This window comes from Nipponia nippon, unplaced genomic scaffold, assembly GCF_047370975.1.
Source record: "Nipponia nippon isolate SJK-2023a ecotype South Korea unplaced genomic scaffold, ASM4737097v1 scaffold_56, whole genome shotgun sequence".
NCBI classification, from domain to species: Eukaryota; Metazoa; Chordata; class Aves; order Pelecaniformes; family Threskiornithidae; genus Nipponia; species Nipponia nippon.
The window spans coordinates 439,824-500,771 of record NW_028262376.1 but is presented as its reverse complement, the minus strand read 5'-3'; the positions used below and the strand labels follow the sequence as shown (position 1 = coordinate 500,771).

Genomic DNA, 60,948 nt, shown 5'->3' with positions numbered 1-60,948 from the left:
CGTGCAGTCATCCGCAGAGGAAGGCAGCCATCATGCCCTGTTCCTCTGATGGTGCAGCAGAGAAAACCTGCTCTGGAACATGCCTTCGCCTCTACACTTGAGAACCTGTGAGAATAATACTTAAAGATCCCACAGGCTGTGGGATGTAGCAGCTTTTGGAGATCCCTCCCGCAACTGCAGCTTCACTGCCCTGCTGCCAGGGACTTACCGTGTCAAGGGCTGTGAAGATTTCTCTCCCACAATGAGCTCTCAGCATCCTCCCACTCCAGGCTGCCTTTAACCTCTCCCTGCCTCACTTCACTCCCCTCGCTGCCTGCAGGCAGTGCCCTCAGCCCTGCTGCCCTTTGCAGAGGAGCTGCTCCTGGGCAGAGCTGTCTCTCTGCAGTGCTGCCCACTTGCCAGCAGCTCCCTCCATGCCAGGAGCCCAGCCCAGCTCAGCAGCAGAGGCCCAGCCCAAGGCAGCACTTTCTCTGCCCCTCTGGGCTCCCTCCAGGTGTCCCTGGGGCTGCAGGGGAACCTGCTGGGAAACAGGCTGAAGGCATCACTGATGTTCCCTCCCTCAGCTGTGGGCAGAGATAGTTAATCTCCAGCAGAGCCATTACTCCTATTAGAAAAATAATTGGGCATGAGAATCACTTTTTTGTCCCATCATTTTGTTTAACATTTTTGTTGGCAACATGGACAGTGGGACTGAGTGCACCCTCAGCAAGTTTGCACCCAGAGAAGTTGTGGATGCCCCCTCCCTGGCAGTGTTCAAGGACAGCTTGGATGGGGCTTTGAGCAACCTGGTCTAGTGGAAGGGGTCCCTGCCCATGGCAGGGGGGTTGGAACCAGATCATCTTTAAGGTCCCTTCCAACCCAAACCATTCTATGATTCTGTGATGATTCTATGACCAACAGGAAAGCAATTCCCATTCAGGGTGGGTGTGTGACAGTCACCCCAGAAAGCAATGCAAGCAATGTGATTTGGTGCTTATGTGCCTTTGACTGATGCCATCAGTCAGAGGCAAGGTCTGTCCATTCTCTTCCCAAGAGCTGCAGGCATTGCCGGAACACAAAGCACATCACACTGGGGTCTTTACTCACTCCCTTGATGACACAGCCAAGGAACAGACGAACCATTTTCACCGTGTGCCTGGATACACCTTGTCTTCAAAGAAAGGATCCCCCAAGCACAGCAATGGGTCCTAACAAAACGCAACTGAAACTGAAAAGGGCATGCAAGGGCACCAAGATGAGCTGTTTCTACTTCAGGAACAGCTACAGAAGAATCAGAAATACTGTGGGACCACTGCCAAATGTAGCAAGAGTAGGTGTAGGTAGGCTGAGATACTCTACGTCCTCTTTGCCTCAGTTGCCACCAGCAAGGTCTCCCAGACCTTTGTGCTTTGAGGCAGAACTCTGGAGGAGAGCAACCAGCAGTGGATGAGGATCAAGGCAGGGGTTACTTGAGCAAACTACACCCTTACCAGTCCATGGGACCGGAGGGGCTGCACCCAGGGGTGCCGAGAGAGTGTTTTTCACCAGGAGACACTGGTTCATTCTAATTCCAGTAAGAAAGGCACTCGGATGCTGTGAGGGATCTTTTAAAATGCTGCTCATTAGCACTAACCCTGTGAGGAGAGAATCATGCAGATCATCTTAGGTGCCTTTAGATGGTGGAACCCCCAAGTGGTGTAACATTGAACAGGCCTCTGACCCCCACGCAACATGCCATGCAGACCCCGCCCATGGAAAAGAGTCTCCTGGTTTGGTCATTCAAGCTGCTCTTAGCTTTGCTTACAAGAAACCACCTCTTTTCCTCATCTCTACAGTCAAAGAGAAAGGATGTTCTCATGAGAACTCCTTGCTGCACTGTTAGGTACAGGCAAGGCCACGCAGGAGGTGTAAGGGCTGGTACTGAGTGGGAGCTGCCTGCAGGCCCCTTGGGACAATGAGCTGCTGAGGTTGTCCTGCGGCCAAGGGATCTGTGCAGCACAGCACAGGCGTGAAGGCCAGGCTGTACGTGCAGCGCAGCACCACTGACTGTACCGTGGTCTTCTGGTCAGGATCACTGCTCAGGTTTCCCTGGGAGAAGTCTGCGCTCCACCCTGGTGCCACAGCTGAGCTGCTGCGGCCAAACCGTGCACAGCCAGGAGGAGCTGGATCACAGGCAGGAGCAGCTGGACCCCTGTGGTTTGTCACACAACGGTGATGGTTTGGGATGAAATGAGATGTGGTGGGACAGCTTGCTCACATGGGGTTCTGCAGTGGAGGAAAACAGGCTCTGCTGGAGAGACTGGCAGAGAGGATGAGTCTGGGGGAGGCTCCTGTGTTGATGGGATGTCCCCGGTGTTCCCCTCCTGTGGAGGACGACAACCAGCAGTGGATGGGGATCGACTCAAGGGTTCCTTGAGCAAACTCAAGCACTGTTGCAGAAATGGAGATGGGTCATTTGACCAGATCCCTGAACACAAGTATTGGCATGCCATGACCCATGACATTCCCCTTTTAGCCCCAGAAGTGTATGATGCCCATTGAGCTGTCGTGGAATATCTCCTGACCCATGTGGTGGTTTAGCCTCTGAGGAGAATCCAAACAGCACCTCTGACTGGAGTAATTTCACCTTCGATGCTGACGGACAGGGCAGATGGAGGCACTCCAGACCTTCCAGGCACTCTGTGGAAGGGTTAGGTCTTCAGAGATGCAAAATGAAGATAGTGGTGTTGTGTCAGTGTCCATCACATAAAAATTTGGCCTGCTTTGTGCTTTTGCCCAGTTTGGGATCTGCCTCTTGACGTTTTTTGGTAAAACAATGAACTCACACACACACACACTTGAAATAAGAATGAAAGATAGATAGCAGAAATGAATTAGGGGCAATATTGTCTGAGAGGTGGTACTGTGAAATGGTAAGAAATGGTTAGCAATGAGAGAAAAAGCACTGTTCTAAAAACTTCATGCCAAAATCTAAATACTCTTATGTTACAACTGTCTTGTCAATTAAGAAGGAACGAGAAGAATAAACTTATAGAAATTAAATTTATCATCAACGAGAAGAAGAAATTTTAGAGCATTTTACTGTTACTGCTTTCAATTTAAAGAGAAATAAGTCCATAATGTGGCTGCTAAGACCCCACCCAGGCACTCGCTCACTCCCCTCTCCTGAGGGATGGGGAGAGAATCAGAATGGTAAAGTGAGGAAGAACTCACGGGTCAAGAAGAGGACACCTGAATAGGTGAAACAAAAGCTGTGCCCACCAGCAAAGCAAAATCGGGAAGACATTCGCTGTGTTCTGTCCTTTCCAGCCAAGCAGGGCTCCATCATGAGTAAGGATTACTTGGGAAGAGGAATGCCATAGTTCCAAATGCCTTCCTCCTTCTTCCCACAGCTTCTATTGCTGGACATGCTGTTGTATGAGATATCCCTTTGGTCAGTTGGGGTCAGCTGTCCTGGCTGATTCCCCTCCCAGCTTCTTGCCCACCCCCAGCCTACTCATTGGCAGGGCAGCAGGAGAAACAGCAAAAGCCTTGGCACGGTGCAACTGCTGTTCAGCAAAAGCTAAAACATCAGTGTTTTATCAACACTGGTTTGGTCACAACCCCAAAACATAGCACCATAGGGGCTGCTATGGAGAAAATTAACTTCACTCCAGCCCCACCCAGGACACCAAGTGTCCCCTCCCACGGCAGTCCTGACACCAGTTCTGTTCCATTCCTGGTCCGTTGCAGACCAGCCATCTGCAATACAAATGTGGGCACCAGATAAACTCCTCCTGAGGACTTACACAAGCATTTAGACCTCAGAGAGTTCCGAGGTGCCTCAGGGAGGCCCTCCCCTCACACATCTTGGTGTGCTTCCTCAACTGGTGTTTCCAGGATCCATGAATGGTGACTGGAGAAGCATGGCCATCCCCAGAGAATGAGATGGGAAGCTTTGAGAGCTCCTTAACTTTCTGTTTGGCAATTAGGCAGTGACTGGCAGTGTGTAGGGATGGGAGAGAGGGTAGAGGGAAGTCAGCGAGAAGCAAGGTGATGGTTCAGGGCTTTAGCAAATCCTTCCAACTACATCTGAGCCCAGAAATGGAAAGCCATTGATGTCTGTGGGTGGAGGAGGAGTAGGTGTGCCCTGGGAGTGTGGTTGAAGGTCCCTGCACAAAGCAGTGGTTACACGAGAAGTTTCCATCATGGGAGCATGCCTCAACCTGGCAGATGGGGAGTGCCCATTGCTGGGGGTGGCTGAATACTGCTCCTCATGCCCCATGAGCCGACTTTTCTGTCTTCCTCTCCTTCACTACCCAAACTTGCCTGGAATTCAGGAAACATCCATGAACCTGGAGAATGCGTGAACCTCCTGGAGTGAGGTCCCATTACTGCAGGGGAGGTGGGAAGGCTTTGTGAGAGAAAAAGGACTGTAGGGAGAGAGTGGTATGTGGGTAGAAGAAAGTGTGTTATGGGCCAGAAGAAGACCTGAAAGAGCAAGGGGAATTCATGCTAATGCGGAATCGTTCAGTGTTTGATTTGAGGCTAGGAGAATAAGGAGGTTGTGCAGTGCAGTGCTGGGATATGGATCCAAACTGAGGAGGCAAGCACGTCTGGGACAGGGACAGGTTAGGTGATTGAGGGCCATTAGCAGGCCTATGAAGCCAGATGGTTTTTGTGGAATTCACATGCATTGGCACATCCCCAGAAAACCACACCTTTGTCAAAAAAGGAATATAATCTGCCACCAACCTGCTTCCTGCCCCCACCACAACCCCCCATTCACACTGACCCTAGGCAGAGTCCTGAGCAAGGCATGAAGGACCTCCTTTATCAGGTCCTGGGGGGCAGGGCTTGGCCACTCTGATCATAAACAAACACCAAGGGCTTACATGACATCAGAGCCACCAGCACATGGCCTTTTCCAACTGCAACCAGTGTCTCCCAGTTTTTGCCTGATGAGCCCCCAGGAACCAACATATTGACTGCTCATTGCCTTCATGGCCTTGTCAGTGCTGGCCCTCAGTGGGGCCCCCAAAGCCCTCAGAAACTTGGTGCTTGCTTCTGCCTTCCACTTCTTTAGAGGCTTGTTCATTCTTTCAGTCTTTGCAGTTCAGGAACTTGGCACCAGAGAGCTCATTAACATGCAAAACACCCTAACAAGCCATGTCTCTCTGCATCATTTTCCCGAATTCTTCAAGCCTTCTGTGGCTACTTTGAAAACTTTCAGGAGAGTAGCCAAGGAGAGAAGATTTAAATAAGAAGGCACAATAAATCAGTTTTTCTTCTTTTTTCCTGTTTTCTTTATTTTTCTGTTTACAGAACAAGTGAGACCAGCCTTCTCCAATTCAGATTGACCCAGAGCATCTCCTGATGAAGCCTGCAGATGTAGGAAAGTTAAGATCATTTCTGTCAGACACTGTACAGCCCATCTTTGTCCTGTGTCCCATCGTCATCCTTGGTCCCCCTGTGACCCCCTCCACCGGTCATTTCTCTCAGTGGCCACTTGGGACTTGCATCAGGATTTCTCACCTCTAAGCTCTTTCCACTAAAGACTGTAGCTCAATGCTTCAGCTCATCTGCGCACATTCTCACCTGCTTGCTTTGGAGAATCAGCTGCACACAGTCACAGAAGAATGTTTCTTACCTCCCAGGAAAAAAAAAAAAAGAAGAAAAAAGAAAAAAGAAAAAAAGAAAAGAAAAAGAAAAGAAAAAGAAAAGAATAGCTCAGTAAAAAATAATAGATGTAGTCCAAGTTTCCTCCACTGAAGTCCACTTCCCACTGTCAGTAACCATAGTGGAACACTTTCAGTGAGATACATGGGAAAACAGGTAGAGGCACAAGGGAGGAGATGGCTCAAGAGGCCATCAGGCAGCCTACTGAAAGACAAGGCAAGCTGCAAACTGCCTGAATCTCAGGGCAGCACCTGGAGAGCTGAGAGGTGTGGGAATGGGTAGAGAGCAATGGGAGGAGGAAAGCTGGATGGACACTGGGAAATGCGTACGCCCAGGCAGCCTGCTGAAAAGATGCCTTCAGAAGTGGTCAGTTCAAGCAGGATGTGTGGAAAGATGTGAAAGCGTGCTGAGAGTCAATACACAGTGCACTGGGCAGAGCAGGGTCAGGGGTGTAACAGGGGAGATGAGTATTTCTTCTCCTGAGTGTAGTACGTGGGCTGGAAATGTCCATGTTGGCATCACGGGAAAGCATTGTCTATGGATGAAAACTGTTCAGTGCATTTCAGCTGTTGGAAAATGTGCTCACAGTTTCTTCAAATGTTGATGATCATTCCTCATCTGTCCAGGCAATGGTGCTCAGAAGGGTGCTCTGCAATAGAAATATCAGCACCAAAGGAGCTCCACCCCGAGCCTTTCAAGCCCATGGACCTCAAGGACAGATATGCCTCAGGGAGGTCTTCCTCTCAACAAAATGCACTTTCTCAAGTTGGAGGTAGGGGTCCATGAATGTTGGAGAGACATGGTCATTTCTAGAAGTGGAAATGGAAAGCCGTGCTGAGAAACCTGGCTGCTGCATGGTGCAGGTCCAGAGAATCAGCCTCCAGGGAAGCTGTCCAAACCCCGTACCTTACCCCCAGAGCACGGGGTAACTTTCACCCAGACCCAGGCTTCCTTTTGGCTCTTTAGAGCAAGCTCTTGATTTAGTTCTTCATTGGCTTTCCTCATTGCTTAATTTTCTTCATTGACAGCACGAGCCAGCCTGCCAGATGCCTTCTTTAGGTGGCCTTACTCATCCTGTGTCATGTGGATCTATGCCATCCATACCAGCATGTAGGTGCCTCCCAACTTCTTGCCCAACCCCAGCCCACTCATTGGAAGGGCAGCGTGAGAAACAGCATGAGAAGGCCTTCCTGTTGTTTAAGCACTGTTCAACAATAGCTAAAAGAGTTTTGGTCACAAATCCAAAACTTGGATCGCTATGGATTGCTATGAAGACAATGAACTCCATCCCAGCCAGGCAACTATTTCTACAGTCAGAGAGAACCTGAGGGCTTTCGCTCATGTTGAGGACACAGAGCTGTGAGGAATGAGAGTGTCATTCAGGCTGGAAGGGACCTGGCTAGATATCTGTAGAAAACATCCTCTTCAAAGCAGGGTCACACTAAGTTGCTCATGGTTTTACCCAGATCAGTCTGAGAAACTTCCAGGGATGGAGGCAGCACACACTCTCTGGGAAACAGCTTCCCATGTCTGGCTGTCCTCACCTTGCAAAAGTTTCTCCCTATCTTGAGCCTGACCCTCTCGTGTTTCAGCTCATTGCCTCCTGTGCTCCTGCCTTGCACCAAGGTGTCTTCTTGGGAACCTCACCGTAGGCAATGCAAGTCTGTTCCTTCCTCCCCACAAAGCCCTCCATTCTCCAGGGTGAACAAGCCCAGCTCCCTCAGCCTCTCCTGACAGGACCTGTGATGCAACCTCGGCCATCTCTGTGGCCCTCCACTGAAATTTGCGGATCCTCCAGCTTGCCAATATCTCTCTGGCATTGCGGGGAAACAAAACCTGGGCAAGTATTCTGGATGTGGTGCCACAAGTGCTGAGCAGAGGGAGAGAATCACTTGCCCTGGCTGTGCTCCTGCTCACACAGCCCAGGATGGTGTTGGCCACCTTTGCTGATGGCTCATCTTTTGCTTAATGGAACCCAAAGACCAGCAGACCCTTTGCTGTGGAGCTGCTACCCGCCTAGCCAGTCCCTGTCCTAGGACATTTCAGAGCCTACATCCACTTTAGGAGCAGGACTTTGGTGGAATCTTTACTGGATATCATGAGGTTTTGATGTCCTTTGGGATGGCTGCCCTGCCCTCCAGCCCTGCACTGCTCTCCTCAATGGGATGTCTTCTACAAATGTATATGAAAAAGTACTCTCTCCTTTCATCCAGGTCACTCAAAAGATGTGAAACAGGGCAGGTTGCAAGCTAGACCCCTGCAGGACCCTACTAGCTAGATGCTTCCAGACAGGGCAACACACATGTACCACACTCCTCCAAGCCCAGCTACTCTCCAGCAGGTTTTATGCTGAATGACTTAACCACCCATGCAGCCCATACTGTCCTAACTTGGACACAAGAAATTTCTGGAGGGATGATGCTGAAAGCCTTGATGACTTGCAGGTAAAAGACCATCTCTGCTCTCCCCGCATCCAGCAATCCTGTCGTTTCATCACAGAAAGCAAAGAGGATGGCCAGGAACAAGCTCCCCTGGGTAAATCCAGTCCCCTTCTCTTTCAGACACCCAGAAATGGGATCTGAGTGGACACGCTCCGGGGCACAGCTTTTCATTTCCCTGTTTATCATTTGGGCATTTTGGAAAGGTACAGGTGCTGCCCATCATCAGGGAGTTCCCAGAGTCTCCGTGACGTTTGAAAGATGATGGAGAGTGGCCTTGCTGTGCCATTGGCCTGCTCACTCAGCTCCCTGGGATGCCACTGCTCCAGTCCCATAGACTGGTAAAAGATTGTTTGCTCAAATGACCCCTGAATTGATCCCCATCCACTGCTGCCTGTTCTCCTCCAGAGTCCTGCCTGGAGGCACAAAGGCCTGGGAGACCTTGCTGGGGAAGACCGAGGAAAAGAGGACACAGAGAATCTCACATCTATCTCCACCTGCTCTTATTAAATTCAGCAGTGGCCACACAGGATCTTTTCCTTTAACCGTTCCTGAAGCAGTAAAGCATCCTTATGGTGCCCTTCAGTTGCCTTTCAAGTTTAGACTGGGTTTCGATCTGGACCCTTGCTGAGCTTGGAGGATGCTGTCCTTGAAGAGCAGCTGTCCTGAGCTCTGCCACCATGGCACAGCTCTGTCTGCTCAGGAACAGCTCCAGCTCCTCCTGCCTGTGCCCCTGCCTGAGGGCACTGCTGCACATTTGGGCTGAAGCACTGCAGCTGTGGAACCAGGCAAGATATGACTTGCCATAAGGAACCCTGGTACCAAATGTCCAAGACCCGTGTGTGCAAAGGCTTTTCTTCAGAGCAGAGACATGGCATGGGCAAAAGAGAGCTGCATGTCTTTCTAGCCCCAGGTCTAAAGACATGAAATACCTATTTCATTGAACTGAGGATAAGTCCCCCTGGCTTGAAGAAATTAGATCTTTCCTTGTCACCTTCCTGGGTGTCCTGCCTAATGATGGGACCAAAAAAGGGGATGTTCATGCGAAGCCTTTTCCTGATAGGAGAAACGACACTGCTGGAAGTAAGTGTTTCTCTCCCCAGCTGAGGGAGGGAACATGAGTGATGCCTTCAGCCTGTTTCCCAGCAGGTTCCCCTGCAGCCCCAGGGACACCTGGAGGGAGCCCAGAGGGGCAGAGAAAGTGCTGCCTTGGGCTGGGCCTCTGCTGCTGAGCTGGGCTGGGCTCCTGGCATGGAGGGAGCTGCTGGCAAGTGGGCAGCACTGCAGAGAGACAGCTCTGCCCAGGAGCAGCTCCTCTGCAAAGGGCAGCAGGGCTGAGGGCACTGCCTGCAGACACCGAGGACAGATGGGAGAAGTTTAGAGGGATGTTATAGTCTGCATGAGGTGGGAGGATGCTCAAAACTCACTTCAGGAGAAATCTTCACAGCCCTTAACAGAGTAAGTCTCTGGCAGCAGGGCAATGCAGATGAGTGTCTTGGAGGGGTCTCCTACACCTGGCACATCATTCTGCAGATAGGAATTGGCAGGATGGCTCTCAGGGTTTCTTTACTGTGGAGAAGGATATGTTCTATCCTGCCGCACTGACAGGACAGGACAGGACTGCTTGTCCCAGGGATGGCTGCAGGGGTGTGCATGCAGGGGTGCCCATGCTGTCCTTCAGAAGTAGGGTCCCTTCACCCCAGGGGGCTGTGCACCAGGGCAGGGACTCCGCTGCCTGCCTGGGTCTGCACTCTGACTACCCATGGAGCTCCCTACAGAGGTGTGGGGAGAAGCTGTTTGTGGGAGCAGCGCAAGATCCTTCTGCTGCCCAGACGGTGCAGCATGGGTCAGGGCTGCTCAGACTTCTACATCACCCAAAGGACATTTGCAGAGGGTCATTCTAAAGATGGATGTCAAGGCAGGGGATTGCCTGAAAGGGAAGGAGTCTGTGCTTTCAGTTTTCTCACTCTTGGGCAGGTGGGCAGTGGGAGATGGGAATTTACTTCTCTGCTCTGGAGAAGCCAATGAGACCGCAGGTCTCATCAAGACTTGTCTCAGCTGCTCCTTAGCCCCTGCACACACAGAGATGCCCCTGGGCAGTGCCCTGCTGCCAGGAGGAGCCTGCAGGGCAGAGCTGAGCACACAGCAGGTGGATTGGGGTATGAGAGCATGGAGAGGGAGGAGATGTGGGGACAGAGAAAGAGGTTGTGGCCAAGAAGAGGTCCAGGCAGCAGAGCCATGGGCAGGAAGGAAGAGAGAACTGCTGCCAGCAATGCTGTGGGAGGAGGGATTCAGTCATCTCCCTGCCATCCCCTGCAGTGCAGGTGCTTTCCCTGGAGCAACCCCCTGGTCTCCTCACTCACACAGCAGAGCCTCTGCCCTTAATGTCATGGGGACTTGGCCATGATTTACCTTCCCAAGCACCCGGAACACCAAAGAGAGTTGAAACTCATGGGTCTCTCTCTGTCTCCCTCTCCTGCCTCCCTTGCCAGGGCTCCTTTGGCATGTTCTCCTCTTCTCCCTGACGCCCTTCTTCTCACTGTTACACTTACTGGTGTGGGGGGTGAGGATTCAAGTGCAGCTCAGGCACCAACGCTGCGTGTGCTGTCATGCACATATGGCCATGGAGGAAAAGCATCCAGCTCGCACCTTGTTCACCTGTGGGGCTCTGGGTACTGCAGTGTGTGCGGCTGGCACTGATCTCACCCTCCCTTCAGGAGAGTTGACTCTGTCCTTGGGAGGTCCTGCTGGGCTGCAGGCTGCTCCTCCAGTAGGGCACAGCTCTCCCAGGGCATCTCTCTGTTTTGCAGGAGCCCCATGGAGAAGACACCTCGGTGCTAAGGCCATTGAGATGCTGCTGGGTGGCTGCATGTGGGCAGCTGTCATGAGCCCTCTGTGTCCCTGGTTGGGAGGGCAGAGCTGAGATCCTCCTAAGGTACGATGAGATGGAGTGAGGGGTTTGGAGATCTGCACTTGGAAACTGGATTCCTCTGCTCCCAGCACTGGCCTCTTTCTTTTGGGGGAAGTCTCATGTGCGATAGTCCTCCAGGTGGAAGAGCTGCCAGCACCGGGCAGCTGAGAGCAGGGCTGATGGACAGAGTGGCTGTCCTCACTCTGCACTTGGGTCTTGCACTTGGGTCACAACAACCCTATGCAACACTAAAGGCTTGGGGTGGAGTGGCTGGAGAGCTGCCTGGCAGAAAAGGACCTGGGGGTGTTGGTCGATAGCTGCCTGAACATGAGCCAGCAGTGTGCCCCCGTGGCCAAGAGGGCCAATGGCATCCTGGCTTGTTTCAGGTATAGTGTGGCCAGCAGGACCAGGGAGGTGATAGTGCCCCTGTACTGGGCACTGGTGAGGCTGCACCTCAAGTACTGTGTTCAGTTTTGGGCCCCTCACTACAAGAAGGACATGGAGGTACTAGAGCGTGTCCAAAGAAGGGCAACGAAGGTGGTGAAGGGTCTAGAGAACCAGTCTCACGAGGAGCGGCTGAGGGAGCTGGGGGTGCTCAGCCTGGAGAAGAGGAGCTGAGGGGAGACCTTGTTGCTCTCTACAACTGCCTGAAAGGAGGTTGTAGCGAGGTGGGGGTTGGTCTCTTCTCCCTAGTAACAAGTGATAGGATGGTAGGAAACAGCCTCAAGCTGTGCCACAGCAGATTTAGGTTGGGTATTAGGAAAAACTTCTTCACAGAAAGGGTAGTCAGGCATTGGAACAGGCTGCCCAGGGAAGTGGTTGAGTCTCCATCCCTGGAGGTATTTAAAAGATGGGTAGATGTGGTGCTTCGGGACATGGTTTAGTGGTGGAGCTGACAGCACTAGGTTAACGCTTGGATTCGATGATCTAAAGGGTCTTTTCTAACCTTAATGATTCTATGATTCTATGACAACAAAATGCCCATTTTTTCTGCTCTGCAGTAGAGTGATTTTGAAGTGACAATGCTGAAACCATCTGTGATGTCACAAGTGGGTTTAATGTGCAGTCACTCTGAGTTCCTGTTTACCCACTGGTGTAGGGGAGGACTGACTCCTGCAGAGCCCCCAGCAAAGCCTCCTGCTCCCTGGGGCATCCTGAGCTGGCACCAAGCAGAGCTTATGAAAGGCACCTGCCAAAGACCTTCCTGAATGGAGAGAGAGACATTTTGGGAGGAGAGGTTCTATGAGAAATGGCTTTGATTTTGCTCAGAGAAATCTCTTCTAACTTTTTGCTGTCTTTTTCCTCTAGTACCATCCTCCATGCCCAGAGGCAGCAGATGTCCAACAGCAGCTCCATCACCCAGTTCCTCCTCCTGGCATTCGCAGACACACGGGAGCTGCAGCTCTTGCACTTCTGGCTCTTCCTGGGCATCTACCTGGCTGCCCTCCTGGGCAACGGCCTCATCATCACCGCTGTAGCCTGTGACCAGCACCTCCACACCCCCATGTACTTCTTCCTCCTTAACCTCTCTGTTCTTGACTTAGGCTCCATCTCCACCACTGTCCCCAAATCCATGGGCAATTCCCTCTGGAACACCAGGGACATCTCCTACGCAGGATGTGCTTTCCAAATCTTTCTGTTTGTATTTTTGATTTCAGCAGAGTATTTTCTTCTCACCATCATGGCCTATGACCGCTACGTTGCCATCTGCAAACCCCTGCACTACGGGACCCTCCTGGGCAGCAGAGCTTGTGTCCACATGGCAGCAGCTGCCTGGGGTAGTGGCTTTCTAAATGCTGTGCTGCACACGGCCAATACGTTTTCACTCCCCCTCTGCCAAGGCAATGCTGTGGACCAGTTCTTCTGTGATGTCCCCCACATCCTCAAGCTCTCCTGCTCACACTCCTACCTCAGGGAGATTGGGCTTCTTGCGGTTAGTGACTTTGTCGACTTTGGATGTTTTGTGTTCATTGTGCTGTCCTATGTGCAGATCTTCAAGGCTGTACTGAGGTTTCCCTCTGAGCAGGGACGCCACAAAGCCTTTTCCACGTGCCTCCCTCACCTGGCCGTGGTCTCTCTGTATGTCACTTCTGGCACGTTTGCCTACCTGAAGCCCCCCTCCATCTCCTCCCCATCCCTGGACCTGGTGGTGGCAGTGCTGTACTCGGTGGTGCCTCCAGCAGTGAACCCCCTCATCTACAGCATGAGGAACCAGGAGCTCAAGGACGCCTTATGGAAACCGATCCAATGGGTGCTGTTTCACTGACAATAACCTGCCTCTGCTCCTCTACATGTTTCCTAGACCAAGAGTCTGGTTTTTTCACTCATGATAATTCTACTTAGAGATAATTTTCTGGGTTTATCCTCCTTCTGTGGAGGTTTGATCCTGTTGTGTCTGACCCTTGCACAAGACTGTGTCAAATGTGGTCTGTCAGATTGCAGCTCTTCTGTTAAAGGTGATCTCCTGGATGCAGTGCCTGAAGGCTGGGCTCTTCCTCCTAGGTTGCTTCCAAGACAATGCCCAAGGAATTGGCCTTTTAAAATTTCTGTTCTCCTTGTGTTCTCAGTGGTTTTGGGGCTAAGCGCATGGTAACACTGGGTTCGATTGAATCAAAAGTTCTGGTTGTAAAGGCTCTCTTCTTGGTGTCCAGTGGCAGTGGAGATGGTCCATCAGCTCCCCATTATCTCCCCAGGTTGCTTCATGTCTGACAGGACTCATGGCATGTACCAGACTCTCTGGAAATGAATCTGGAGGGGTCAGGAGACGATGGGGATTCATCACATGACTCAGGTGGGGTTGGAATGAATGCAGACTCAGAAGGTGAAATGTCATCAAGGGTAAAAAGTCCTCCAAAAATAAAGCTCTAAATTGATGTATCCACAAAGGACTCTGCAGTGCCATGGGAGTCAGTGGGGACTCGGCAGGCACAGGGAAGGGAGAGGGCAGAGCTGCAGGAGCTGCCTGAGGACCACCAGGACGCTGGAAATTTTCGCAGACCAGTCCCACACACTGGCCATTTCCATCTCTGGCCATACACCCCAGCCCTCAGGAGGGACCTTTGCTGCATGGTCACCCCCATCCTCCTCTGGGGCTCAGTCATACTTAACCCCATTTGCCATTATTTATAAAATGGAAAATCCACAGCTCTTGCCACAGTTAGTCTCTCAGCCAAGCCCGTTCTCAGACAGCTCCAGTAAGGTCAGCTGCTTATGGCCTTCTCATGAAAAATACTGAAAATTTCCATTGAGTGAGATCCCAAGTCAGAGGATTGGTTTACATTCTGTTTACAGCCCAAAGCACCCTGTGGTCTGCAGATATCTCATTACCTGATCTCTGGACAGAAACTTCCTCATTTCAACATCTGACTATTCCCTATTATTCTCCTGCCAAGCAATAACATTACAAGACCAGTTTCACCTTCCTGAAAACCTCCCCATGGGGACTGGCAGGTCACAATGAGGTTCCCAAGGCCTTCCCTTCTGCACATTGAACAAGGCCCTTTCCTCCACTTTCTCCTCCCAGGCAAGTGCTCCAGCCCCTCAGCAGCTCGATGACTCTCCACTCAACTCCCTGCCAGTTACCAACACCTCCCTCGCTGTGGTGGTGATCTCTGGCCAAGAGCCCAGCAGCCCCACAGGCGCTCCCTCCCTCCTCCCCTTCCCCAGTGGGGGCCCAAAAATGGACACAGTTGTGTACAGGTGGTCTAAGGAGCGATGAGCAGGGGAGACAATCACTGCCCTTGCTCTTTTGGTGAGATTCCAGGACTCTGCTGGCTGCCTTTGCTACCAGGTCGTACCAGATTGTAATGGCCTAACGTGGGTACCAGGATATCGAGGGAGATCATGCCAAAAGTCTTGCTGAAGTGGAGGTAAAGGACATCCACTGTTCTCCCCTCGTGCATAAAAGCAGATACTTCATCAGGAAGGCCATCAGGTTGGGGAGGCATGATTTACCCTTGGCTAATCCATGCTGACTGCATTTGGACACCTCCTGCTCTTTGAGGTGCCCAGCAAGGTCCCCCAAGAGCACTCATGGGAAGGCTCACTCCTCCCCCAAGTGAGCTTGTACAGCCTGGGGTTCCCGGGGTTGCGCTTCTGGCCTCTTTCAACGATGGCTGCAACATTGGCTTGTCCTCACTCCCAAGAGACCTCTGCGAATCCCGTGACCTTTCAAAAGGGATATTCCAAGGACATATTGATCTTCCAGTGTAACTTCATTAACACTATTCTGCCTCTTATACCGTGTATTGAATTTAAATTTAAATTACAATTAAATTTAAATTATTAAAAGAAATTAAAATTATTTATATAAATTTAACTTCTCTCTTTCTTATATTTTCACCTCTCTTGAGAGAACAACCATTTCTAGTGTAATCTTTTCAGATGCAGACTGCCTAGACAAAAGCCCTTTCCCTTATTCTCCAGTGTTCTGCTCCTCTTACTCTGTTCATTCAGATTCCTCTCCCCCATCCAGTTGCTGCTTTGACATCAGGGAGTTAAAAGTTTGCCTGTCTTGCAGCAGGCTAATTGTCTCCTTAGCCAACTCTTTAATTATGTTTGTATCTCTCTTCTTTGGATCTCCCTACCTGAAACAGTTCTCCTAAGATTATCCCCCGTAGAAAGGCAACCTCATCAGAGGCAGCTTGGACTTAGCATATGCTTGCAGAGTCTGTTTTCTTTATGGAACTTGACCATGCTTGACTTTTCCTTTGCTTGCAAATAGGAAAAACCCTCCTGTACCTGTGTGCAGCCAGGTCTCTAAGGAGAGCAGGGGGGAGCTGGTGCAAAGGAGCTGTACCATCCAGCTGCAGAGATGAGTGGAGAAGTCTGCTGTAAGGAAAAGTCCCAGGTGGGCAAGGAGAGCAATGGTGGGGTTGGGGAGGTGAGGTGGGAGGTTGTCAGAGCTCAAGGGACAGCTTCTCCTACCAGTCCAGACCTCCTGAGGAGACAACCTGCACCAATATCAATTAGAGAATGCTGCTGTCATCTCTTCTCTACACTGAGAAGTAATAAAATACACCCTTTAAAAGCAAACTTCATTTTTATTAGAAGCTCTTTGAAATCTTTCTCCATAAGTACACAGGAAACAGCTTTAATTATCTGTACAACTCTTGAAGACCTGAAGAAAATTAAAGGAAGAGATATACATTACTAGGGCTTTTTGTGTTTTAACGAGCCCCATGGTATATTTGGTGCTGAGTCCTTGAACTTCAGATACCGAGAAGAGATTACACAAACCTCTGCAAGAGTCAGCATCAAAAGCAAAACCCAAAGTACCCTGAAGTATTAATAAGCCCCACTGAGGGCCATTACTGGCAAAGCCTCCCCAGGGACTCGTTAGAGCAGAGAATTGGAGGCCCTGATTGCAGGCAGGCAAAGGGAATGTGCAGGCAGCTCAGATGCTGAGAAAACCCTGGCTTTGTTTTATGAAGCAGCAAGGCCAAGTGCTGACCCCCCGCCCCGGGGAAGGCAGGTCCTGTCCCTCACGCGTTGCTCAGGGCTCTTCCTGGGGCAGTGGGATGTGGGGGGGTGATGCTGAGTGCAGGACAAGGCTATGACAGCTCCCAGCCTTACTGGGGGTGTGCAAGGAGGCAATGAGGCCCCCCAGTGCCTTAGGACAACATGTCTCCTCATAGGCCTTGGTGGCAGGCACAATTGCCATAGTTAAAGGGAACGAACTTGGGCTCTCTTGGCCACTTCCAGCCTTGCCACCACTCTTTGCCGTCTCCACCACAGCTTGTCCTACGCTGTCCCACAGCTACTTCTTTTGCCCTGCAGGCTGCAGACACCCATCTCGCTTCCTCACCTTGCTCTCACCCTGCCATTTCCGTACATTCACCGATGTCTGTCCACCCTCACACTCTGTTCCTTCAAACACAAGGAGATGGACTGACCTCATACTCCTTCTGGAGGACTTCATGTACCACAGTACTGTTCTTTCAGTGACATTTCTTCCTCCTCATGTCCAGTCTCCACCATTCAAGCTGCACTGTGTGGCACTGTTTCTCTCTCCTGCTCCTTCCTACCTCCAAGGAAAGCTCCACCATCTGGGAAATAACCCTTCAAACAGGCATGCAAAACCATCAGCCTTCTTGTAGCCCTTCATCTGACCAGACACAAGTAACATCACCATGATCTTCCAAGGCTGCGAGCCTTTCAGCTTCTTAGATAGACATGACCAAGCTGCGTAGCTGCTGCTGTCCCATCCTGTACTCAGGCAGAAGAGACATGACAGCCACAATACAAGCCCTCTTCCTGGAGTGAGCCTGGGTCCTTTGGCAGAGGGGGTCTCCCAGCCAATGCACCAACCAGGTGCCTTCTGCTGCCCTGTCAGAGACACTGGCAGAGGGGAGTTTAGCAGCACATATCCCAGCCATGAGTCAAGGGCTGACCTATCGGCTGTTTCAGGAAGAAGTGACCTCACAGTGCCTTTCCCAGACACATTCCTGCTGTTGGCCTCTCACCTCTAGAGGCAGAAGTGACCTCACAGCCCTCTTCACAGCCATTGGCTTCCTACAGGATTATGAGGTCCTGAGACACAATTGACCACATGATACCAGCCATCATCCTCCTTGTGGCCCAGTATGTGAGCAGACAGAAGTAAGCTTGTTTCACCAAATTTATTTAGTGGTTTTCCTATAAACAATTTGAGTAGGGAAATGTTCCTCGGAGGAACTGCTGTATTTATACTGGTGCATTTTATGCCTCTACTTCTTCTCTTTTTTTCCTTCATCCTCTGTCTCTTCTGTCTTCAGAAAGCTCTCCAAGGAAAACATTCATTGAATGCTGGAATAACTCAGGTTGGAAGAGACCCCTGAACATCACCTTGTGTGCCGATCCTACTCAAGGCAGGGTGAAAAAGATGAGGTCTGGAGGACGGCTCTGCCCAGTTTGGCATCATCCACAAAGGACCTGAAAAGGCACTCCGGCACATTATCCAGGCAGTTAATGAAGACACTCAAAAGTGTTGGCCCCAGTAATTGCACTGAGGGATGCCACTGGGAAGTGGCCACCAGCAGGACTCTAGCACTGCTGACATTTGGGCTGGATCCACCAGCCACCTTCCCACCCACTACACCTGTTTCTTCAGTCCAGGTATCACCAATCTGGCTATAAAGAGATTATGCGAAACCATGTCAAAACCGTTGCTAAGGCCCACATACAAAACATCCCCCTCTTTCCCCTACCCACACAGGTTCAGCAATCCCTTTCTTGTCCTACAAGTACCTGGAAATGGCTGCAGCAGTATTTGGCCCATCCCCTTCCCAGGGACTGAGGTGACATTGACCAGCCTGTAACTCTCCCAGTCCTCCTCCTTGCACTTCTGGAAGAAAGGTTTGGTGTCTGCCTTTTCTGAGGACCCCAGAACCTCTCTGATGGCTCTGACACCTTTGAGGGCACAATCCAGAAAGGGTGACATGAGCAGCCAGGAGCATTTGCAATGAGCCTGTGCAAGGCAGGTGACATGAATCTCACTGGGCCAGGGGGGTTTGTTCCTGGAGTCACAGACAGAAAGGGCAGGGCCCTGTGAGGTGCCCATATCTGAGCTGGCCTCATGCACTCCTCATACACACAGGGGTGTTCAGAGGCATGAGCCCTTCCCTTGCACGTGCGGAGGCAGGGCACTGCAGCAGGCACAATGGCTCTCTGGCCTCCTGTTGCCACTGCCAGAGGCTGGGAGGCACCTCAGCCCTGCGGTGTATCGCCCTGCTCTGTGCCTGTCTGAGATGCCCCTCGTCATGAGGAATGGACACAGGGACCTTGGTTCACAGAAGCACATCCCAGTGCTGCATTCAGGAGGTTTCCCAGGGGACATTACTCTGAAAATGAAGTGACCTTGAGGCCCTGTCTGTCCCACTGGCCTTCATGGCACCTCCAGGAATAGCTGATGGCATTTGGGCTTCATTTGTTCACTGGTGTTTTCCTCACTAGGGCACTATCTTGAGCTTGTTCTTGAACAGCAACTCTGACAGAAGACCTAAGCCTTCAGGCACTGCCCTGAGGACATCACCCTTCTTTATGGAAATGCTGTTATGGAGGCCAGCTGTGTCACAGAAGTGCCCATTGCCTGTCCCTCCCTGCGGTCACAGGACGACCACACAGCACGACTGTCACCAAGCTGCCAGAGTACTCCAGCCTTACACCAAGGCAAGGGATCAGAAAGAGAGTGTGGAAGTGGCAAGAGAACAGCCCTGGATGACCAAGCGCTGGTGCTCCCTGGCAATGCTGCCATGACGGGACTCTTTTCTGCTCCACCCATGCACACAGGAACTGTCCCTGCAGCTCCAAAAAAGCCTTGGGGGAAGGGTATCAGGAAAACGAAAAAGTCATTGAATGGCCCTTTATTGTTTAAATACACAGAGAGAAGAGCTGCTCATTTACATAGCCACTTGGTGAGAAAAGAAAAGCAACCAGTGAATTAGAAAGGGGATGACAACATTATCACAATTAAACCATGACCAGCTGCTACGCAGAAGATGACAGGAAGTTTATTACTCCAGAAAAACATCGAGTTATCAGTTTCCACACTGCACCCTTGAGCTGCTGGTTCCTCATGCTGTAGATGAGGGGGTTCACTGCTGGAGGCACCACCGAGTACAGCACTGCCACCACCAGGTCCAGGGATGGGGAGGAGATGGAGGGGGGCTTCAGGTAGGCAAACGTGCCAGAAGTGACATACAGAGAGACCACGGCCAGGTGAGGGAGGCACGTGGAAAAGGCTTTGTGCCTTTTCTGCTCAGAGGGGATCCTCAGCACAGCCCTGAAGATCTGCACATAGGACAGCACAATGAACACAAAACATCCAAAGTCGACAAAGTCACTAACCGCAAGAAGTCCAATCTCCCTGAGGTAGGAGTCTGAGCAGGAGAGCTTGACGATATGGGGGATTTCACAGAAGAACTGCTCCACAGCATCACTGTGGCAGAGGGGGAGTGAAAATGTATTGGCCGTGTGCAGCACAGCATTGAGAAACCCAGTGCCCCAGGCAGCTGCTGCCATGTGGACACAAGCTCTGCTGCCCAGGAGGGTCCTGTAGTGCAGGGGTTTGCAGATGGCAACGTAGCGGTCATAGGCCATGATGGTGAGAAGAAAATACTCTGCTGAAATCAAAAATACAAACAGAAAGATTTGGAAAGCACATCCTGCGTAGGAGATGTCCCTGGTGTTCCAGAGGGAATTGCCCATGGATTTGGGGACAGTGGTGGAGATGGAGCCTAAGTCAAGAACAGAGAGGTTAAGGAGGAAGAAGTACATGGGGGTGTGGAGGTGCTGGTCACAGGCTACAGCGGTGATGATGAGGCCGTTGCCCAGGAGGGCAGCCAGGTAGATGCCCAGGAAGAGCCAGAAGTGCAAGAGCTGCAGCTCCCGTGTGTCTGCGAATGCCAGGAGGAGGAACTGGGTGATGGAGCTGCTGTTGGATATTTGCTGACTCTGGGCATGGGACACTGTCAGAGAAGGAAAAGACAGTGACAAGTTAGTGACGAATTCTCTGAGCAAAATCAAAGCCATTTCTCATACACCCTCACCCTGCTACACACAGACACCCTTTTCCTTTTCAAGGAGACCTTCCTTCAGCTCTGTGGCTGGAGCCCTGGTTGGTGTTGGCTGAATGTGCCATGAAGAGCAGGGCTTCTGCCCGCTGGCTGCCGAGAGGTCAGCCCTGCTCTGCAGCAGTGCGTTCATGGGAACAATGGGGGCAGGGGCCAGTCCTGTGTTTGACCTTGTCTCATGAAACTGCTCCTGACACAGAAGGTCCTGTCAGCTTCTGCACTCCCAGTGATAAGGAATGAGGTGGCAGAAGGCAGGTTGAGAGGTTTGGGTTTTTGATAGCTCCTGCTCCCCTTGCACCCAGGGGAGTGTTCTTGGATGTCAGAAAGCCTCAGCATTTGTGCTGCACTCAGGGAGAACAGAGGGAGTCCTGCGAGGGAACAGGAGTGCCTGTGGCTTAGTGCAGAGTGAGGGGAGCTGGTCTGTCCCCCCGTGTGGCTCCCAGCTGCCCTGGGCTTGCAGCTTTCTGAAGTGGAGGGTGATCGCACTCCAATATTACCCTGAAAAGCCACCATGCACTGCTGTGAGCAGAGGGATCCACCTTAGACCACTACATGTCTCACTCTTCCCTATGTTCCTAAGCACCCCACTTTTAGCCCAGGACACACATGGCTCCTTTTATAAAGCCATCAGCATTTTCGCTGTTGTAGCATTTCTACGCTTCCCCATTGGGCTTCCAGATAACACAAAGTTGTTATATGACAGGTTTTCATCCTGGAGGGAAGCTCACAGCTTGGCAGGAATCCTCGAGGAGATAGCCAAGTGTCCTAATGATGGTATTTCAGTAAAGGAGATTCAGCTCATTCCCCAGACCCACAGACTGCATTGCCCACAGCCTCACAGGTTGGATGAAAGTTGGGACATGGGTTCCCATGGACACAAATGCATTTAAGGACCCACAAGATCCGCCTGTGACTTTGCAGCTAAAAATTCCCATCGCCGGAGAGCCTGGCAGCAAGAACAAGATAACAATAGCAATAACACAGACCAGTGGAGAAACAAGGGAAAATATATATTGAGGGTGTGGCTGAGAGAGGCCAGGGCAGAGGCATTGGGGCACTCAGACAGCGTTCCCCTTCCCCAGCTGTGCACGCCACCTCCCAGACACCACCATTGCCGGGCAGCTGCTCTCAGCCCCTGTGCTCTGCAGAGGGAACTGGGCCCATGACTGGAGAGCTGCACCACGGCTCTGCTGGAGCTCTGGCTGCAGAGGAGGTGGTTCACGCCTTGGAGCCCCCAGCCCTGAGGGCAGAGGCTTTGGTGGGTGGGAGAGGAGGCAAGGGGGCTTGCTCAGAGGAAGGCGTCTGCATTGGAGGGGATCATACAGAGGTTTCTTCATTCTCCCTCCTACAGCACTTCTGGTTTTACTTCCCTCTCATTCCCAGAGCATATGCCTCCTGCCTGGAGATTTTCCTGCTGGGAGGTGTTTCCCTGTCCCATGTCTTTTGCCTGTCAGCAATCACAGACCCCATCCCAACTTCTGTGCACTCACCCTGGCCCTTCAGAAACCTGCCTGTTTGCAGGGCACTGGCTGGGCGCATGTTCCTGTTTGCAGGTGGAAAAGGGCAGGTCAGAAGAACCCTGATGGGTCCAGCAGAGGTGATGCTGGTGCTGTCCATAGGCAGAGCAGTGTCTGAAGGTACTTTAGGAGGCTTCTGACAGATGTACTGATCCCTCAAAATTATAGTTCAGGAGTCTCAGTGACTTATTAGAACTTCAGAGCTCCTTCTCCATTTATCCTTTTCTCTCCCCCTCCCTAGCCCCCGGGAACAGGAAACTGTAAAGACAGACTCAGGAAAGCTCCTTATCTTCCTATTAATCCCTGCCTTGATCTTCTCCTTGAGACATCCCCTTGGAAATATTCTCAGGATGATCTGGAGCTGTGAGCAGCCTGACCCATGCAGCACCCTCTCAACAGCAGAAGCACCCTGCCTTGCTGTGGGTTGCTCCTTCCACCCACAGCTTCTCCCCGCAGCACCATGGTCAACCCCCAAGACAGGCTGAGTGCTGACCCTGGCAGGCAGCAGAGGCCCTGCCCCAGCACACAGTGCCATGGGGTGCAGGGACCCTGATCGGAAGGACAGCCCTGGGGCACCCCTGGCTGAACACCCATATGCACACCCCTGCAGCCATTCCTAGGAGAAGACAGCCTTCCTGTTCTGTCGCTCTGATGGTGCAGCAGGGAAAACCTGCCGTGGAGCATGTCCTCCTCCTCTACACCAGAAAACATCTGAGAGTTGTACTTACATATCTTGCAGTCTGTGCGACATGCCAGCCTTAGGAGATCCCACCAGGACCTGTAGATGCAATGCCCTGCAGCCAGACACTTAGTGTCTATGAAGATTTTTCTTCCAGTGAGCTCTCAGCATCCTCCCACTCCCGATTGCCTCTGCCTCGTTCCTCTCCCCTCACTGCCTGCAGGCAGTGCCCTCAGCCCTGCTGCCCTTTGCAGAGGAGCTGCTCCTGGGCAGAGCTGTCTCTCTGCAGTGCTGCCCACTTGCCAGCAGCTCCCTCCATGCCAGGAGCCCAGCCCAGCTCAGCAGCAGAGGCCCAGCCCAAGGCACCACTTTCTCTGCCCCTCTGGGCTCCCTCCAGGTGTCCCTGGGGCTGCAGGGGAACCTGCTGGGAAACAGGCTGAAGGCATCACTCATGTTCCCTCCCTCAGCCGGGGGGCGACATTTTTTTCCATCAGTGTCATTTCTCTTTCCAGAGTCAGGTTTAGGTCCTATAATCACTTTGCCTTGTCTCAGCATCAGACAGGACATCCAGACAGTCACAGGGAGGGATTTCCTTTACCCCTGCTGAGGGAAGGGATTCAGCAGGGTCAAGTGAGGCATGTCATCCTGGGTCTGTTGTTCTGCGGCTGCAAGAGGTTTCAGCTCACCCCCATGCAGACCAGAGACCCACAGAAGCTGGGATTCCTCTTGCCTCATTTCAGGTGGGCACAAAATGGGCACCTGCATGGGAGCTCCTTGTCTCAGCTCCCATGGTGCTAATGGAGATGGAGACCAGGAGTGAGCTGTTCAGACACGAACACCTGCCGACATCTGCGGTTCAGGAGGTGGTCCAAGATGTGTGCAGGTGACTGCAAGCTCCAAGGGAGCAGTTCACAGAGACAGGGCAGCATCTGGGGGCATCTTCTTGGAGGCCAATGGGAAATTAAATTGGCCAGGTGGAATGACAGCAGGTGCCCATATTTAGGACAACTCAACCTGTAGATATTTCTTACGTACAGGGCAGCCTCTAGAGGTGTTCAGCTGACCAAATGGAGTCATGCAGCATAGGGAGAGCTCTGTTTCTCTTCACCATCAACTGCATTTTCTATGTGTCCTTCGAATATAATGGCAGTTTTGTCACGTGCCTCCCTTGCACTCCAATTGTCTAAGCTAATTCAAGGAAGCTAAATCTTAATTTAATTTACAAATACGTGCTTGTAGTGCCAGGGGAGATGCCAGGGCTCTGCAGCTGAGATGGACAGCACAGGTCCTGTACAGGAACCCCATCCCCATTCAGACTAGTTGTGGGACAGGCATCCCCCAGGGCATTTCAGGCAGATTCAGCGCCTTTGGGCCAATGACTGAAGTGCACCACTGCTCTGACGCAAGGTTGTTCCCTTCTATTTCCAGGAGATGCTGGGCAGTGCATGAATACCAAGCACATCACACCAGGGGCTCCACTCATGGGCATTCCCTCCCAAACTCTGCTTCTTCTTCACTCCCCCATCCTTTAACCATCCCCTCGATGTCACAATCATGGATCAGGCCAATGATTTTCATTGTGCCGGTATCACAGGATGTCTACAGCCAAGGACACTCTCAACATCACCTCTTCCTTCCTGAGATCAGCTTCAGCTCCACCACAGGCACTCAGAGCTGCACAGACACAACAGAGAGCAAACCCCTCTCCTGCTCGCACTGCACAGCCCAGCTCTGTTTCTCTCTGGCCTTGGGGAGAGCAGGGATTGCCTTCTTTGTGGGCACCTCGTATCTTCTTTACATTGCCATCTGCCATCCCCTCCTGCATGTCTCTGCTCTGAAGCAAACCCGTTGCACATACAATGTCTTGGGTGCCTGGCAGCAGGTCTCCCTGAAGCTGAGCTGCTGCAGCCCAGACATGTACCAATGCCCTCTGCCTGGGGCACAGACAGGAGGAGCTGGAGCTGTGTGTGCAATCTCTTCATTCCACTTGAAGGGGCTAACAACTGAGGGCTGTTGGGACAGCTCACACCACTGGGGTGCTGTGATGAGTGGGTACAGGATGATCAGGAGGTCAGGAGGGGGTTGCCCTCAGTTGTGAAGGAGTTGCTTAGGTGTGTGGAGCTCCTCTATGGGATGAACAAGTTGGGTGAGCCCTTGCAGGTGAGGGTCAGAGGAGAGGCCGGTAAGGGTGACATTGTTGTGGGAGACAAAGAACCCATTGTAGTCCCCTTGTGGACATTAATTACCCTGGCATTCACTGGAGTGGGACCACACCAGCATACAAACAGTCCTGGAGGTTTCTGGAGGGTCTTGGGACACAGCTTGCGACACAGGGCTCTATAGCACAGCTGCCAGGTTGGTCAGAAGGGCAGCAGAGGTCACTACAGCTGGTCTTCAAGGACAGCGTCTTTGAAGTACAAGGCTGTGCATACCAATAGCCAGGAAAACAAGCAGAGCTATCAGGACAGAAGCTTGGGGAAATAGGAAACTCATGGGGAAGCTCCACAGAAAAAAGGAAGCATCCAAGAGGTGGATGCTAGGATGAAAACAAAGGAGGAATTCAGAAATACGGTTGGTTTGAGAAAAGCCAGAGCTCCCATAGCGCTGACACTTGCAAGGGAGTTCAAGGGCACAATGATGAGCTGGTACTACTTCAGGAACAGTGAAAGAAGAAATGAAGCTCATGTGTGGCCACTGCTGAATTTGCTAAGACTAGGTGTAGATAGGTGTAAGGTACTCTTGGCCTTTGTCTTCACCAGCGAGGTCTCCCAGTTCCGTGTGCCTAAGAGGCAGAACCCCAGAAACCCAGCAGTGGATGGAGACCAAGTCAGGAGTTACTTGGGAAACCTGAAACCTTAGTAGTCCATTGGACCAGATGAGATGAATCCAAGGCTGTTGAGGGACCAGGCCAATGTCATAGCAGGGCTACTTTGATGCATTTTGGAAGGTAATCAGGACTGCAGAAAGGCAAAAGCAAATCTTGCATACATCTCTGGGCAATTAGAGTGGGATCGGTATTTGCAATAGACAGCATGATCCCCAATCCACAGGTTTGAAGCGGTTCAGATGAAGGGTGGTCTTGCAAAAGTCACCCTCTGTGTCCCCTACTGGCATGGACACTGTTGGTTTCCCTCTCCAGAGAGTGGCAGAGGCTGGATGACCTTCTCAGGCCAGATTCCTTGCCAGGAAGCCACAGCCATGGGGGGAGCTTACTGGAAATTCACTCGGCATCCATTTTAATAGATTTGGTGCTTTTCTGTGACTACACTTTCTGCCCAGAAGGTCACAACAGGGCAACAATTTCATAAGTGATGGTCATAAAGGCCCAGTTATTGCCAAGAAAGCTCACCATGAGCTCTGGAGGGAGCTAGGAGGATTGTAATAGTCACCAGGAAGATCCAGGAAGCTCAAGGCCTCTTCTGAAGTGTGAGTGGCCCTGAGCAGCAGTGATTGGCCCTGTGTAGGTCTGGGACAGGGGTTTGGGGGAATGCCTGTGAGAAACAAGCTGATGGCTGATGGTGTTAGCAAATCCTTACAGCCGTGCCTGAAACCAGAAATGGAAAGCAGTGGATGTCTGCAGGTGAAAGAGGAGGAGGAGGATTGTCCTGGGAATACAGCAGGAAGGAAGGTCCCTCCTGTGCCAGTCAGGAATGATACAGACATTTCCATCTTGTGTGCATGCCTCAGGCTGGCAGATGGGGAATGCGCGCTGCTGGGGATGGCTGTGCTCAGTCATGCACATGAGCTGACCTTGCTGACCAGCATCCTTGGGTACAACCTCTCCAGTCCCATGGACTGGTAAGGGTGTGGTTTGCCAGAGGAACCCCTGGCTTGATCCCCATCTACCAGTGGCTGTTCCTTTCCAGAGTCCTGCCTCAAAGCTCAAAGGCCTGGGAGACCTCGCTGGTGGGAACTGAGGCAAGGAGGACATAGATCTATCTACACCTACTCTTACTAAATTCAGCAGTGGTCCCCCATTCTCTCTCTTTCTTCTTTAAGCGTTGCTGATGTAGCAACAGCTCATCTTGGTTCCTGTTGCATTCCCTTTCCAGGTTAGATTGAGTTTTTGTAAGGATCATTGCTGTGCTTCAAGGATGCTGTCCTTGAAGACAAGACATATCCAGGCACATTGTGAAAATAAGTGGTCTGTTCTTTGACTCTGTCATCATGGGTGTGAGAAAAGATCCCAGTGTGATGTGCTTTGTGTTCACACAATGCCTGCAGCTGCTGGGTAGAGGAGGAGCAGACCTTGCCTCTCTGATGGCATCTGATGGCTGATACTGATGGTGTCAGTCACTGGCACACAGGCAGCAAATTGCATTCCCTGGGATGCCATCTGGGCTGGCTGTCACACACCCGTCCTGAATGGGAATTGCTTTCCTGGAGGTCCTCTGCTGTTCCTGCAAGCCCTGGCATCTCATGTAGCTCTGTGGGCCTGGATTTGAACATTAAATTGAGTTGCTGCCCTAAATTCTGTTAGGCAATGTGGGGCTGAACCTGAGACAACTGGCAGTGTAGTTAGTGGAGACCTAGTGGAAGGAGAGGAAAGAGGCTGAGCTCTCCCTATGGCACATCACTCCAATTGTTCAGATGAATAACTCTATAAGCTGCCCTAAACACAGTAAGTTCAACTGCCCTTCTTTTGGGCATCAGTTCTCATTTCAGAAGGCCAAAGGAAATCTTCAACAGCCTCCAAAAGGACGCCCCCAGATCCTGCCCTGTCTGTATGAGCTGCTCCATTTCAGTTTACAGTTCCCTGCCCATGTCTTGGACCACCCCTGGCACCTCAAATGTCACCAGACATTTGCATCTCACTCCTCGCCTCCCTCTCCAATGATGAGCATGGGAGCTGAGACAGGCCGCTCACATGCAGGTGCCTATGTTCTGCACAGCTGAAATGAGGCAAGAGGAATCCCACCTCCGCTGGGTTTGTGGCAGGCATGGGAGGGAGCTGAGTCCCTTTCCACCACCAGGACTACAGATCCTGATTGAGATGCCTCGATTGACTCTGTGAGACCCTTCTTTCAGAAAGTGTAAATTTTCCTGTCACTGTCTGGGTGTCCTGTCTAATGATGGGACAAGGAAAGGTGATTCCCATGCCCAAATCTTCTCTTCATAGGAGAAATGACAGTGCTAGGAATACTTGTCTCCCCTGAGCTGAGAGAGGGAACATGAGTGATGCCTTCAGCCTGTTTCACAGCAGGTTCCCCTGCAGCCCCAGGGACACCTGGAGGGAGCCCAGAGGGGCAGAGAAAGTGGTGCCTTGGGCTGGGCCTCTGCTGCTGAGCTGGGCTGGGCTCCTGGCATGGAGGGAGCTGCTGGCAAGTGGGCAGCACTGCAGAGAGACAGCTCTGCCCAGGAGCAGCTCCTCTGCAAAGGGCAGCAGGGCTGAGGGCACTGCCTGCAGGCAGCGAGGGGAGAGAAGCCAGGAAGAGAGAGGTGAAAGGCAGCCTGGGGTATGAGGACGCTGAGAGCTCACTGTGGGAGAAATACTGACAGCCCTTGACACAGTAAGTCTCTAGAAGCAGAGCAAGCTGCAGTTGCTGGAGGGATCTCCAGAAGCTGCTACATCCCAGAGTCTGTGGGATCTTTAAGGTTGATTCTCACAACTTCTCTAGTGCAGAGGAGGAAGGCATGTTCCAGAGCAGGTTTTCCCTGCTGCACCATCAGAGGGACAGGGCATGACGGCTGCCTTCCTCTGCGGATGACTGCAAGGATGTTAAGCCAGGTGCACAGCCAGGGATGCCCAGGGCTGTGCTTCAGAGCAGGGTCCCTGTGCCCCAGCGGTCTGTGTGCCAGGGTCAGTGCTCAGCCTGCCCGGGGAGCTCCCAACAGTGCTGTGGGGAGAATCTGTGGGTGGAAGAAGGGACCCCTGGTAGGGCAGGGTAGTTCTGCTGTCGAGAGGGTGCTGCATGGGTCAGGGCTGCTCACAGCTCCAGTTCCCCCCCAGAATATTTCCTCAGGGATGTTTCAAGGAGAAGGTCCTGGCAGGGATTGCCATAAAGATAATGAAGATTTCCTGAATTTGTGTTTTCAGTTTCCTATTTGGAGTGGGGGTGTAGAGGAAAAGGGATAAATGGAAAAGGAGTGGTCAGCTTTGAAGAAGCCACTGAGACTGCTGACTGAGTGATCAGTAAGTTTGATAGGAGCCTCCTAATGTGCCCTTCAGCCACTGCTCTGCCTATCGACAGCACCAGCATCACCTCTGCTGGACCCATCAGGGTTCTTCTGACCTGCCCTTTTCCTCCTGCAAACAGGAACATGCGCCCAGCCAGTGCCCTGCAAACAGGCAGGATTCTGTGGGGCCAGGGTGAGTGCACAGAAGTTGGGATGGGCTCTGTGAGCCCTGACAGGCAAAAGACATGGGACAGGGAAACATCTCCCAGCAGGAAAATCTCCAGGCAGGAGGCATATGCTCTAGGAATGAGAGGGAAGTAAAACCAGAAGTGCTGTAGGAGGGAGAATGCAGAAACCTCTGTATGATCCCCTCCAATGCAGACGCCTTCCTCTGAGCAAGCCCCCTTGCCTCCTCTCCCACCCACCAAAGCCTCTGCCCTCAGGGCTGGGGGCTCCAAGGCGTGAACCACCTCCTCTGCAGCCAGAGCTCCAGCAGAGCCGTGGTGCAGCTCTCCAGTCACGGGCCCAGTTCCCCCTGCACAGCACAGGGGCTGAGAGCAGCTGCCCGGCAATGGTGGTGTCTGGGAGGTGGCGTGCACAGCTGGGGAAGGGGAACGCTGTCTGAGTGCCCCAATGCCTCTGCCCTGGCCTCTCTCAGCCCCACCCTCACTGTATTTTTCTTTGTGTTTCAACTTGTCTGTGTGATTGTTTTTTTGCTGCCAGACTCTCCGGGGATGGGAGTTTCAGCTGCAGAGTCACACACTAATTTTGTGGGTCCTTTCATGCAGGTGTGCCCATGGGAACAAGTGTCCCAGCTTTCCTCTAACTTTTGTGGCTGTGTGCAATGCAGTCTGTGGGACTGGAGAATAAGCTGGCTTTCCCTTAATCAGATGGTATCATTAGGACACTTGGCTATCTCCCCGAGGTTTCCTTCCCAACTTCCCTCCAGGTTGCAAACCTGTCCTATAGCACCTTTGTGTTATCTGAAGGCCGCATGGAGAAGATCAGAGATGCTATGACAGAGAACGTTCTTTTGTGTTTGTGAAATGAGCCCTGTGTGTCCTTGGCTAGAAGCGGGGTGCTGAGACCTTGAGAAAGGGTGAGACATTTAGCTGTCTGTGGGGGATACTTCTGTTCTCAGCAGTCTCTCGATGTTTTTCAGGGTAGCAAAACAGTGTGATCACCCTCCATCTCATGGAGAACAAGCCCACGGCAACTCAGAACAAGTCAGAGGGACAGACCAGCTCCCCTCTGTCTACACTAAGCCCCAGGCAATCCTTTTGCCTCACAGGACTTGCTCTGCTCTCCCTGAGTGCAGCAGAAATGCTGAGGGTGTCTGACATCCAAGAACACTCCCCAGGTGAGATGGGGGGAACTTTAAAAACTCCAAACATTTCAATCTGCCATCTGCGATCCCCGTTCCTTAGCACTGGGAGTGCAGATGCTGACAGGCCCTTCTGCACTAAGAGCAGTTTCATCTGACAAAGTCGAACACCAGGACTGGCCCTTGCCCTGACCGTTCCCATGAACCCACTGCTGCAGAGCAGGGCTGACTCCTCAGAAGCCAGCGGGCAGAGGCCCTGCTCCCCACACTATGCTCAGCCAGGGCTTCAGCCACTGAGCTGAAGGAAGGTCTCCTGGAAAAGGAGTAGGCAGGGTGGGAAGTGTAGTGTAGCAGGGTGAAGATTTAGGAGAAAGGTTTAGATTTTGTTCAGAGAAGTCTCCCCTAACACTTCATTGACTCTTCCTGTAGGAACAGGACCCCTTGCACAGAGGCAGCAGATGTCCAACAGCAGCTCCATCACTGAGTTCTTTCTCCTGGCCTTCGCTGACACAAGGGAGCTGCAGGTCTCGCACTTCTGGCTCTTCCTGGCCATCTACCTGGCTGCCCTCCTGGGCAATGGCCTCATCATCACCACCGTAGCCTGCAACCACCGCTTCCACACCCCCATGTACTTCTTCCTCCTCAACCTCTCTGTTATTGACCTGGGCTCCATCTCCACCACTGTCCCCAAAGCCATGGCCAATTCCCTCTGGGACACCAGAGACATCTTCTACATGGGATGTGCTGTCCAGATCTTTCTCTTTGCCTTCTTCGTAGTAGCAGAGTGTTACCTTCTCACCATCATGGCCTATGACCGCTATGTTGCCATCTGCAAACCCCTGCACTACAGAACCCTCCTGGGCAGCAGAGCTTGTGTCCACATGGCAGCAGCTGCCTGGGGCACTGGGTTTCTCAATGCTCTCCTGCACACGGCCAATACCTTTTCCATACCCATCTGCCAAGGCAATGCTGTGGACCAGTTCTTCTGTGAAATTCCCCACATCCTCAAGCTCTCCTGTTCGCATTCCTACCTCAGGGAGATTGGGCTTCTTGTTCTTGGTGTCTTTATGGTCTGCATGTGCTTTGTTTTCATTGTGCTGTCCTATGTGCAGATCTTCAGGGCCGTGCTGAGGATCCCCTCCGAGCAGGGACGCCACAAAGCCTTTGCCACGTGCCTCCCTCACCTGGCCGTGGTCTCCTTGTTTGTCAGCACTGTAGTGTTTGCCTACCTGAAGCCCCCCTCCATCTCCTCCCCATCCCTGGGTCTGGTGGTGGCTATTTTGTATTCTGTGGTGCCTCCAGCAGTGAACCCCCTCATCTACAGCATGAGGAACCAGGAGCTCAAGGAGGCACTGAAGAAGCTCATTCAATCCATAGTCTTTCAGCAGCAATAAGCTGCCCGTGTCTCTTCACCAGTGATTTCCAGTGTATCTGGGAACCTTCTGTGCTTTGGGCATTTTATCTGTGATAATTCTGTTTCTCCAGGAATGTCTGCATGCAGTCCACTTCTCCAGAGGCATGAAACCAATCTGTCTGACATAAAGGTCTTTGCACATGTGTCTTGCCTGGTGGCACAGCTGGCCTCCCATGTCACATCTCTGTAATAAAAGAGGATTTCCCCAGTGCCGGTGTCTGGAGGTTGGGCTCTTCTTCCAAAGCTGAGGTCAGGAACAGGATAAACCATTGCCCCCGTGAGTCTGTGCTGCTGTGCTGGTGTTCTCCATGGGCGGAGGGCAGTAGGACTCAGGGTGATGTGTTAGGGAATGGGACTGGAGGGAGCTTTCAGTTACTGGAGTGAGCCTCCCTGTTTGGCCATTTGCAGCACGCTCCACTCACCACGGTTTTATGGGTGAGTTTGGCTGCACGGCCATTTTTGCCTCCTCCTGCTGGGCTCAGGGCCTGCACTGGGGGAATGGCCAGCCCTGCTCGACCTCTCACCTTGTCCAGACCCTGGCAGACCCTGGAGCAGGGATGTCTGTGAAACCCCACATGGGATGCAGAAAGGGCTGGTTAGGTTCCAGGACCTGGAGGAGGCTGTCTCAGTTAGGAGGAACAGAAGGGGGACAGGGCACAAAGGGATGTCGTGGAGATCATGCAAGAGAAACTGTTCCTCACACCAAATACACCCTTTGCCATGCTGTGCCTGCAGAGTGGGGCTGTGGGACTGCATGGGAGGCAGCGGGGCTGGGCTGGCACAGGACAGGGCACTGACAGGGGCTATGAAGCAGCTGCCAAGGGGTGACCACCTGGAGTTGGTGGCTGCAAGAGAAGTCAGGAGCAAAGAGAAGAGCTTCAATTGCTGTGTTAGAGACCAAGGCTGAACAAGGCAAATGCAGGGCTGCTGCTGAACAACAACAGTGATCTAACAAACTGGAGACACCAATGGGGCTGAGGAACTCAAGGCCTTCTGTGCCTGAGTCTTTACTCCCAGGCCTCTGTGCTCAATGAAGGGGTTCAAGGAGGAGAGCACGTACTGGCCGGAACGTCATGAACTCCCACAGGGACAAATGCCAGTTTCTGCCCCTGCCGGGGACTCACCCTGGCAATGGCACAGGCTGGGGGCTGCCTGGCTGGGAGCAGCCCTGTGGGAAAGGTCTTGGTAGTCAGCGAGCTGGAGAGGAGGCAGCCATGTGCCCTGGCAGCAAGGGAGGCCACCAGCATCCTGGGCTGTGTGATCAGGAACATGGTCAGGAGATGGAGGGAAGGGATTCTCTGGAATATTCTATCCAGACTTCAGATCCTCAATTCTGGGATGATATTGGCAAGCTGGAGTGGCTTTAGGAAAGGTCCCTGAGGACAGGCAGGGACTGGAGCACTTTGCTTGTGAGGAGAGGCTGAGGGAGCTGGGCTTGTCCAGCCTTGAGAAGGGAAGGCTGAGGGGGGCCTCATCCCAGCCTGCCAGTCCCTTCGAGGAGGTCATGCGGAATACAGAGCCAGGCTCTTAATGATGGTGCATATTGGCAGGAAAATACCACTGAGCATTCAGCCTGGAGATAAGGAAAATGTTTTTCACCATGAAGCTGAGCTCCTCACTCCTGGGCTCTTCTTCCCAAGATGAAGTCCCTCCATGATGATGTACCAAGTGTGGATCTGAGGCTAATTTGGCCTGAGGTACTCTCCTGACAGTGAGGGACAGAAATCAAAGCGAGATTCAATGACTTTGAACTCCAATGCAGTCCAAAAAGGCGTTGCACAGGCATGGAAGAGGCTGAGGATCTCATTGCCTCACTTCCCCACCCCTTGCCTGGTAAGGTCTGCCCCCAAGTCTCCCTGGTCCTTGAGTCCCCCAGCAGCCTCTGGGGTAGCAAAGCTTCAGCCATGTGAGAGCAAGCTGCAGCTGGGGAGCACTAGTGCCAGCTGGACACAGGCAAGTGCCTGGGAGCAGAGGGGATGCACCCAAGGGGGCTGGGGGAAATGGCTGCTGTCATTGCAAGGCTGCTGCCCTTTGGCTTTGAAATGTCATGGCAGCTGGGGGGAACATAAGGATCCTTGTTAGAAAGTCCAACCGATGGCCAGTTTCTAGAGGCGTCCCTTCCGGAGAAGTGCTGGGGCCAATGCTGTCTGACATCTTTAGTGGTGGCCTGGACAATGGGACAGAGTTCACCCTCGACGTGTTTGTGGCCGATGCATATCTGGGGGGAGCCCTCCATTGAGTCGGGGGCAGGGAGGGGAACTGGACGATGCCCAGAAATATCTCCCACATTGAATTACTCAATCAATCTTTAGCTGGAGTTCTCTGTGAAGGCAAACTAGGTAGAGGAAGGAGAAAGGGCAGAGAGGCTGAAGAAGAGATGGGAAATAGGTCACTATAGATAGAGTAGTTTTTCAGAAGAAAATTTCTCCACTGAGAGCACTGGTAGGAAATGTATTTCAATGAACAGCTGCATATAAATATGTTGGCAGAGGGGAAGTAATGTGCTGTGCTCATGTGGTCCTCCCAAATACAAAAATAAAAAGAGGAAAACAGTATTAGCACTCAGCCAAAATACCTGAGATTCTGCAAATGAAGATTGTTTTGAGTTGTTGCCTAGAATCAGTTTTAAGTAGGTTTCAACTCAAGACTAAGACCTACGTTCAGGTCTGGATTCACTTGCCCACATGCAGAGGCTGTTGCTGTCTGAGCTGCCCTGGGGTTACAGAAGTACCCATTAGGTGCTTGGAAATGTGACCCAGGGCTCCCTTCTGGAGCATTAGTTGTTCACCAGGAAACCTCCAGGCATCTCAGTTGAGACATCTTCTGTCTCTCCATTTACTGCAAAGGGAAGCCTAGACAACTCGATTAGAGGTAGACATCTGCATTGAGGTGTTTGGTGTTGGGTCAGGACAATCTTGTCCCTTTCTGCACCTAAAATAGAGTGACAATTCATGCACCGTGGAGGGAATGTGAAGGGAGTGTGTCTTGCTGATTTAGGGACTCCTTCCAGAAGTGCTGGTAACACAAAGATGTTGGCCATGCAGAAACAGAGCTTTTCCCTGAAGAGGGTCACCCTTCTTCTCTGGAACGGTTGAGAGAGCTCAGCCCCTCAGAGTGTGACCGGCTGTGTGAAAGGGCGAGCAGTGGCAAGGCCAGTGCTGGGCAGGGAGTGTTTTAGGGCACTGAACTCCATGTGAGACACAACCATACTCTTTTTAATGTTATAGGCCTGATTACGACAGAACAATTCAGAAAATGTCAAAAAATAAAAAGAAGCAACGAAGAAATTAAGGAAACAATTTAAAGGGAAGGAAATGTTCTACTTCTGTGGTGGGTTGACGCTGGTTGGATGCCAGCTGCCCACCAAGCCACTCTATCACTCCCCCTCCATAGCTGGACGGGGGGGGAAAATATGACAAAAGGCTCGTGGGTCGAGATAAGGACAGGGAGATCAGCATCAATTCCTGTCATGGGCAAAACAGACTCAACTCGAGGAAATTAATTTCATTTATTGCCAATCAAAAGTCAGAGTAAGATAATGAGACATAAGAACAATCTTGAAACACCTTCTCCCCACCCTTTCCTTCTTCCTGGGCTCAGCTTCCCTCCTGATTTTCTCTACCTCCTCCCCTGTGAGTGGTGCAGGGGGACAGGGAATGGGGGTTGTGGTCAGTTCATCACACGTTGTCTCTGCTGCTCCTTCATCCTCAGGGGGAGGACTCCTCACACTCTTCCCCTGCTCCAGCGTGGGGTGCCTCCCATGGGAGACAGTTTTCCACGAACTGGTCACACAGCTCAGCTAACATGGGTGTTGTCCTGTCCTGGGCACTTTCCAGACCAGACCAGACCTTTCCTGGCTCTTCCTATCTCCCCAGCCCAGCCCATTCCAGTAGAGCAGCCCAGCCTGGGCTGGCCCCACGGCAGTGCCCGCCGCAGCCCACAGCCCCAGCCCCTCTGAAGGGAGCAGAGAAGGGTCAGTCTCCCCATCAGCCCCAGGGCTGGAGGCTCACCCTGGCATGAGGAAAGGGAGGTTAGGGAAACTGCAGGAATCCTGGTCTCTGTTCCAGGAGATGCCACAGACTGACCATGCCCCATCATTGCCAGTCCCTCTCCCCAAGCCAACACAGGATTCTTGGCCAGGGCACAGAGCAGCCTGCCCCAAGTGGATGCCTGGAGAAAGAGGTTTCTCTTTCTCATGGATTCCCCCCTGCAGACACAGAAATGCTCCCTTGCTCTTTTCCCTGGCCACTCCTTTCCCCTGGCCCACTTGTCTTGGTTCCCACCCCGTGCTCTCCACAGGCCCCTGAGCTGGCAGTGCTGCTCTGAAGAGACCAGGTCCTGCTGTTGTCCACAGCCATGGCTCCAGGGAAGCAGCAGCCCCAACGTGAAGGTGGCAGAAAGAATCTGCCCACTGAGGCAGCGAGGGGCAGCCCCAAGGTCCACGAGTGCCTGCTCCTCCATGTGGCAGCTGGGCTGGTGGTTCCTTGACACCTCCTGTATGCTGGGGTTGCACACCCAGCTCCAGAGGAGTTGTACGAGATGGGAGCAGAGTCAAAGAACTTTCTGCTGGATTCTTTATTGTGTTTCCCTAGACAGGGAGCCTGGCTGTATATCTATGTGAGGTCTTTCGGGTCAGAAAACACTGGTAGGGGCATAAGAATCACCTTATTTAAGTGGAAGTAATATATGACGTAAAAGAAACAAAGAGAAAACCAAGAAATATATGATCAAAAGAGCATGCGAGCTTTTTCTGAGGATGGTGGCCACCTTACTGATGCTGCAGTAGTCTGTGTTCAAACAGTTTCCGCAGGGCCTCTTTCATGTCTGTGTTCCTCATGCTGTACATGAGGGGGTTCACAGCTGGAGGCACCACCGAGTACAGCACTGCCACCACCAGATCCAGGGATGGGGAGGAGATGGAAGGGGGCTTCAGGTAGGCAAGCATGGCAGTGCTGATAAACAGGGAGACCACGGCCAGCTGAGGGAGGCACGTGGCAAAGGCTTTGTGGCGTCCCTGCTGTGAGGGGATCCTCAGCATGGCCCTGAAGATCTGCACATAGGACAGCACAATGAAAACAAAACAAGCGAAAATGAAGAAGGTGCTAAATATGACAAGCCCAAATTCCCTGAGGTAGGAGTGTGAGCAGGAGAGCTTGAGAATCTGAGGGATTTCACAGAAGAACTGGTCCACAGCATTGCCTTGGCAGATTGGTAGTTAAAATGTATTGGCAGTGTGCAACACAGCATGGAGAAACCCAGTGCCCCAGGCAGCTGCGGCCATGTGGACACAAGCTCTGCTGCCCAGGAGGGTCCTGTAGTGCAGGGGTTTGCAGATGGCCACGTAGCGGTCATAGGCCATAATGGTGAGAAGGCAATACTCTGCACCAAACAAGAAGAATACCAAGAAGACCTGGGCAGCACATCCTGGATAGGAGATGGCCCTGGTGTTCCAGAGGTAACTGGCCATGGCTTTGGGGACAGTGGTGGAGATGCAGCCCAGGTCAAGAACAGAGAGGTTGAGGAGGAAGAAGTACATGGGGGTGTGGAGGCGGTGGTCGCAGGGTACGGCAGTGATTATGAGGCCGTTTCCCAAGAGGGCAGCCAGGTAGATGGCCAGGAAGAGCCAGAAGTGCAAGAGCTGCAGCTCCCATGTGTCTGTGAATGCCAGGAGAAGAGGGAGGGTTCCTGGGGAGGAGTTCCCTGTGCTGCACTAGAGCGCAGGGTGAAAGCTCCGAAGGACGCTTTTTTTCCACAGAGGAAGGTGGGAGATGAGGTGCAGCAAATGTATCTCATTACACTGTGTTTTAGTATTCAGACACCCCCATCCCACTTGGGAAATATACTGGAAAGGGTGAAATTCCCCCGTTGCCCCGTTGCTCTCAGTGTAAACCTGCGTCAGTGCTCCCATCCAGGAGGGCTGCTCTGTCCATCAACCTGGTGCCCAGCTGCTCTGTGCTTGCACCACTCCCAGCTGCAGGAGGGCTGCACACAGAGGTTGTTCCAAACAAAAACTGGTCTGTCCTTGGAGCAGAGGGGTCCTGTTCAAGGTGCAGATTTCAAAACACCTCTCCTTTCCAGCACAGCTCTGCAGAGTATGATGGAGAGGACAGGACAAGGATGCTGAGTGGCATGGGCAGATCAAGAGTTCTCAGATATCACCAAGGTCCTAGAGGAGAGCTGTGCCCTTCTGGAGTGATGCTCACAGCCCCACAGGACTCCCTGTCCAGCATGATCAGGTGCCTGAAGGTGCTGTCTGCTAAGGGAAGCAGTGTCTCATTGCCCAAACACTCACTGCAGTGGCTCGAGCCTGGAAAACGAAGAGAGGGCTTGGCCACCTTGGTCCCATGGAAACACCTCCAGGGCAGTGCCCTCCAGGTCAGGGCCAGAGCAGGCACTCAGCACCCCCAACCCTTGCCCCACACCACCACCGTTACTGCCAGGGAGCCCAAGAGCAGGAAGAAGAGCAGCACAAGCAGGTGAAGAAACAAAGAAAAGCTCTGTGACTCTCCTCCTAAGGGAAGCAAGGAGAGGAGAGGCGGCCGGGCACTCAGGAAAGCCTTCTCCTCACCCAGCAGGGCACAGCACCTCCCGGTTAGCAAAAGCCCAGGGCAGTCGCTCTCAGCCCCTTTGCCCTGCAGAGGGAAGCGGACCCGTGTCAGGGGAGACGCCCCTCTGCTGTGCCAGAGCTCTGGCTGCAGAGGAGGCACCTCCTGCCCTGGACCACACAGCCTTGAGGGCAGAGGCTGTGCTGGGTGGGAGACGAGAGCAGGGGTCTTGCTCAGAGGAAGGTGCCTGCATTGGAGGGGATGACAGGGAGCTTTCCAAAGTCTCCCTCCCATGACATTGCTGGTTGGAGTTTCCTACAACACCCTGCCCATGTGTTTGCAGCCTGGAGCTATCCCTGGTGGGAACTGTTTTCTCCCTCCAAGTTTTCCCTGTCAGGGATCACAGACCCCATCACCCACTCCTGTCTGCTCAGCTCTGACCTGAAGAAACCTCCCAGTTCCAGGCACTCTCTAGAGGTACTCCCCATTTGCAGGCAGTGAGGAGCAGGGCAGAAAAACCCTGCTGAGGCCAGCAAAGGTGATGCTGGTGCTCTCTGGAGATAGAGGAGGGGATGGAAGCAGTTGACTTTCCTCCCACCAGACCTCCTGATCTCTCAGTGTAGCAGCTCAGGACTCTCAGTCTCTCTCTCCAAACGCAGCAGCATCTTTCCCCTTTTCCCTGAAACAGCAGGAAACTGAAAGCACAGCCTCAGGAAAGGTCTTTACCTTCAAGGGATCCCCTGCCTTGCTCTTCCTCTGCAAAAGTCCCCTCTGAAATGCCCTGGGCAGCTCTGGCTGCACACCCGGCCTTCACCCCTTCACCCTTGTCTACCATGAGCCCCTGGGCTGGGAGGCCTCCTGACAGAGCCCGTAGGCTGTAGGCTATGACAGATAATTTAGGAGACCCTTCCAGGAACGGCAGCTGCATTGCCCTGCACCAAGAGACTTACCGTGACAAGGGCTGGAAAGGTTTCTTCCCTTGCAGCTCTCCTCTCTCCTCCCGCTCCAGGCTGCCTTTAATCTCTCTCTGCCCTACTCCTTTTCCCAAATCCCTGCCACGCTTGGCAGAGGAGTTGCTCCTTGGCCGAGCTGTCTCTCTGCACTGCTGCCTGCTTCCCAGGAGCTCCCTCCATCCCAGGAGCCTGTCTCAGCCCAGGAGGAGGGGACCTGCCCAAGACGTCACTTGCTCTGCCCCCCACCCCACTCGGTGCTCCCTCCAGGTGTCCCTGGGGCTCTCCAGGAACCTCCTTGGAAGGAGACTGAAGGAATCACCGATGCTGCCTGTCTCACCTCCGCAGAGACGTTGCTTTGCAGCAGTGCCCTTTCTCCTCTCTGAGACACAGTTAGGTCCGAGAATCCCCCTTCCTTGGCCCATCATGAGACAGGACACCTGGACACTGGCAGGGAGGCATCTCCTTTACCCATGCTGAGAGAAGGCAATCAGCTGAGGCAATGGAGGCATCTCCTCCTGGAGTTGTAGTTCTGGGACTGGAAGTGACCGCAGCTCCCTCCCGTGCCTGCCACAAACCCACAGGACATGAGATTCCTCTTGCTTCAGTCATGGTGTCTGCTAAAAATAGGCACCTGCACTCCTTTTCTGTGGTCCCATGGTCACCAAGGGAGATGGAGACCAGGAGTTCACACACAAACACCTGGTGACATCTGAGGTGCCAGATGTTGTCCATGGTAATGGAGCAGTACTGAGAGACTGGGAAACATCTGGGGGCATCATCCTGCAGCCTGGTGAGAATGCCAGCTGAAATGACGGCAGATGCCCACATTTAGGACATCACCCCCTCTCCCTACTCACACTGTTCAGGGCGTGCCAGGAGGCACAGGGCAGCCTAAAAGCAGGTGACACCTGCCTGGAGAGGTGGTGGAGCCAAGCTCTTCTGCGATGGTAGATGGTATGGCAGAGACCACAGCCACAAGCTTCTTCCCGGGGTCTTCAGACTGGGCCTCGGGAAAAACTGACTAGGAGGGTGATGCTGCACTGCAGCAGGACACCCAGAGCCTCTCTGTGATCTTCATCTTTGGAGGTTTTCAGCTTTCAGCTCTGCAAAGTCACAGCCAACCTGACCCGCATTTGGTGATTCCCCACCCTTTGGTGGGAGCCTGGACCGGACACCCCTGTAGTCCCTTTTCCCACCGTCTGTTCCACGCACTTGCGCCTTGCAGTGTGCCCCAGGAGAAAGGATTCAGCTGGAAGTGAGGGTCTCCCCAGCACTGGCTCCTGGGACAATTCAGGGGGGAATTGTTCTGTACGCAGGAGGTCTCTAGTCCTACCTTTGGTTCCAAGCAGGGCCAGCTCTGAGGTCCAAGCAGGTTGCTCAATGAATGTCAACATCCCTGTACGCAGTCTGCACATGAGCCAGGCATCGATGCCACCATTGCAGCAATGGAGATGAGGCACTGGACCAGCTCCCTGAACCCAGGAATCGGTGTGCCATGCCTCCTGAGATTCCTGGGAACACCTCAGCATTTTGTCCAGAGAAGTGTGCCTTCTCTTTCAGTGTCTTGTGAGAGAGGTACAAATAGGTGAAGCTGTATTGCCTGAACTCTCAAATTCTCTGTCAGTAAAGAGAAAGTCCCACAGCCTGTGGGATGTTCTCATGATTTGGTCCTATGGGAAGCTCAGTTTCATGGCTTGAGCCTGCTGCATTCACGTTTCCAGCACGGGGAGATGTTCGAGTTCGGGCATCAAACTTTTGCCCATTCTGCCGGGAGAGCCGGGACAGTTGTGTCACACAGCAGCCAGTGTCAGAGGGAAGATGGAGGTCATGTGAACTGAAATGGTTTCAACTCAAACCCTGAGCTGGCAGGACAACGTTGCCTGCAGTTAGACAGAAGTTACCCACACAACTCTAAGATCAGACCTAGTTGGCAGAGTTTCTCACACTGCTCACTGAGGAGGGCAGGATGCTGGGGAGAGGGGAGACGTTTCAGTTTCCAAAATCCCAGGACAGTGCCCAAACCATCCTTCCCTTGGCCTGAGATGCAAATCTGGTATGGCCTCTGTCAAGAATCCTTCAATAATCCTTCAGGTGTCTGTGAGATTTCTCTAAGAATTTCAGTATCTAGAATAGATATAGAATAGATATAGATGGACACTGCTGGTTTCCCTCAGCAGAGAGTGGCAGAGGCTGGATCCCCTTCTCAGGACAGATGCCCTGCCAGGAAGCCACAGCCATGGGGGTTGCTCATCAGGTTCTTACTGGCACTTCACTCAGCGTCTCTTTGGATGTAGCTGGTGCTTTTCTGTGACTACAGAAAAAACCACCCGTTTCAGAAGAGGTGGTCATAAAAGCCCTGTTATGGACAAGAAAGCTCACCGTGAGCTCTGGCGGAAACCAGGACGATTGTAACAAGCACCAGGAAGATCCAGGAAGCTCAAGGATTCTTCTGAAGTGTGAGTGGCCCTGAGCAGCAGTGATTGGCCGTGTGTGGGTCTGGTAGAGAGCGTAGGGAATGTCAGGGAGAAAGAAGGTGATGGCTGATGGATTTAGCGAATCCTTAAACCATGTCTGAGCCCAGAAATGGAAAGCAGTTGATGTCTGTTGGCAGAGGAGGCGAGGAGAATGTTTGTCCCAGGAAGATGGCAGGAAGGAAGGCCCCTCCTGTGCAAATCAGGGATGATACAGATGTTTGCAGCCATGGCTCAGCTTAGGAGACAGGGAATGGCTGCTGCTGGGAGTGGCTGTGCTCTGTCATGCCCCAGGAGCTGACCTTGCTCTCCTTCCCTCTTTCCCTCCCCATACTTTTCTGGACCTCAGGAAACATCCATGAGCCTGGAGGATGGAAAACCCTCCTGGGCTGAGGTGAAACAGGTTGAGTTTTGACTCTGAGGCAGAAGAAGGAGGAGGATGTGCAGTTCAGTGCTGGGATATGAAGATAAAGAGAGGATTCAAGTGAGTCTTGGAGCTGGGACATCTTGGGTGCTTGAGGAGCATTAGCAGGGCTTTGGAAGAAGCTGCACAAGTTATGGGGAACTCAGATCCATTGGAAAACCTCAGAAAACTACAGCTTTGTGCTTGAAGACATGATCAGTGAGGACAGAAAGTCATCAGTAAAGCCTGGGACATCATGGGTCAGAGTGAGGTGGGGAAGCAGGGCTGGTGGTTAAAATCTGCAGGGAAAGAGGCCAGTGTAGGACAGCCTGTGGTGGGGATGGCCCCTTTGTGGGGGGTCAGACCCCACAACAGAACTGAAATCCTTGTGCTTTTGACTATGGCTGCTGTCTCTTCCACTGTAGTTCCTGAGAAGACACCAGCTCCTTACAGCCCCAGCACTTTCTTGCCTCCTCACCCACCCTCCCTAGAGCCTGGGAGGATTCCTACCGCTGTCCTGCACTTGGCGGCACACCCCCCCCCATCTCACTGCTCCCAGGAACAGCCCTGAGCATCCCGTGAGGGAAAGGATCCCCATTCCTAGGGTATGGGGCTCAGCGCTTGGACAGCCTGCTTGATGAGACACAGCAAAGGCTTTCACAGCAACCTCCACTTTTGATTTTCACATTTGATTTCAGCCCCAAGGGATGGCAGCTTTGTCTGCTCATTCCTTCCATGGTCTCTTCAGTGATGGCCCTCAGTGGAGCCCACTCGCACCCTCAGAAACTTGGAGGTTTGCTGCAGAGTTTTGCTTCTGCAGAGGCCAGTTCAGTCCACTTTCAGTATCTGCAGTTGAGGAACTTAGCACCAGAGGCTCATGAGCACGGAAAACGCCCCAACAAGCCAAGTCTCTGGGCATATTTCCTTAATTCCTCAGTTCTTATCGGGTTGATTGGAGAGATTTCAGAAGTGAAAATATTTCAGCAATCAAAAACAATAAGAAAGGATTTATTTTTCTTCCGCTTTTCTTCATTTGTCTGCTTACACATTAAATGTTATCAGCAATCTCCAAATGGTATTGAAACCCAACATCTCCAAATGGAGGCGGAATATGTAGGGAAGTCACGACCCTTTCTGTCACACACTCTATGGGCAGTCTTTGTCCTGAGCCCCAATCCCCACCTTTCTCTCATCGACCACCCGGGACTTACAGCAGCCTTGTTCCAACCTGAGCTTTCTCCACTCAAGTCTGTAGCTGCATGTTTCAGCCCATTCGCACCAGTTTCCACCTGTTTTACTTGGACAACAAGCTGCACACAGACACAAAACATGTTTCTTAATTGAAAGAAAAAACAAAACCAAAGGAAGACATGGTTCAGTAAAAAAGAAAATACACTCTTCTGCTTTAAATTAAGTCCACAATACCTCCCCTGAAGGCCTCTTTTGACAGTGGATGGCCTTAGGTCAACAGAAAACACATTTTTGTGTCAAGCACAGATCCTAAAAACCCCCTGAAGCACTTCTTGCCCTGCATTTTGTTTGTCCATATTTGCTCACAGCGAGCCACACACTGAAGTCCCAAGCTCCATCGATTCACAGAGGGAAGCAAAGACACAAAGTGAATGAAATGCTCTCTTTTTGAATAGTCAAATCTGCTCTAACTGAAACATATCTGGGTCACAGGAGCATCTTCAAGTAGACTCTGCAGCATCTAGACCCACTCATTTCTCATTCTCCTCCAGCGCTGGACAGCTTGTGTGCAATTCTCCAGGCTTCCCTTTCTACTCAAAGGAGAGAAATCAGTTGTCTCACTGAGATGCTCTGGCCCACCCTGCCTGACCACCAGCTCCTGCTCCAGAAAGGCTCCTGTCAGCTCTGGGTCACATTGCCCAGTCCCAGGTGGGGGCCTCAGCTACACCCGGGGATCTTGGAGGCAGTGGACGCCTCTGTGTGGGCAACTGCATCAACCCCTGGAGGGAGATGTTAGGCAGAAGTTGAAACATATGCAGGAAAGACCTCGGTGTACTGAGTGTGTAAGAAGTCTTCATTTTCATAACTTGGACGCTGGTCTGTAAATTCTCATTCTTGTTTCATGGGCCATGGACATGGACCAGCAAGCTGGTGATGCTTTCTCTCCCTCTCTGTAAATACAAGTTTATACGTCCAGTCCCTTTTCACCGGTAACATTTGAGTTTGCTCCAGTAGCCCCTGATTTGATTCCTCTCCACTCTTGGCTGTTTTCCTCTAGAGTCCTGCCTTGAGGCACAAAGGCCTGGGAGATCTTGCTGGTGATAACGGAGACAAAGAGCACACAAAATATCTCAGATCTTTCTCTACCTGCTCTTTAGCAGTGGTCCCATATTAGCTTTGCTCCTTCTTTAGCTGTCCCTGAAGTAGTAACAGCTTATTACGATGGTCTTGAATTGACTTTCAAGTTTCAAGTGTGTTAGCAACTGTGCTAACAAGTTCTCCCAAGACCATCCAGAGACCTCCTGGGCTGTTTGCATGCTGCTGTGTTCCTCTTCCAGGAAATGCCAACGTCATTAAAGACCCCAGTGAGGCCCAGGTTTCCAGAGACTTCCTTGCGGTGCCTATTGGTCTCTTCTCCCAAGTAGCAAGCGATAGGACAAGAAGAAGTGGCCTCAAGTTGCACCAGGGGAGATTTAGATTGGATATTAGGTAAAATTTCTACACCAAAAGAGTTGTCAGGCATTGGAACAGGCTGCCCAGGGAAGCTGCTGAGTCCTAATCCATGGAGATATTTAAAAGACGTGCGGTGCTTAGGGACGTGGTTTAGCAGTGGACTTGGCAGCGTTAAGTTGATGGTCAGACTCGATGATCTTACAGGCTTTTTCCAATCTAAATGTTTCTATGATTCTATGAGTCTATGACTATGCCCACTTTCTCACCCTGACTGAGGGTTCCTTGTCTCCCACCACGATGTCACAACTTCACTGGCGCCTCCTCTGACCCTCACTCACCAGGGCTCAGCCAGCTTTTCACTTGCCCCAGTAAGGAGCTCCAGACATCCAAGCAGCTTCTTCACTTTGAGGAAACCCAACTCCTGATCCTTCCAGGCTGTCTGTCCTGAAAAGTCTGGAGCCATCCATCGCAGCACCCCAAGCTGCGTGACTTGTCCCACCATGCCTTGGCAGTTACTCCATCGATGTCAAAAAGCACAGGCTCCAGCTTGTCCTGCCTATGCCCCTGGCTGAGGGCATCGGTGCCCGTTTGGGCTGTAGCACTCAGCTGTAGCACCAGGCCAAGCTCTGACTTGTCTTAGGGAAACCTGGCACCAAGTGTCCAGGACCCCATGTGGGCAAAGGCTTGGCTTCAGAGCAGAGACATGCCAGAGGGGTTGGCAGATGGAATCATAAAGCTGAAATTGACTGCTAAGAGAGTGAGCAGACTGCAAGGACAGAGAGAACCAGGGCTGGGAAGGGCAGCCCTGGCAGGAAGCGGGTTATTTGTCAGTGGTGTCTGTGCTGCCCCTTAGGACCTTTGGTGGAGGTGAAGCTGGTCTCCAGGAATGACAAGGTGCTACTGACAGGCCGGCTGTGAAAATGGTTTGTCTGTTCCTTGACTGTGTTTTCTGAGGGGTGAGTAAAGGTTGATGGAGAGTAAAAAAAGAAGTTTGAAAGGGTAGGCACATGCATGGAGACCCTCAAAGTGATGTTTCTCCTAACCATGGACTGCCCTACATCCACTGGATAGAGAAGGGACAGGCCTTGCCCCACTGCAGAGCTTGCAATCAGTTCCTTGCACCAAGGCACCGAATCTGCCTGCGATGCTGCCGCGTCTCTGACACACGCTCACTCTGAATGGGGATGGTTTTCCTGTACAGGACCATCGCTGTCCCTGCCAAATGCCTGTGGCTGCGTGTCAGAGCCTTGGCACCTCACATGACATTATGGGCCTGGAATTGGCATTACACGGAATAACTGCCCTGAATTTGATCAGGCAATGTGAGAATGTTCTTGACACCACCACCGTTAGACTCAATGGAGATCCAGTAAACGTGGCTGATGAAAAGACAGAGGGAAACTTAGCTCTGCCTATGGTACATGACTCCATTTCAGCAGATGAATCCCTGCATAGGCTGCCCAGAAGGTAACAAATAGAGACAGGTTCTATCGTCCTGAAAGGGGGCATCTGATGTCATTTCATTTGGCCAAAGATTCCCCACCAGCCTCCAAGAAGATGTCCCCAGATGCTGCCCTGTCTCTCAGCATTGCTCCACGAGGGCTTGCAGCTGGCTCCACGTACCTTGGAGCACCTCTGGAACTTCAGGGGTCACCAGGTCTTTGCATCTGAACGCCTCAGTCCTGGCCTCCATCTCCATTCATGAGCAGGGGAGCTGAGCCAAGGAGCTCACATGCAGGTGCCTATTGTGTGCGCACCTGAACTGAGGCAAGAGGAATCCCACCTCCTGTGGGTTTCTGCTGTGCATGGGGGAAACTGAGGAGAAATTGCAACTCTTTTACTCTTCACAGTAAATAAACCAGGCAGTATCGGAAGTCAACATACCATGGCTTACAGACAGCATCAGTATCACTTTTCCAGCCTCATCAGGTTTGATCTGAGGTTCCCATCAGAGCCTGCACACACAGAGAGGCCCCTGGGCAGTGCCCTGCTGCTGGGAGGTGTCTGCAGAGCAGAGCTGAGCACACAGCGGGTGGGATGGGCTCTGTGAGCACTGGCAGGGAGGAGGCTTGGGGCCAGAGAAACAGCTCCTGGCAGGGACAGCTCCAGGCAGCAGACACAGGGGTAAGGGGTGGGGGGAAACTGCAAACAAGCAGTGGGGGAAGGTGCTCTCCGGCAGCTCTCTTGTCTTTCACTGTAGATGTCTTCTGGGCATTGTCTGCTGGGCAGTGCTCGGGCTCTCTCTTTAGAACATGTCATCTTCGGGACCCCTGACTCTCTGCTTTGCCTGTCCTGCTGGGCTTGTGAGCTGCCCCCAGAAAGGCACAGCTCTCCTGTAGGATCCTAGGGAGTGCTGAGCCTTTCCTTGGGGCTTGGCGCTCTCCTCTCAGGGTCCTTTGCTCCTCTCTGTGAGGGGTCCTGTCCTGCAACTCCATCTCTGGGCTGGGACAGGGATTACAGATCTGCCCATTGAACCAGTGCTCCCCTGCTGCCATCCAAGTTCAGTTGTTTGGGGTTTTTAAAGACAAATTTGTGTGTGAAGTCATCTTCAAGGCAGCACAAGCGAAAGGGCAGCACAGATGGGAAAAAAGACTGGTGGGCAGAGAGAGCTCAGAGCTCAGAGAGATTTGGCTGGCACTCAGGAATAAAAGGAGAGTTATGATCTGTGGAAGAAGGGGCAGGCAACTCAGGAGGACTACAAGGATGTTGTGAGGTTACACAGGGAGAAAATTAGAAGGGCCAAAGTCCAACTAGAACTTAATCTGGCTACTGCCGTAAAAGGCAGTAAAAAAATGTTCCTATAAATACATTAGCAACAAAAAAGGGGCTAAGGAGAATCTCCATCCTTAATTGGATAGTGACAAAGGATGAGGAAAAGACTGAGGTACTCAATGCCTTCTTTACCTCAGTCTTTAATAGTCAGACCAGTTGTTCTCGGGGTACCCAGCCCCGTGAGCTGGAAGACAGGGATGGGGCGCAGAATGAAGCCTCCATAATGGAAGGGGAAATTGTCAGCAGCCTGCTACACCATGTAGACACACACAAAGTCTATGGGGCCAGATGGGATCCACGCAAGGGTACGGAGGGAGCTGGCAGAAGTGCTCACAAAGCCACTTCCAATCATTTATGAGCAGTCCTGGCTAAGTGGGGAGGTGCCAGTCGACTGGAGGTTAGCAAATATGATGCCCATCTTCAAGAAGGGCCAGAAGGAGGATGTGGGGAACTACAGGCCTGTCAGTCTGACAGCGGGGCCAGGGAAGGTTATGGACCAGATCATCCTGAGTGCCATCATGCGGCACGTATAGGACAACCAGGGGATCGGGCCCAGTCAGCATGGGTTTATGAAAGGCAGGTCCTGCTTGACCAACCTGATCTCCTTCTATGACAAGATGACCTGCTTAGTGGATGAGGGAAAGGCTGTGGATGTTGTCTACTTGGACTTCAGTAAAGCCTTTGACACTTTTTCCCACAGCATTCTCCTGGAGGAACTGGCGGCTCATGGCTTGGGCCCAAGTACTCTTTGCTGTGTAAAAAACTGGCTGGATGATGAGGTCCAAGAGCGGTGGTGAATGGAGTTCAATCCAGTTGGTGGCCGGTCACAAGCGGTGTTCCCCAGGGCTCAGTATTGGGCCTACTTCTGCTTAGTATCTTTATCAATAATCTGGATGAGGGGATCGAGTGCACCCTCAGTAAGTTTGCAGATGACACCAAGTTGGGCAGGAGTGTCAATCTGCTAGAGGGCAGGAAGGCCCTACAGAGGGATCTGGACAGGCTGGGTCGATGGGCCGAGGCCAACTGTAGGAGGTTCAACAAGGCTCAGTCCGGGTCCTGCACTTGGGTCACAACAACCCCATGCAACGCTACAGGCTGGGGGAAGAGTGGCTGGAGAGCTGTCTGGCAGAAAAGGACCTGGGGGTGTTGGCTGACAGCCGGCTGAATATGAGCTGGCAGTGTGCCCAGGTGGCCAAGAGGGCCAATGGCATCTTGGCTTGTATCAGCAATAGTGTGGCCAGCAGGACTAGGGAAATGATGGTGCCCCTGTACTGGGCACTGGTGAGGCCGCACCTCAAATCCTGTGTTCAGTGTTGGGTCCCTCACTCCAAGAAGGACATCGAGGTGCTGGAGTGTGGCCCGAGAAGGGCAACAAAGCTGGTGAAGGGTCTGGAGCACAAGGCTGGTCAGGAGCGGCTGAGGGAGCTTGGGTTGTTTAGCCTGGAGAAAAGGAGGCTGAGGGGAGACCTTATTGCCCTCTACAACTGCCTGAAAGGAGGCTGTAGTGAGGTGGGAGTTGGTCTCTTCTCCCAAGTAACAAGCGATAGGACAAGAGGAAATGGTTTAGATTGTCTATTAGGAAAGATTTCTTCACCAAAAGTTGTCAAGCAGTGGAACAGGCTGCCCAGGGAAGTGGTTGAGTCCCCATCCCTGGAAGTATTTAAACGACACGTGGACGTGGTGCTTAGGAACATGGTTTAGTGGTGGACTTGGCAGTGCTACATTAACGGTTGGACTCGATGATCTTAAAGATCTTTTGCACCTTAAATGATTCTGTGATTCCATGATTCTGTAACACTGCAGCTCTCCTGACTCTGCACTAAGCTACAAATATCTGAGCCCTTTTGCATGTCCTGTCTCAAGACTCTTACATTTTCAGTCATAAAACTGAGGATTTCTATCCCTAAATAGGATACCCACTGGTTGTGATGGTGGAAAATAAAAACCACAAACAAAATTATTATAAAGACTTGCTCAGCCTCTTTTCTGCAGCCCACACTCTTCAGAGTGATGAGTGCAGATATTGAACTTTTCTGTTAAAGGCGGATTACGTCTGACATCCCTTGAGAGCAATGGAGCTGTCACAAACCAGCTCCCATGTAGCCACTGCAGCAGAGCACAGCTGACTCCTCAGCAGCACATGAGCAGAGGTCCTGCTCGGTACACCACACTCAGCCAGCGCAGACCAGAGAAAGGAAACGCACTTCACTTGGAGGGTATTGCGATGAAAAATGGAGTGGTTTTGCTCAGAGGAGTCTGTCTTGATTTTAACCTGTCCTTTCATTTTTGGAGTAGTGCCCCCATGTCAAGAAACAGCAAATGTCCAACAGCAGCTCTGTCACCCAGTTCCTCCTCCTGGCATTCGCAGACACACGGGAGCTGCAGCTCTTGCAGTTCTGGCTCTTCCTGGGCATCTACCTGGCTGCCCTCCTCAGCAACGGCCTCATCATCACTGCTGTAGCCTGTGACCACCACCTCCACACCCCCATGTACTTCTTCCTCCTCAACCTCTCCCTCCTTGACATGGGCTGCATCTCCACCACTGTCCCCAAAGCCATGGCCAATTCCCTCTGGGACACCAGGGACATCTCGTACTTGGGATGTGCTGCCCAGCTCTTTCTGCTTTTCTTCTTCCTTGGAGCAGAGTGTGCCCTTCTCACTGTCATGGCCTATGACCGTTTTGCTGCCATCTGCAAACCCCTGCACTACGGGACCCTCCTGGGCAGCAGAGCTTGTGTCCACATGGCAGCAGCTGCCTGGGGCAGTGCTTTTCTCAATGCTCTCCTTCACACTGTCAATACATTTTCACTCCCCCTCTGCCAAGGCAATGCTGTGGACCAGTTTTTCTGTGAACCTCCACAGATCCTCAAGCTCTCCTGCTCAGACGCCTACCTCAGGGAAGCCGGGCTCCTTATTTTAAGTTCTTTGTTAGCATTTGGGTGTTTTGTGTTCATTGTGCTGTCCTATGTGCAGATCTTCAGGGCCGTACTAAGGATCCCCTCTGAGCAGGGACGCCACAAAGCCTTTTCCACGTGCCTCCCTCACCTGGCCGTGGTCTCTCTGTATGTCACTTCTGGCACGTTTGCCTACCTGAAGCCCCCCTCCATCTCCTCCCCATCGCTGGATTTGGTGGTGGCAGTTCTGTACGCGGTGGTGCCTCCAGCAGTGAACCCCCTCGTCTACAGCATGAGGAACAAGGAAATGAAGGATGCAGTGTGGAAAGTATTTGATTACAAGCTACTTCATATTAAGAAGGTGCCCATTGTCCCACTCAGGCTCCCACAGTATCACAGGAATAGCCTGGACTAACTTTTCTTCATACGTGTCTTTATTTTTCCTTTGTGGGATATTTGGGGTGTTGTTTTTTTGTTCATACCTGTGATAATATTATTCTTGGCCTCCTACCTGCCTTTTCTTGACCCAAAATCCTCATGTACATATGGATCCAAGCTCCCCATTTAGATGAATTCAATAAAGAAACAAGTAGAAAATCATTTGTCTCAGCTCCCATCTCTTCACATCTCCTCTGGAGCTGGGGGAACAGCCCCAACCGGCAGGAGGGCTTCAGGAGGCAAATGCCCAGCTACCTCACGGAGGAGCAGCCCTGGTGGGCACTATCCCTCTGCCGCCTGCGCGTTGGGGCTGCTGCTTTCCTGGAGCCATGGCCAAGGACAGCAGCAGGACATTGCCTTTTCAGTGCTGGTCTCTCCTCAATTCCACACTGTTCTGCTGTGCCCTTTTATTTCTGCTGCCCCTAAGGTCTCGTGCAACTTGTGACAGTCCTGTTATCTGTACGGTGGCATCCCTGTGGCTGAGGGCAGGAGCAGGCCACGTGAACCACTCTATCAGAGCTGGTCTCCATGCAAGCACCCTCATAACCAAAGGGGCTCCTCAGGACAGGGCCAGAAGGCTGGGCGCCTCTTCCAAAGCTGCTGTCAGGAATACACCCAATAGGGTTCTCCCTTCAAAAGGACTTTTGCTCTTCTGGGCTTCTGATGGATTCAGGGTGACAATCTGGGAGTCCCACGGTGATGTGTTAGGGACCAAGGCATGGATGAAGACCTCCCTTCTTGGTTGCATATGTCCCCTGAAAGAGCAACCGGTCTTTGACATATCTGCCTGGTGCTGTCCCACCTGCAGTGGGGCTGATGGCAGATGCCATTCTGAAGAGGAACTGAGAGCTGCCAGGAGAGCTCAGGGGATCTCCAGGGACAGTGTGTGAGTCTGGGTGGGCAGTGAGTGGCATCTCATAAAATGAGTGACCATCCAAGGAAGAGTGTCCCAGAGGAAAAGGTGAATGTGAAGAGCCCACAGGCTAACGAGGGCCCTGCAATGCCAGGAGAGGCTGTGAGGAGACAGCAGGCAAAGGGCCATAAGACTGGAGAGTGTTTCAGGGCAACCTCTTGGAAACCCCATGGACTGGATCCAGTGCAGCCATCCCCTGCCCTGTGTGCTATTAGAGACACCCCGTGGTCCTGCCCAGCCCTGTCCTTGGCTCCTGAGCAATCAGGGATGATGGAAAAGGGCTCAGCAGCTGTGATCCTGCTCCAGCTGGGTCTGCTTCTGACCCTGACCAGCATGGCCAGTGCAGGGTCACCCCATGGCCCCAGGGCACCACAGCCCCCTCCCACTGCAGAACAGCAATGCCAGCGTGGGGCCTTGCAGGAACCAGGAATGTCTGGCGAGGCTGGCACAGACATGGTGACGTGGGGAAAGCCTCTCTGGAGAGCAGGGATGACTGGAGAAGAGCAAGGGAGAAGAGCAAGGGAGCATTTCTGTGGCTGCAGGGAGGAATCCATGAGAAAGAGAAACCTCTTTCTGCAAGCACCCACTCGAGGCAGGCTGCTCTGTCCCCTGGCCAGGACTCCTGTGCTGGTGTGGGGAGAGGGGCTGACAATGATGGAACAGAGTCAGTCTGTGGTGGGCGTCTCCTGGACCAGAGACCATGCTTCCTGCAGTTTCCCTAACCTCCATTTGCTCATGCCATGGTGAGCCTGCAGCCCTGGGGCTGATGGGGAGGCTGAGACAGGAGCTGCTGTGCCCTTCAGAGGGGCTGGGGCTGTGGGGTGAGTGCCCAGAGCTCTGCAGCAGCCTGTGGCAGTGTCGTGGTTTAACCCCAGCCAGCAACTAAGCACCACGCAGCCGCTCACTCACTCCGCCCTGGTGGGATGGGGGAGAGAATCAGAAGAGTAAAAGTGAGAAAACTTGTGGCTTGAGAAAAAGACAGTTTAATAGGTGAAGCCAAAGCCGCGCACACAAGCAAAGCAAAGCAAGGAATTCATTCACTACCTCCCATCGTCAGGCAGGTGTTCAGCCATCCCCAGGAAACCAGGGCTCCATCATGCATAACGGTTACCTGGGAAACCAAAACAATCCAGTCAAGGGGTTGAGCGCATCTGTCACACTCTGCCCCACTGTCAGCCCACAGGCACCACCTCAGTCCCTCTGCGCTGGGTGTTGGGTGTCACCACGGGCCCTCCCCTGAGCCCGTGCAGGGAGATAAGATACAGTTTAATAATTGAAGTACAATAAAACAGAACAGTTTAATAGGTAAAGCAAAAGCCGCACGCAGAAGCAGAGCAAAGCAAGGAATTCATTGACTCCTTCCCATCGGCAAGCAGGTGTTCAGCCATTCCCAGGAAAGCAGGGCTCCGTCACGTGTAATGGATACTTGGGAAGACAAATGCCATCACGCCGAACATCCCCCCCCTTCCTTCTTCTTATATACTGAGCATGATGTCATGGGGTATGGAACAGCCCTTTGGCCAGTCTGGGTCAGCTGTCCTGGCTGTGCCCCCTCCCAGCTTCTTACGCATCTGGCAGAGCATGGGAAGCTGAAAAGCCCTTGACCAGTGTGAGCACTACTTAGCAACGACTTAGCACTACTTAGCAGGAACCAAAACATCAGTGTGTTCTCAACATTGTTCTCACCCTAAACCCAAAACACAGCACTATACCAGCTTTTAAGAAGAAAATTAACTCTATCCCAGCTGAAACCAGGACAACATCACTTGTGCCCTGTCCCCCTTCTGTTCCTCCTACTTGACACAGCCTCCCCCAGGTCCTGGAACCTAACCAGCCCTATCCGCACCCCATGTAGGGTTTCATAGACACCCCTGACCCAGGGTCTGCCAGGGTCTGGACAAGGAGAGAGGTCGAGCAGGGCTGGCCATTCCCCCAGGGCAGGCCCTGAGTCCATCAGGAGGAGGCAAAAATGGCCATGCAGAAAAACTCAGCCATAAACCTGTGAAGAGTGGCCAAATAGGGAGGCCACCAGTGAAAGCTCCCTCCAGTCCCATGCCCTAACACATTACCCTGAGCCCTACTGCCCTCAGCCCATGGAGAACACCAGAACAGCAGCACGGCCTTGTGGGGGCAATCCCTTCAGCCTGTTCCAGACCTCAGCTTTGGAAAAAGAGCCCAACCTCCAGACACCGGCACTGACGAAACCCCCATTTATTACAGAGATGTGACATGGGAGGCCACTGTACCATTGACCCAGGCACATGTGCAAAGACCTTTGGGTCAGACAGACTGGGTTCATGCCTCTGGAGAAGTGGACTGTATGCAGACATTCCTGGAGAAACAGAATTATCACAGATAAAATATCCAAAGCACAGGAGATTCCCCAGATACATTGGAAATCACTGGTGAAGAGACATGGGCAGCTTATTGCTGCTGAACGACTATCGATTGAATGAGCTTCTTCAGTGCCTCCTTGAGCTCCTGGTTCCTCATGCTGTAGATGAGGGGGTTCACTGCTGGAGGCACCACCGAGTACAGAACTGCCACCACCAGATTCAGGGATGGAGAGGAGATGGAGAGGGGCTTCAGGTAAGCAAACATGGCAGTGCTGACAAACAGGGAGACCACGGCCAGGTGAGGGAGGCACGTGGAAAAGGCTTTGTGGCGTCCCTGCTCGGAGGGGATCCTCAGCACGGCCCTGAAGATCTGCACATAGGACAGCACAATGAAAACAAAGCACACAAAGCCCACAAAGACGCTAACAACAAGAAGACCAGCCTCCCTGAGGTAGGAGTGTGAGCAGGAGAGCTTGAGGATCTGGGGGATTTCACAGAAGAACTGGCCCACAGCATTGCCTTGGCAGAGCGGGAGTGAAAATTTATTGGCAGTGTGCAAGAGAGCATTGAGAAACCCACTGCCCCAGGCAGCTGCTGCCATGTGGACACAAGCTCTGCTGCCCAGGAGGGTCCCATAGTGCAGGGGTTTGCAGATAGCAACGTAGCGGTCATAGGCCATGATGGTGAGAAGACAGTACTCTGCTACTACCAAGAAGGCAAAGAGAAAGAGCTGGACAGCACATCCTGCATAGGAGATGTCCCTGGTGTCCCAGAGGGAATGGGCCATGGATCTGGGGACAGTGGTGGAGATGGAGCCCAGGTCAAGAACAGAGAGGTTGAATAGGAAGAAGTACATGGGGGTGTGGAAGCGGTGGTCGCAGGCTATGGCAGTGATGATGAGTCCATTGCCCAGGAGGGCAGCCAGGTAGATGCCCAGGAAGAGCCAGAAGTGCAAGACCTGCAGCTCTCGTGTGTCTGTGAATTGCAGGAGGAAGAACTGGGTGATGGAGCTTGTGTTGGATGGTTGCTGCCTCTGGGCATGGGGTCCTGTTCCTACGGGAAGGGTTAATGATGAGGAAATGTCTCTGAGCAAAATCAAAGCTTTCTTTTAGACCCTCACTCTGACACACTCTGCCCCATCCCCCACCCCCCCACTTACTCCTTTTCCAGGAGACCTTCCTTCAGCTCAGTGGCTGCAGCTCTGGCTGAGTGTGCTGTGAGGAGCAGGGCCTCTGCCTGCTGGCTGCTGAGGAGTCAGCCCTGCTCTGCAGCAGTGGGTTCATGGGAACGGTGGGGCAGGGGCCAGTCCTGGTGTTCGACTTTGTCAGATGAAACTGGTCCTAATGCAGAAGGGCCTGTCAGCATCTGCACTCCCAGTGCTAAGGAAAGGGGATAACAGAAGGCACTTTGGGAGGTTTGGGGATTTTAATGCTCCACCCCCATCTCACCTGGGCAGTTTTCTTGGATTTCAGAAAACTTCAGCATTTCTTCTGCACTCAGGGAGAACAGAGCGAGTCCTGATATCAAAAGGATTGCCTGGGCTTAGTGCAGAAGGAGGGGAGCTGATCTGTCCCTCTGTCTTGTTCTCAGTTGCCGTGGGCTTGTTCTCCATGAGAGGGAGGGTGATCCCACTGTTTTGCTACGCTGAAAAACAACCAGAGATTGCTGAGAACAGAAATATCCCCCACAGACCACTAAATGTCTCACCCTTTCTCAGGGTCTCAGCACCCCACTTCTAGCCCAGGACATACAGGGCTCATTTCACCACCCCAACAGCATTTCCTCCATTGTAGCATCTCTACACTTCTGCATGGGGCTTTCAGATAACAAAAGGGTGCTAGGGGACAGGTTTGCATTCTTAATGGACATCTCAGCTTGAAAGGACAAAGCTTCTCAAGCACAGCTTCTCAAGGACACAGGCAAGTGTCCTAACGATACCATCTGATTAAGGGAAAACCAGCTTATTCTCCAGCCCCATAGACCTCATTGCCCACAGCCCCACAGGTTAGAGGAAAGCTGGAACACTTGTTCCCATGGACACATCTGCATGAAAAGACCCACAAGATCAGTGTGCGACTCTGCAGCTAAAAATTCCCATCGCCGGAGCGTCTGGCAGCAAGAAGATAACAATAGCAATAACACAGACCAGTGGAGAAACAAGGCAAAACACAGTGAGGGTGTGGCTGAGAGAGGCCAGGGCAGAGGCATTGGGGCACTCAGACAGCGTTCCCCTTCCCCAGCTGTGCACGCCACCTCCCAGACACCACCATTGCCGGGCAGCTGCTCTCAGCCCCTGCGCTCTGCAGAGGGAACTGGGCCCGTGGCTGCAGAGCTGCACCATGGCTCTGCTGGAGCTCTGGCTGCAGAGGAGGTGGTTCACGCCTTGGAGCCCCCAGCCCTGAGGGCAGAGGCTTTGGTGGGTGGGAGAGGAGGCAAGGGGGCTTGCTCAGAGGAAGGCATCTGCATTGGAGGGGATCATACGGAGATTTCTGAATTCTCCCTCCCACAACATTTCTGGGTTTACGTTCCTCTCATTCCCTCATCATCTCCCTGCTGCCTGGTGATTCTCACCATGGGAGGTGTTTCCCTGTCCCATGGCTTTTCCCTGTTCAGCAATCACAGACCCCATCCCAACCTCTGTGCACTTGCCTTGGACCGACAGAAACCTGCCTGTTTGCAGGGCACTGGCTGGGCGCATGTTCCTGTTTACAGGGGGAAAAGGGCAGGTCAGAAGAACCCTGATGGGTCCAGCAGAGGTGATGCTGGTGCTGTCCATAGGCAGAGCAGTGGCTGAGGGTAATTTAGGAGGCTCCTATCAGGAGTTACTGATCACTCAGTCAGGAGTCTCTGTGACTTTTTTAAAGCTGACCACTCCTTTTCCATTTATCCCTTTGCCACTATCCTCCTCACTCCATGTAGGAAATTGAAAACAAATCGAGGAAATCTTCATTATCTTTATGGCAATCCCTGCCAGGACCTTCTCCTTGAAACATCCCTGAGGAAATATTCTGGGGGGGAACTGGAGCTGTGAGCAGCCCTGACCCATGCAGCACCCTCTCGACAGCAGAAGGACCCTGCCCTACCAGGGGTCCCTTCTTCCACCCACAGATTCTCCTCACAGCGCTGCTGGGAGCTCCCTGGGCAGGCTGAGCACTGACCCTGGCACACAGGCCGCTGGGGCACAGGGACCCTGCTCTGAAGGACAGCCCTGGGCATCCCTGGCTGTGCACCCGGCTTAACAGCCTTGCAGTCATCCCTGGAGGAAGGCAGCCATCATGCCCTGTCCCTCTGATAGTGCAGCATGGAAAACCTGCTCTGGAACATGTCTTCCTACTCTACATTTGAGAAGCCATAAGATTCATCCTTAAAGATCCCACAGGCTGTGGGATGTAGCAGCTTTTGCAGATCCCTCCCGCAACTGCAGCTTCACTGCCCTGCTGCCAGGGACTTACCGTGTCAAGGGCTTTTTAGATTTTCCCACAATGGGCTCTCAGTGTCCTCGCACCACAGACTGCCTTCAACCTCTCTCTGCCTTGCTACTCTCCCCTCTGTGCCTGCAGACAGTGCCCTCAGCCCTGCTGCCCTTTGCAGAGGAGCTGCTCCTGGGCAGAGCTGTCTTTCTGCAGCGCTGCCCGCTTGCCATCAGCTCCCTCCATGCCAGGAGCCCAGCCCAGCTCAGCAGCAGAGGCCCAGCCCAAGGCACCACTTTCTCTGCCCCTCTGGGCTCCCTCCAGGTGTCCCTGCAGCTCCAGGGGAACCTGCTGGGAAACAGGCTGAAGAAAACACTTCTTTTCCATCCCTCAGCTGGGGAGACACAATTATTCCCAGCAGTGTTATTTCTCCTATCAGGAAAAGATTTGGGCATGAGAATCACCTTTCCTTGTCCCATCATGAGACAGGACAAGCAGACAGTGACAAGGAGGGATCTGCGTTACCCCTGCTGAGGGAAGGGATGCAGATGAGTCAATAGACGCTTCTCATTTGTGGTTTTGCAGTCCTGGGGCTAGAAGGGGACTTAGCTCCCTCCCATGCACAACACAAACCAACAGGACGTGGGATTCCTCTTACATCAGGTGTGCAGGTGGGCACAGAATAGGCACCTGCATGTGAGCTCCTTGTCACAGTTCCCATGCCTGTTAATGGGGATGGAGGGCAGGACTGGGCTGTTCAGACACAAAGCCTGGTGATATTGAAGGTGTCAGGAGTGGTCAAAGACCTGTGGAGGTAACTGCAAGCTCTAATGGAGCCATTCGTAGAGACAGGCCAACATCTGGGGGAATCCTCTTAGAGGCTGCTGGGCATTTTCTTTGGCCAACTGAAATGACAGCTGATGCTCCAATGAGGGCACCTGAACCTGCCCCCACTTATTATGTTCAGGACAGCCTTGAGAGTTATTCATCTGAACCACTGGAGCCATGTGCCACAGGGAGAGCTCAGGCTCTCTCTTTCTCTTCTCCATCAGCTGTATTCACTAGGTCTCCACTCACTCTACTGGCAGTTGCCTCATGTTCATCCCCACATTGCCTTACAGAGATCCGGGTGTCTACTCAATTTAATGTTTAAATCAGGGCCCACAGAGCTCCATGAGATGCCAAGGCTTGCAGAGACAGCACAGGACCAGTGACGAGTGGTGTTCCTCAGGGTTCAGTCTTGGGACTGGCGCTGTTTAACATCTTCGTCAGTGACTTGGACAGTGGGATTGAGTGCACCCTTAGCAAGTTTTCTGATGACACCAAGCTGTGGGGTACAGCCGACACGCTGGTGGGAAGGGATGCCATCCAGAGGGACCTTGACAGGCTGGAGAGGTGGGCCCATGCGAACGTCATGAAGTTCAACAAGGCCAAGTGCAAGGTCCTGTACGTGGGTCGGGGCAATCCCAAGCACAACTACAGGCTGTGCAGAGAATGGATTGAGAGCAGCCCTGAGGAGAAGGACTTGCGGGTGTTGGTTAATCAGAAACTCAACATGACCTGGCAATGTGCGCTCGCAGCCCAGAAGGACAGCCGTATCCTGGGCTGCATCAAAAGAAGCATGACCAGCAGGTCGAGGGAGGTGATTCTGCCCCTCTACTTCACTCTCATGAGACCCCACCCGGAGTGCGGCGTTCAGGTCTGGAGCTCCCAATAGAAGACGGACCTGGACCTGTTGGAGTGAGTCCAGAGGAGGGCCATGAAGGTGATCAGAGGGCTGGAGCAGCTCTCCTATGAAGACAGGCTGAGAGAGTTGGGGTTGTTCAGCTTGGAGAAGAGAAGGCCGCACGGAGACTTTCCAGTACCTGAAGGGGGCCTGTAAGAAAGCTGGAGAGGGACTTTTTATAAGGGTATGTAGTGATAGGACAAGGGGTAATGGCTTTAAACTGAAAGAGGGTAGGTTTAGATTAGATACAAGGAAGAAATTCTTTTGTATGAGGGTGCTGAGGCACTGGAAGAGGTTGCCCAGGGAAGCTGTGGATGCCCCCTCCCTGGAAGTGTTTAAGGCCAGCTTGGATGGGGCTTTGAGCAACATGGTCTAGTGGAAGGGGTCCCTGCCCATGGCAAGGGGGTTGGAACCAGATCATCTTTAAGTGATTTCCAACTCAAACCATTCTTGTATTCTATGATGGTTCTATTTACCAACAGGAAAGCAATTCCCATTCAGGGTGGGTGTGTGACAGACACCCCAGAAGGCATTGCAAGCAGTGCAATTTGGTGCCTGTGTGCCATCAGTCAGAGGCATCAGTCATCAGATGCCATCAGAGAGGCAAGGTCCCTTCTCTTCCCAAGGGCTGCAGGCATTACCGGAACACAAAGCACATCACACTGGGGTCTTTACTCACTCCCTTGATGATACAGCCAAGGAACAGACGAACCATTTTCACCGTGTGCCTGGAGACATCTTGTCTTCAAAGAAAGTATCCCCCAAGCACAGCAATGGGTCCTAACAAAACGCAACTGAAACTGAAAAGGGCATGCAAGGGCGCCCAGATGAGCTGTTTCTACTTCAGGAACAGCTACAGAAGAATCAGAAATACTGTGGGAACACTGCTACAGGTAGTAAGAGTAGGTGTAGGTAGACTGAGATACTCTACGTCCTCTTTGTCTCAGTTGCTACCAGCAAGGTCTCCCAGACCTTTGTGCTCTGAGGCAGAACTCTGGAGAAGAGCAACCAGCAGTGGATGAGGATCAAGGCAGGGGTTACTTGAGCAAACTACACCCTTACCAGTCTATGGGACCGGAGGGGCTGCACCCAAGGGTGCTGAGAGAGTGTTTTTCACCAGGAGGAACTGGTGAAATTCCATTCTAATTCCAGTAAGAAAGGCACTCGGACGCTGTGAGGAATCTTGTAAAATGCTGTTCATTAGCATTAACGCTGTAAGGAGAGTGTACAGTGCCCCTGTATTCAGCACTGGTGAGGCCGCACCTTGAGTACTGTGCTCAGCTTTGGGCCCCTCACTACAAGAAGGACATCGAGCTGCTGGAGTGTGTCCAAAGAAAGGCAACAAAGCTGGTGAAGGGTCTGGAGCACAAGTCTTATGAGGAGCGGCTGAGGGAGCTAGGGTTGTTTAGTTTGGAGAAGAGGAGACTGAGAGGAGGCCTTATTGCTCTCTACAACTACCTGAAAGGAGGTTGTAGCGAGGTGGGGGTCAGTCTCTTCTCCCAAGTAACAAGTGATAGGATGAGAAAAAATGGCCTCAAGCTGCGGCAGGGGAAGTTTAGGTTGGATATTAGGAAAAACTTCTTCACTGAAAGAGTAGTCAGGCACTGGAACAGGCTGCCCAGGGAAGTGGTTCAGTCTCCATCCCTGGAGGTACTTAAATGATGGGTAGACGTGGTGCTTGAGGACATGGTTTAGTGGTTGACTTGGCACTCATAGGTTAATGGTTGGATTCAATGACCTTAAGGGTCTTTTCCAACCTCAACGATTCTATGATTCTATGAGAGAATCATGCAGATCATCTTAGGTGCCTTTAGATGGTGGGAACCCCAAGTGGTGTAGCATTGAAGAGGCCTCTG

General features: G+C 52.4%; 3 protein-coding genes and 3 pseudogenes across 3 annotated transcripts; 3 read left to right on the top strand and 3 right to left on the bottom strand.

Moving 5' to 3' along the window:
* Nucleotides 1–12,235: 12,235 nt before the first annotated feature.
* On the top strand, nt 12,236–13,252 carry LOC148051731 (olfactory receptor 14A16-like). Its single transcript, XM_087735375.1, has one exon. It carries the CDS (start codon nt 12,236–12,238, stop codon nt 13,250–13,252), a length of 1,017 nt encoding a protein of 338 aa, XP_087591501.1.
* Nucleotides 13,253–19,452: 6,200 nt separating this feature from the next.
* On the bottom strand, nt 19,453–20,496 carry LOC148051730 (olfactory receptor 14C36-like). Its single transcript, XM_087735414.1, has one exon. It carries the CDS (start codon nt 20,494–20,496, stop codon nt 19,453–19,455), a length of 1,044 nt encoding a protein of 347 aa, XP_087591540.1.
* Nucleotides 20,497–30,632: 10,136 nt separating this feature from the next.
* Nucleotides 30,633–31,593, top strand: LOC148051729 (olfactory receptor 14C36-like; annotated as a pseudogene).
* Nucleotides 31,594–36,356: 4,763 nt separating this feature from the next.
* Nucleotides 36,357–37,124, bottom strand: LOC148051728 (olfactory receptor 14J1-like; annotated as a pseudogene).
* A 12,570-nt stretch (nt 37,125–49,694) lies between these two features.
* Nucleotides 49,695–50,684, top strand: LOC148051727 (olfactory receptor 14A16-like). The gene has a single exon (XM_087735412.1). The coding sequence runs from the start codon at nt 49,695–49,697 to the stop codon at nt 50,682–50,684; it is 990 nt and encodes a 329-aa protein (XP_087591538.1).
* A 3,335-nt stretch (nt 50,685–54,019) lies between these two features.
* Nucleotides 54,020–54,812, bottom strand: LOC148051726 (olfactory receptor 14C36-like; annotated as a pseudogene).
* Between the last annotated feature and the right edge of the window lie 6,136 nt (nt 54,813–60,948).

Bases quoted from the DNA above. Each gene is read 5' to 3' on its own strand.
- LOC148051731 (XM_087735375.1), top strand. From the start codon at position 12,236: ATGGCTTTGATTTTGCTCAGAGAAATCTCTTCTAACTTTTTGCTGTCT.
- LOC148051730 (XM_087735414.1), bottom strand. From the start codon at position 20,496: ATGGCTTTGATTTTGCTCAGAGAATTCGTCACTAACTTGTCACTGTCT.
- LOC148051727 (XM_087735412.1), top strand. From the start codon at position 49,695: ATGTCCAACAGCAGCTCTGTCACCCAGTTCCTCCTCCTGGCATTCGCA.